This window comes from Wolffia australiana, chromosome 4, assembly GCF_029677425.1.
Source record: "Wolffia australiana isolate 7733 chromosome 4, ASM2967742v1".
NCBI lineage: Eukaryota > Viridiplantae > Streptophyta > Magnoliopsida > Alismatales > Araceae > Wolffia > Wolffia australiana.
The window spans coordinates 9859663-9931751 of NC_135838.1; the positions used below are offsets into that span (position 1 = coordinate 9859663).

The following is a 72089-nucleotide window of genomic DNA, read 5'->3' on the forward strand; positions in this document are numbered from 1 at the left end:
ATAATTGTTCTAATCTTCACCATTTTCATTGAGCTGTATACCCTTTTGCTTGATGAGAGAGCATATAACAGTTAATGGTATATGTGGCAGAAATGGTGAAGAATAAAATGACGATACCTATGTTATGGATGTCATTTAGATACATCAAGAGGTTACATAGCTATGTAGCATGATACAGTTTTGTGAGAAACTAAAGGGTAGGGCATTCGACACTGGGCAAGGGATATAAACTCTAACATTTGAAATTGTCAGTTTCATGATGCTTGACAAAGACATAAATACAGGCTCAACCAGCCACGCCACCTTAATAATTTCTAAAGTTTATAAAAAATTATATGTTTGAAAATATTTGAATGTTTGTAAGATATGGCATGGCGTAAAAGATACCTATGTAAGTGAATTTAATTTCCCCATCATTATTATATCAGTATCAAACCATGCCGTTTGGCAACATTTCCCTTCAACAAACTTATAGAAATTTCAATATTAGTTTTGGACGCATAGAAAAGGGTGGTTCCAAACATCTAACATGTCCCATGTTCCACAAGATCACCCTGCATCTTGCATTCTGATTAGGTCTTGCATTCCATTGATTATGTCCTGCATCTTGTCTCCCAAATGTATTAACCTGTTCAACCATAGGACAAGACGCATCAGGATGTTCTTCACTATAACAAAAGCAACAAAGGGTGTTAGTGGAAATGTTACCCTCATATGTATTCGCCTTTCCTTTAGTTTCCTGCAAAAAATATTTAAAATTGTTACTCATATCTTCTATTGTTTTACTAATCTTGCTCATGTCTCTTTCCAATTTATCCATTCTGATCTCCAGTTCAACTGCTTTGACATCAATGATTCCTCCACGCTTCGGACCTGCATTTCGGGTTTGTGTATGAAAAACTTTGATGATATGTCCAATCTTCCACTAACTTTTCCATAAGTTTCATGGATTCATCTGCATGAGTGTCAATGAACATTCCTCCACTAGATATATCCACTAGATGTCGTTCCTGATCATTCAATCCACCATTAAAAAACTGAACTAATTCATGAGATGGAATTCCATGATGTGGGCACTTCCTAGTAAGTGACATAAATCTCTCCCATGCTTCTCCAAGAGTGTCAGTTCCTTGATAAAAATCTCTTATAGCTTTCCTAATTGAAGTGGTCTTTCCATAAGAATAGAATTTCTTTAAAAGCTAGATTGCATCTCACTCCAAGATTGAAATTCTTGACCTACCCCTTTGAACAACTCTTTTTCCCTATCTTTCAAAACGAATTGAAATAGCCTGAGTTTGAGAATTTCCTGAGGAACATCTGCATAACTATAAGCAGAACATACCTGGTTATACTCTTCTAAAAACTCATAAGGCTCCTCATTAAATCGTCCATAAAACGTAGGTAATTGATTGATCATATTCGGGTCAATTCTAAAGTTAACATTTTCAGGTAAGGGAGCAGAAATTTTAGGGTATGTTTCACTCTCTGCAGGATCAGAAAGCTCTCTCAATCTCGTTCTTCTAATTCCTTTTTCAGCTCTACAATTTTGGTTATCCTCCATTCTCTCACAAATGTGTTGATTTTCCCCTTCGGAGCTCTCCAAAATATAATCAAGGCTAGGACTTCTACTGATTGTCTCAAGGTTTACTAGATAGGGTTTTAAGGACCTCCTATTGTTCATGCAATGTCATAACACACAAATAGCAAGACAATCAACTTAGACGAACAAGAAATTCAAATATAAGATAGAGAGAAATGGTAATTTTTGAAATTTCCAATATGCGTTTGAAATTCACTAAACAATTGCAAAATTCAATTAAATTCAAGAATTTATAAAAATTGGTGATCACTCAAGAACAGAAATTTTTAAATTCAAATCGTGCCTCCCCGACAATGGCGCCAATTGATAAGCCTAAAAATGCACGTAAATATGTCGTTGATTTGGCGTTAGACTTATACAATAAAATTTATAATTTCCCTTAATCACTAAATATAGAATAAAGAGCAAGCAAGGGGTGAAACCACAGGGAGGCAACAAATAAAAATTTTATCCAGTTTCAATGAATTAAATCAACGATGAAAAAATTTTGCAATTAATAAATTTTAATTATGCAAAATAATATTTTTAATTAATAAAAATCAAGTAAGACTTAATTTTGATTTTAGGTATTTCCGTGAGAAAGCTCAAGATAGGAATATTCAAATTTTAAGATCATATTATTTCAGATTATTAAGTTCCCAATTATTATAAAATTTTAAGACAGTTTTTATGAATTAAAATTGGGAATTAAATAATCAAGAAAGGGATTTTTAAATTGGACTTCAAGATAGATGAATTTTCAAATCTAGTTTTATTTTTAGGTTTTTTATATATTAAATTAAATTCCTAAACAATAAAAATCGAAATCTAGAGAGAGAAACTAGACAAGTTAACCTAGAGAGAGAAAGTGAAGAATTTGGGGAAATGATGAAATCCGACCCTAAAATTAAAAATCTAATGAAGCATAAATGTTCTAAATTGATGTAGAATTAAGAATAAAAAATAAGATCTTGAATCAGAATGAAAATGCAGTGCTAATTTCATTCAAAATCAACTTCGAGGGCATGTACATTTCGCCCATGCCATGGCGTTTTAGAATATTTTAAGAAGAAGATTGAAATACAAATCAGAAACTTTCAACTCTGAGTGCAGAATCAAGAACTGTCAACTTCCAAAGCATCCCTTGTGTCCTTCCCGGCCAAATCCTTGGAGAGAGCTTCAAAAATTAATTTTCTCCCAGTTCCAGACCTCCATTTAAAGATCCAACCGTCTTGATTGTAGAGGGGGAAAAGACGAACCTACCCTCAAAATTTCAGCCCAATCGGACATCTAGATCTCAAGATATCAAGGTTTTAGTGAGGGTAAATCTAGGCCGTTGGATCGTTTTCTTATCTAAATAAACCCAATTTTTCTGATTGGCTGAGCCTCTTCTTCCTTGTTTTTGCTGCCCTTAGATTGCATGTCAACATGTGTTTGCGCACTTCAAACGGCTGTAATCATTGGAAGGTGATTGGCCTCTTTGTGTGGCTATAAAGAAGCCACGTCGCTCCTTTTCTTTTATTTTTCCACAAAAACACAAAACGACAACTCAAGCCGCAATGTTTGACTGCGTCATTCTAAAAATAATAATAAAGAATGGAGGTAAGCTTACCGTTATCTAAAGCTCTCTTTTAAAAAAGTTTCCGCGTGCATTTTAATGCATGTAGCGAATCGATGCCGCATACATGAATAATAAATAAATAAGACTGTTTGCACGTGCTTGTCGGTTGCCGCGTGCATTAAATGCACGCGGCAACTCGACGCCGCATGCACAGTGCTTAACGCACGTGCATGTCGGTGGCTTTATATATATATATATATTCAATTGTTTTTTTTTTCTCTCTCTCTCCTTATTATTTGATAATAATCATCCAATCATTTGCCCGGATTTCGGGTGAATCACGTGGATGCCCTTTAGTATATAAATAAATACATTATAAAATGCCAAATAAATTAAATATGTATTATTTAAATATATAAAAATCATTTCTTGGCTATATAGAGGTCGAAAAATTATATAAAAATATGGAAAAATTCCAGAAAATTTTGAATAGCCTTACCAACCTTTAGCCAAATATTTATTTACTAAAATGAGGTCAAATTCTATGTAATAAATGATAAAAATGAGAAATTATAATAAAAATGAAAGTGTAAGTGATTTATCTTTATTTTAATATGATAACATGCAGATATAGTCATTAAACCACATAAATATAATGTAAAATTCATTAATTAATCATGTTAATTTTCAAGTTATCAAAGAGATGGGAAGAATAGAAGAAGTAAGGAGCTCTAGATTGACTTGGTTGATCCAATAAAACTGATCAAATGAGTCAATCAGAGGGGATAAAAAGAAAACCTTATTTGGGTTTTGTTTCATTTTGGGGATTTGGGTGTAGAAATTCACTAACAGTTAGATCAATGACAATCTAACATCTACTACAAAGTAAAAATTTTATAAATTTGGTTTATGTGTGAATGCAATAGCTAGGTAAATTTCACTATCTCTCCTCTCAATCTCAGTAAGGGCTTGTACATACTGCTCAAGCCTAGTGATTTAGTAATTCAGACCCACATTGAGAAGAACAATGAAAAACTTTACCAAATAAATCATTCACATTACACTAAAATTTTGAATACAAGCAAATAGAAAGCACCTATTAGGGTTGATCCATGATGAAGCTCCTCCCTGTCCTGCAGCTATGAAAGAACGACTTCCAAAATGACCTCCTCCTCTCAAATTTTTTTTATACATAGGTTACATGGTAACAATTACCATTTTTGCTCCTAGTTAGTAACTAATTCTTAACCATCAATGTAGGTTTTATCTGAATGATCCAACATAAGATAGAAAGAGGAAGTAAAGACCAGCAAGTCCATCAAAAAATAATCTTAATCGACATTAGGATCAAAAGTTATTAATAAATGAAAATCGACCAATCTAAGCCATTTGATCAAAGCCAATTAAAACATTCTAAGCCATTCTAAGCCATTCTTAACCATTCTCCTTTATTTAACTTAACTTTTTTTCTACGCCTGATGTAGTGTCATTCTCTGATTGGCCGACGCACTTATATTTAATATCTTTCCCCCTCTTTTATTTCCCATCTTGGATTTCTGTTCCCAACTTGTTATTGGAGGCCTATTTGCATTGGATTGCTATAATCCATTCTTATTCTTCAAGATTTTAAGAGAAAGAGTTCACGGATGATCAGGATTCATGGAAAAAGAGCACCAATTAGCCCTTTGGGGAAGTAACAACATGGTTCATGTAATCTCTTGAATGTTAGATTTTAATTTTTCTCACCTAGATTTCCAGCTTTCCAATGCATCCAATAGCAATAAATATATCCACGTACATGAAATGTAAGAGTGTTTTCAATCTATTGCACTGATGGAGTGCGCCACCTTACTCCATTGGAGACGTTATCAGAGCCACCATCATCGTCATCGACAGACCGCCAGTTCGCGTCCAGCCCGACCGGCACGCCAAGGCAACAGTGGACACCCGGCTTTAATACCCAGAATGAATGCACGATTACGCCATCAAATGTTTGGATCTTTCAGTGGCTCGTGCTCGTTTTATTCGTAGTTTTACCGTGTTTGTGTGTTTATTTTCGTCGAGTCCATATCCATCGTGTCATGTTAGTGTTTTTATGTTTCAAGTCGTCAAATCAAATCGTGCGAAAGATATTTTTTATTTTGTGTTAAAGGGGGAGGGTCCTATGTATAAGACCCTACCCCCCTTAGGAAGGGCTCTTGTGCCCTTACTAAGGGCACCCCTGCCCATAGTAAGGGCCACCGTGCCCCTATATAAGGGGGCACGGTGGTGCCCTTGATTCCAGACTTGGTTTATCGATTCTAAATTTTTTAGGACCAGGTCTCACCAAGGAAAAGAGAGTGAAGAGGAAGGACGCGAAGGGGGAGCCCTAATGGTTGACAGGTCTTCACCGCTGCCAGGTCGTGGAGCGCTGCTTGCCTACCTCACTCGTACGACTGGTGGACGCAGGCGTTGTGTGTCACCATTAATAGGTGCCCCGTTCTTGCCTGTCGTTGCGGGCAACGCGACGGAGTCCTGCCAATCGGACGAGTGATCAGCCGTTGCACTCCCGCGCGACGCAGTCACAATCCGACCAGGGAGGACGAGCACCTCGACCAGCATCCGCCACGTCCATTAGGCCCGACGAGACTCCGCTGAACTTCAGGACAGTGTGTCTCTACGTTATTGACCCGACTAATGATCTTGCGTCGCAGATCGGTCACCCTCGGTCAATGGATTGCTGGCCAACCGACTGCCCATTCCTCCCCAGGCGGTACCAACTGGTCTTCCACGACCTACGACATGCGGAAAACCGTCATACGGTGTTTCATGCAACGATGCTGCGGGCCCATCCCTTTGTAAGTCACCGTTCTACGCCCACGTCAATGGAACTGACTCACAGTCTCCACCGAGTGGTTACGGCACCATGCACTGAAAGCCCACCACCGAGCTGCATTTTCACCTTGTGCGATCTATGTGGACAGCATCCCTTCAGTCACATCCGCCCTAGTATCCAGACGGCATCCCTGCTACTGTCCCTAGACGCCATGGGAGTTTGACCGACCGTTCGCATTGCCGACAGTTGTCACTCAACTGGCCGGGCCGTCCACCATGTCGGTTGAACTCTCCAATGCCGCTCGCAACAGCCGCCGGCCTACGTTCGCGTCGCTCTACCACAAGAGCCGCGCTTGCTATGCCCAGTTGTTTGCTTGAGCCGCTTCCGCTGTTGCTCTCGTCTCATTGCCTCCATTCGCCTGACAAACATTCCTACGCTGCGTCCTCGCCGCAAGTTGACCAAAGTAGTGCCCGTCGCCAGCACACCTCCTCCTACCTGCCGCACCAAACCGTGCACCGACGAAGACCCGACGACGAACACCACCACAGATGAGGTATGTCATTCCCCTTGCTCGTCAAGTTATTTTACGTCTTTAGTATATGTTAGGCTGTACTCCACTATGCCCACATTAGAAGTAGGTGAGATTTTATATCCTGAAAACTACGTCACGAGTGAATTCTTAGGTACGACTGAACCCCTCCGTTACGTGCAAACACCAAGAAAAATATTCCATTTGACGCTGTAGTCCTTGTCGTCATTTTCACGAGGGTCAGAAGGTCACCGTCTTTCTCACCAATTGCCCACCCTAGAGTTCGAAGCTCAAACAATCCCCACAAGTCACGGCCTGCACGTAGGTTTGCCTAAGATTCATTGTATCACGTAGTTTCATCCCCTTAGGGAAATTATCCGATCGGATGACCTCTTCGATGACGTCCGACATCATCTCGGTATTAGAGCATCGTCTCCATACCCGACTGGACAATGTCCCTACGATGTCGGGCATCACCCATTCTCCCAAAGTCATCTCTTAATCTTAAGATGGCATCAACCCAATGTATAATATGCAGAATTGACATAGCCTTAGTACACGAACAACGTAGGAATAGGACTTGAATCCACAAGCCTTCCTCTACTTGAAGGAGCTAAGTTGTGAATCCACAAAACTAGCCTATCCAACCCTTGAATCCACAAGGGATTGTACTTGAATCCACAAGCACAAAAGCACTCCCTAATAAAGAGAACACTCAGATGGGAGAAACAACAGTTTCAACTATACAATACGTTTCAATAATGCTCATCCAGAGGTACATGGGGGCCTTTTATAGGCCACAACAAATACAAGGTCGTCTATAATGATTGTACCCATGACAAGACAAGTCAAAACATTGAGAAAAAATAATTCTGACAAGCTAAAACAAAGTATAGGCTGCCTGGTAGGCCTGAGCAGAGATACCCTGCAGATTCTGGGGCCTCTAGAAGCTGTGAGGAGATATTTGTGTGGCTCAAGAAGATCCTGATGCGACAAAACAGAAGATATGCAGAAACTGTCAGTTCTAGAAGAATCTACTTCTTGGGCCACAAGTTGCATCAAGTTGCCAATGGGCCTCAGAAAATGGGCTTTTGGGCTACATCAAGAATGAGACTCGACACCCAAAATGTTGACTCTTATTGAAGTAAATCATATGGTGACATATGCAGCTAAAGAACCTTATATTGACATCTTTGTCTACCACTGTCTTGTGGGAAAGCTCATATACCTAGCTCAAACATGCTTAATATTTTTTTAACTGTTACTGTTGGTTGTTAATTTATGACGTCATTGACCATCAGGTAACTACTCCCGAATTCATGCATTTTTTCTTAAACTAAAAACTCTAGGTCCCTCTGCCCGAAGGCCTTGATTGTTGCTTCGCTCTCTTGTTATTGTTGGACAGCTGTTTTCTTGTTGGAACTAAACCTCTTGTTAGAGAGCTTTCTTATTGGACAGCTTTCTTGTTGGAACCGCAAACTCCAGAACTCTGGAACTCCGGAACTCCAGCAACTCCAAAAATCCTGAACTCTGAGACTCCAGAACTATAGGTGCCATCGGTCTCAAGTAGCCCTTTGTAGTTCGTCCTATCTTGTTCTGACCTACACTAGAGGTAATTCATAACTCTTCAAAGTGTATACTGATTCAGACTTTTCTGGCTCATAGCCCAATCCTAAGTCAGCAAGAAAAATAAGTATGTTGAAGCAAAAATATGTCTCTCTCAAGCACTGAAATAGAGTACCATATTCTAGTAAACAGCCCTTTGTGACACCCCTTGGATTCAGAATCACCTCCAATTATTGGTGCTGCACTATGCTCAATCTGACATGCTCTAGGTGACAGTAAGTCTACCATCAGTCTAGCCTACAATCTGGTTCAATGTGAACAGACCAAAAATATGGGCCTCCACCACAACTTCATCAACAAGAAAAATTGGAGCAGCAGATCCTTTCAGCAAGATATGTGCCTCCCAAGCACCAACATGTCAATTTTCTCATGAAGGGCTGTGACTGTCTTGTGTCAAAGCACATCATGGATAGTTACATCTCCAGCTTAAGGCATAGCACGAGGAAATCACATTCTATAACCTTTTACTAAAAATATCAACAGTTACCCATTCTTTTGACTCATGTGTATATATGAATTCCTCTTGAAAGCAACTGGTTGATTCCTACCTCTCTTTCTTACAAATCTCATGTCGGGTACCACACCTGATCAGTGCCCTAACAGCACCTTGCCAACCACTTCTTTGTGAGTTACCTAATGGCATCTAAGAAATGTCATATTGGCCCGTCATATTAAACTCTTTACAGATTCTACAATATACACTGATGTCTTTTGTTGCCAAAAACCTCTCAAATATGAATACATGAGCCTACAATAATTTCAATGCATTTTTTAAATATATATATTTGTATTGCATCCTTTGGCCACAGAGAAATGGTAAAATGTAAGAATCTTATAATTTTCTAACATGTTCTCATAGTTTAAGCTTAACTCCCTTGTTTTACTGTCACTTTGCGTCATACTAAATTGGTGACCTCATATTGAACCATCGAATATTGTTCAACTTATGGTTGGTGGGTGTTTTTTTTAAGATCTTTTTAAAAAATCTATTTCACGGATGAAAGCTATGTGCAAAATGTGAGATCAAGATCCTGAAAGAAGGTATTTTAACTCATACCATTGGAGAAAATATCTCCAATGTTTTTTATGACGTTTATGATAGAGCGGCATTTAATTACAAAATAGATTATTGATTGATTTATTCGGAGCTCCAACTTGACGTGAACAACAAATCTAAAAAGGTTGTGCGAAGGTGTGGACATTTATATACTAAAACCTATGTACTTGACAGTAAATAGACCTTTACCTCTACCTATTAATCTGTTCTACATATAGATGTCTCTCTCAAATAAATACACCCATCGACCTATATATCTATCTAGTGGTACAATAACTTTTCATTCAGGATGTCTGGTAAAACATGAGTAATCTTTTCCTTTAATTTTATACCATGATCTTGTGACATTCGCTCTAAAGATCTATTCGTATCTCTCTTGCGATAAAAAAACGCATCATTCCGGATACATGGTTCAAATTCAAAATATTTGTTCAACTTTATAACATGACCTTGTGATAGACTTGCTGTAAGGATCTATTGATTTGATAAAAAAAATGGAAGAGCACTCGCAGTTGATAATGGGCAAAACCAGTTGTTCATCGTTCACTTGAGGGCAGTCCAATGAGTTTTCTGGTATTTTCATAAACAACAAACGTAATAGAAGCGGCGGGTGCATTTTTCAGTAGACTTGATGTGATACCTTTGTAGAATCCCCGAAGCCCCTCAAATCTGGGTCATTCATATAAGTTAAAGATGTATCTACACAGTGTACCATGTCATGACTTCAATAAAAACAGTTGGTTTAATAGTTAACCAAAAAAAACAATCACACCTGTATGTTTCCTTCACCACATGCCAGCTACCCGAATACGTAGCTGAGCCATCGATTCTGGGTCTTTGCTGCAGGTTTTTGAGGAAATAACTATCATTTTCCGATAAAAAATAGAATCAAGCAAGAAGAATGTGACGATTCTATCAAGGCACCTGCAAGCGTGAACGAATGACCTGAAATACCAAACCGTTCGAGGTCAGATGAACCAGAGGGAAAGGATTCGGATTGTCGCTTCAAGGTACCTGATATGGGTAGGAGAACATGATGGCGAACATTTTTGACGAGGCTCCAAGAACAGCATGATCGAAAGTGTTCTGAGTAGTAGAAGGAACACAACAAATCAGTAGCCATGGAGACAAGCATGCCTGATCTCACAATAAAAAAAGGATAAATCATACAAATAATACCAAATGACACTGAATATGGTGTAACTACAACAATAAGCTCTAGGTCTACAAAAATCACTCAGTCATTTTTCGGATCGGGTAAAGGGAAGGGGTCTCTACTGCCCACCATTAATTAAAGGGAGACCTAACGTCAGACTAGTTAGCTTTTCTTCCTCATTTTAGCAAATATAGAGATGGTTAGCCCTCAATTTCTTCAGTACATGTTGCTAGCATTATAGAATAAAATGAAACCAGAAGTATCACGCGTGCAATGTACGCTTCAAAAGAGCCAAGAGAAACAGTTTCAAAGGAGCAGATACCAGCCCCTTGTCTCCACATTGACTCGTGATGCCTCGATGACTCTTAATATGAATAGATAGCTTGCGAAGCTCTTCATACACAGTAAACTGAATGGCACCGTGAGAAACCTGATAAAACCAAGCAGAGGTTAGGATCATATACTACATGAATAACTTAAGATTTTAAAGCATGCTTGCAATTTCAGCAGGATGTTGTTGGCAGCTCTGATTTTTCTTCAACTAACTGATTGTCTAGGTTGGCACACCGCCATCATTCTAAATATTTATATCCTTCATCTACGAAAATTAAATATTTTCTCGATCCCACGGAAACAATGCAGAAAGAAAACCTGGAAGTTAAAATGGGCATCTAACGGTGACACATTACAGGCAGTCCTTACCAGCATTAGGCTGGGACCAAGTCCCTTGTAAAAAGCCCTGAATCCTTCATCTTTTAGAATGGTTCTCAACGCATCTGAAATATAATTAATTGCACTACGAATTAAAGAAGACGCCAAGATAAAATATTTGTGGGAGGAAAAAGAGTACAATAGAAACTATTTCTATGGAAAACCGACAGATCTTTCACAAATATTTAACAAGAGAATAGCAAAAACAGTTTTTGCTGTTGCATCAGAAAGATTATAGAGCAAAAGTTGCCACCACGCTGAGCAAGTGGTATCAACCTTTGCTCTGTATCAAAGGATATTGCAGGTTATTCCATTTTTTAATATAAAGGTGAAGGCAACAAACCATAGAATCCAGTATAAGGCCGGGTTTGAAGCAGGGGTGTCTGGATTTGTAGTCTTGTTTTCACCAGCCAGATGGGATTCGTAAAAAGGCATACCTGGCATAGACTTCGATCAATATAACGCATTAAGAACTAATAACAGGTTGAATCAAAGGACAATGTATTCTGTGTATTTCTCAAATATATTTCTGTTCATATATTTCTAAATTACACTTCTGCATATTTCTCAACTGAGAGCTAACACTGATGAGTGTATCAGTGTGGGCTTGCAGTACAAGGAAGAATAAAATTGAAAATGCAAACGTGAAACAGAGTTGATCTCTGAATAGTTTGACACATTCACCACGAGATAGGAAGAAAGATGGACAAGAGGAAGACTCGATAGGTGAGTCTTGATCAAGCTCATCCTGCTCCCCTAGATCCTTGCAGCGTTGTAACAGTCGTTTCTTGGATCTTCTGAAAACGGTTGCCTTCTTCAATTGTTATTTTTTGTTTTTTGAAAGAAAAGAGGGTGCCTCCGATGATTCTTCCATTCATTCATAGAGGCTTCCCTCCCTCCGTAGTCAACACGCAGGCCAGCTGGTCGTCGGCCCCTCGTCCGATTGTTCTGACTCCGGCAAAGTCTCGAGACTCATCAAAATTATATTTCTGTACATATATTAGTAATTATGCACTAGTACCAGCACACTAGTGTACTGGATCCCATTGGAACTCCGAAGTTAAGCGTGCTTGGGCGAGAGCAGTACCAGGATGGGTGACCGCCTGGGAAGTCCTCGTTGGTGACCACAGCATGGGCATGTGATCACAGATCAAAATTTCAAAAAAAATATATATCTAATTATATATCTGCATTCTATACCATCACTGAAGGGAAATTATCAAGTCTCAGAGGATTCAGGCAAAACGGGAGTGGAAGCAAATAGGAGAACTAATTAAGAATCACCAGCTCCAGTCATTGGAAACTCTCTGCAGGAGAATGCAGCTCTCGGCCAGAGGAAATCCTTCAATTCTGTGTGCCAAGATGAGTCTACATTACGTTCAGGGGTATTTTAACCTTATCCAAAAAACCAGAATATCACCCTGTAATTACTACCCTATCAACAAGGGGGAAGGTCGAGAGTATTACCGAAAGAAAGGAGGGCTGTTAGGAGTAAGTTCACCTCCCTTGTACATACTGGACGCTGAGATGCCTTCATGGTGAGGATTTGAACCAAGGGTAAGCTCAAGGAAAATGTAAGCAGTTGACATGTCTACAAACTTGCTGTCATGCTCCTCATTTGCCAACCAAGCAGACTGGTCTAACTGGGCACGCTTAGCAGTGTCAGGCCCAGTCAGCAGCCGCCTGAGCTCGCCTTCCCTCTGGTAGGTTTGGGCGTCCTAACACAAAAAAGCAGTGTTGTAGTGGCCACAACACCAGACCGTGCTGCGCAGAGGTGGCGGCAGCTGCGTTCAGATATCGCTGCCAATTGCCTGGTGAATTTCTGCATTAACAGTACCAACAGCTACTCCTGTTTATTCCTTGACATCTCAATTCCTCCCAAATACTTTCTGATTCATCCCTCAAGTTGGAAAAAGCAGCATAGATAGCCACATTCTTAATTTTCTGATATTATTGATACGATCATTAGAAGAGATTTATCAAAATTGCAGAGTATAGGTGAAGACCAAGAGTAGAAGGTAGTAAGATAGAGAATTGTTCCAGTTATCCCAAGACTAAGCACACAAATCCAGCTCTCAGCCGGTAAAAAAAATGTTCGCAGAATTTATTTGCACGGTAAGGGGTATTTATACCTTAATTCATCCAAGATAGGGATAATGGAACTCTATCAGATTTGGTATGTTAGTTGAATAATTTGTAAGTTATGGAATTATTATTCTACAAAATCATCATAAATTTACGTGGAAGAAGATTGCATAGTGTTCATAGAAGTTTCAAATATCCTAAGAATGGCTTCCGTAAGCGTAAATAGGAGAGGCTGTCAACCTGGAGGGTAGACATTGGATCCCCAGAGTAGACTTCTTCTCCTCTGGGAAGCCCTAAGTTACAACTCAATACCAAGGAACCAAAAGCAGAGCCATCTATTCAGTAATTAACCCTGGTTTAAATACCAGGTCAAGGTATACCTTATTGGACTAATGTTAGGCCCATCAGTCCATACACAGAAATAAAGGAACAAAATAGGCAAGTCCAAATATAGCAGTAACATAAAAAGTTTGTATCCCTGCTGACAGCGGCATTTGCATTATCCTTCTGCTAAACGATTTCCAGAGTCGGGATTTCCAAAGGAACTTAATTAGTCGTGCTGAAAAAGTTGAGACGATGCTTTGCAGTAAACTCAATACCTGTATTGAATAAATTTCATGCCAAATGCTTATAAAAGCAACCCAGAAAAGGGAAGAAGTTTTTTGAGGAGGAGTCGGGGCTGAAGGGTTCAGTTCTCTGCATTTTCTGGTTAGCTCTTATAGCGTAAGACAATTCTACCGTTGAGCAGTCTTTTCTAAGAAATACTCAGTTTAAATCTGTTGAACACAGGAGTCCACCCTCTGCAGCTTTTGCACCTGTATTATGTTTCTATCTTTTCTTATGTAACCAGTAATGGGTAAACACAAATTGATGGGGGACCATCTCGTCAACGATGCGACAAAATGTCATCAACCCCTTCGAACCGCCCGAGCCGATGACCACGACAAAAATTTCAAGTACCAGGCCTAACTACGGGTCGCGCGCACTTATTTCTTATTTCATATGTGTTGTTTTTCTGAACTGTTCGATGGGCCACCATGCTTTGGCCTCGTCCATCGTCGTTGTTATTTCCATTAAATGTACATGTGTAGAACCGTCTTGTGCCGAGCCGGTTTCTTTTTGACCACTCGACCCACTTGGGCATTCCCCCCTACATTATCTCTGGAGGTCATTCTCTCGTCACGGACAACGGGTTTAACCCAACCAGGTTCTGTCATCCCCTTACTCCTATTTTGCACTCGAAATTACTTTCTAGAGTGCTGTCGATTTGTGTTCCTCTGCCACCCAAATGGAATCGATAACAGAGGATTATCCACCATTATCGAGAGATAGGATTTTCTTGACGGAGAACGATTAGATCCTCCGGTAGAGGACTAGGACGCCCTTGGTATTAAATATACCCCTTACTCCTTATCGTTTGAAATTGGTTCGAAGGGACGTTGGGAAAATTTGAACTGACCAGGTCAACTCCGTGTCTTTAATCGATCATCAGACTAATCAGTGCCTGTTGCATATTATTCATTACTTTTGCGTGCATTAATCACTTGAACAAAAATTCTTAAATACTTTTCAAAATGTCATTTGTGTTGTAAGACGAAACGACGATCTCGGTATACCATGTTACATCATATTGGTATAAGAGCCGGTCGTGTTAATTTTAACAAGGTCGGTAGCATATCACAATTTTTTCATCCGATTTGCTTACGTGATTACATGACATATTTTCGAAATTCATTTCTCCATTACTTCACGTCATAACACTGCATATAGAACCCGTAGTTTTCCTAGACGTGGTAGTTGATCAACATGGTGCAAACACATGCTCAAGTACGGTCCACCGTAGAAGGTGTATACATAGAAGAGGATCCAATATTTGATACCGACATAGCGGATCCTCCACCCGAGGAGGCCCCAACAGAACAGTATAATGAACTGGACGAGGCAGCGGCTGAATTGCCACTGCCATCTACTAGGGATACCGCTCCACAGATCCCAATTTCCGCTAGGGGTGTCCCCACACCCACCCCACCGGCCTGGTCCGAAGACCAGCATTCAACTGTATTGGCGCCAGCGTCCAGGCCATTGCCGTAAAGACAACCTGCCACAAGTTTAGCGGACGAAGTTCCCCGTCGACCGGGCAAGGCTCCGATGAGGAACACCTCAATGCCACCTCTACCATTTGAAGAACATCCGTCAACCTGACCGCGTCAAGGCGGACCTCCAGCACGTCAGCAGCGAAGTCAATGCCAACCACACTGGGAGAATCACCGACTTAGGTCACCACCACCTGAACGGTATCACCATCAGCGATACCAAGAAGAACGTGCTTATCAGCCGGAGAGGAATTTCCGTCAAAAGGAAGGTAGACAAGCTCATCGAATGGATGGATCCGTTCGCTACGGGCATCATGTGACGGAACCCCGTTATGACTTGCAAGGATATCCAGTTGGGGTGTTTCCTACTCCTTACGCGGTTCCCGCTCCACCCACCGCACCAAATGCGCAATCTTATCTTATGGGATTAGGCGGACCATCATATACGTGGGTCCCACCTTGTTGAACTGGAACCGAAATCTCTCTCCACTGTAGGTGGGCCACGGGTTATAAGTGGCCCACCAAGGAGCCTCTCTATTTCTCTCTGCCCTCTCTCTCCCTTTCTTTTCTCGGGGGAGACTATCAGACACTTCCCACGTGTGATTTGGTAATAAGTGATCACACGTGGGAGGATCCACTTACTAAACCTCCCACGTGGGAGGTTCTTTAAGTAACTCCCACGTGGGAGACAGCTGTATCGCCTTTAAAAGGGGCCCAGCCCTAACCGCCTGAAGCCATATTCTTTTTGGCTTTTTTTTCTTGAAGTGGTTATTCCAGATCTGGGCCGCTCCTGGCAGGAACTCCTTCCCTCCTCTCATCCAACCATCTCCATGCCATTTTAACACACCTCCACCGGTTCCATACGGTCCACCTCATGGGCAAGCAATGAATTATGGACAACCACACGGTCTGTTATCTGCTCCTTGCGGAGCACCATCCATCTCGCCTATGATGCCACCATCATATTCAACAGAATACCTCCCGGTACCACCACCGGAATACCGAGTTGAACCACCATCCAGGCCAGCTCAACAACCTACCTATGTTCTGCCTCCAAACTACGGACAAACTGTTCCCCTGGCGCCACATCTAAACCCACCACCATATGTGCATCCCACACCTCACGGGCACGGGTTTTACGCTCAGCAACCAGTTCAACCAATTACTGCCGAACACATGGAGTATTACGGGACGCAAGATGTCAGACGACAACCGCCTGCCCGTTGTCACTTACTGGATGACGAGAGAGAACGCCGAAGAGAAGCACATCATGCTATAATACAGAAAAGTGTTCGCATAGAGGTTCCTATCTATGAAGGATCACGGAACCCCAAAGATTATTCAGACTGGGAATACGACTTGGAAAGTTATTTCTAGTGTTATGACATGGACGATGATTTATGTGTGTCATACGCTGAGGCACAGCTGGGAGGGCAAGCCAAAATCTTTTGGAAAAATGAAAAGGAAGCAGCCCGCCGCCATCGAGAACCTACCCCGACTTGGGACGACATGTCTAGGAAGCTTGAGGAAAAATACATTCCTAAGCTATACATGACCCGACTTTTGCTTAATTGGATGAATCTTAAGCAAGGAAAGCGTCGAGTTAGTGACTATATCGAGTTAGTGACTATATTCAGATGCCATGCAGGTTTGTGGATAGTCCACAAGTCCAAATCGCATTTTTTATCCACAGACTACGAACGGACCTAGGAGTCCGAGTCACAGAACAAAATCCTTCCACAGTGGATCAGGCTTACAGCCTCGTGGAGGGCAATGAATATACAGTGGAAGATGTAGCTCCACTAACTACGGTTGCCCCTAGAGCTGCGGCCACAACATCTGCAACCACGACAGTCACTAGAGCCAACACCACTTCGGGGTGGACGAAAGGAGCTAACCTGACGCCGCGGACAACATCTGTCCCAATCCCCACTGTGACCCCAACTCAACCTGCATCATCAGTCGTGTCTAGTGCACGAACACTGCTTACCACTCGTGAACCGATGCAATGTTTGAAATGTAAAGGATTTGGATATCGTCGTACCAAATGTCCCTCACTATAGATGGGGGTCCCAATAGAGATACAACCCAAAGATGACCTAGAGGTTGACGAGTACCCAGGGGAAAGCCCCAAGGCTGAGTACGCAGAGCCACAAGGTTATATCCAGATCACTCTGGTCTGCCCAACTCTGGCACGACCGGTGATGAATCTCCGAATTCAGCAAAATACCAATGAAATTGGGAGCTCACGTATGATGCGGCCCATTTCCACCACGCCAACTACAGTAGCAATCACGGCTTTGGGAGTCGGCACGACTACCGTAGGACGCCAAGGGACAGCGCCCAGACCCAGTTCGGAGTCTTCAATCCCTACACCGGCGGTCATTTTACCACCACCAACCACTGCTACGATACCCTTGACCACTGATCAAACTCAGCATACCTCTATTTTCTACTTATAGGTCAAAATTGAAGGACGTATATAAAAGCTGATAGTCGATAGCAGAAGTTGCATCAAAGCAATCTCCGAGGATACGGCGGCTAGATTTGGCCTCACCTTGACACCGCATCCTACCCCGTATAACATATCATGGATTGACGCTTCGACCTTACCAGTGAAATCCCAATGCCATGTACCTCCCAAGATGAGCACATACAATGAAAATGTGCTATGTGATGTAGTACCAATGAAAATTGCTAGTATTATTTTAGGGCGACCATGGCTATTCAACCATGACGTCCAAATAGCAGGACGAGCGAATACTTGCGCGTTGATCTACAGTGGTTGATGCTTAATCTGGTATATGGCGACTAGGCAACCAGTTCCATCGTCATTACCCGCACCAGCACGACCAAGACCGCCATGAAACCCTCTCATCTCCAACATTTGCATTTTTAAGAGGGACTTGGATGAGATTCAGGGCGCCACATCTGTTTGCTTTGCACTCACCTTGGTCGTCCCTACGGAAGAGCTAGAACCAAATGAGGAGGCACCCGAAGTGGCCCAACTTATGAACAAGTTTGTTGAAGTTTTTCCCGCCGAACTACTCGACGAACTCCCACCAATGCGTGATATCCAACACGCCATTGATTTAGTTCTGGGAGCATCACTCCCAAATCTCCCACACTATCGGATGGATCCCACTAAGTACGAAGAATTATATCGACAAGTGAAAGAACTCTAGTCCAAGGGATTGATTCGAGAAAGCCTCAGCCCATGTGCAGTGCCCGCCCTACTCGCGCCCAAGAAAGATGGAACTTGGCGCATGCTCTGAGATTCACGGGCGATCAATAAAATTACAGTAAAATACCGTTTTCCGATTCTGCATGTACAGGACTTATTCGACGAGGTAGCTGGAGACACTATCTTCTCGAAGATAGACTTGCGAACCGGCTACCATCAGGTTCGAATTCGACTCGGGGACAAATGGAAAACAGCATTGAAGATCAAAGATGGTCTATTCGAAAGGAATGTCATGCCATTTGGGCTATCTAATGCTCCTAGCACTTCTTAACGACTGATGAAAGAAGTGCTCTGCTCCTTTATCAGGAAGTTTATCGTCGTGTATTTGGACAACATTCTAATATACAGTCATACCCGAAATGAATATCTCAAACACTTACGACATGTATGTTTCGCCTTACGACGGGAGAAGCTCTATGCCCACCCAAAAAATGTAGCTTCTTTACAACTGCGGTTTCTTTCTTGGGATTCATTCTTTCTGCCCAAGGAATAGCAGCTGACCCGGCTAAATTGAAGCCATTACTTCATGGTCAAAGCCCAAGGACATCCATGACATCCGGAGCTTCATGGGATTAGCAACCCTCTATCAAAGGTTTGTACCCAGGTTTAGTGGTGTCACAGCACCCATCACTGACCTTATCGGGAAGGTTAAGTTTGAATGGGTACCGGCAGCTGCCAAGGCTTTTGAACTTGTTAAGAAACTCATGACCGAAGCCCCGGTACTCAAATTACCAGATTTTTCCAGATTTTCGAAGTAGCTTGTGATGCCTCAAGCATCGGCATTGGAGGAGTCCTTACTCAAGAAGGACATCCTCTAGAATATTTTAGCGAAAAGCTAAATGACACTCTGAAACGTTATGATGACTATGACTAAACGTTATAAACTACTTGCTGCCAAAGGAATTCATACTCTATTTGGATCATAGCGCCCTAAGGCATCTGCACCATCAATACAGAGTCAGCTGTAGACACGCTAGGTTGATCACTTATATGCAGGATTATAGCTTCAACATTCGACACAAAAAAAGAAAGGATAATGCTCGGGCCGACGCATTTAGTTGACGGCCCCTGATTATAAACATCATGCACTCTCAAGTCCTCTGTTTTGACAAACTAAAAGACGATTGTGCAGCATGCCCAGACTTTGGAAAAATAATCCAAGCACTACAAAGTCGAAGAACCTCTGAAGTGCGAGACTATTACATCGCGGATGGCTATCTCTTCCATGGCAAGAGATTGTGCATACCCTGAACATCACTACGCGACTACTTGAAACACATGCCGGAGGCCTTGGCAGTCACTTCTGGGTCAACAAAACTATACAAGCAGCAGAAAACCAATTCTATTGGCCTTTGCTCAAAAGAGACGTGGGTAAGATTGTATCACAATGTTTAACGTTCCCGAGCCAAGCTGACCAAGCAAAACTCCGTAGACTGTACACACCACTTCCAGCGCCTAGTAGGCCATGGGATGACGTTAGCATAGATTTTGTTTTAGGTCTCCCCAAGACCTCACGCCGACACGATTCAGTCATGGTTGTCGTTGACAGATCCTTTAAGATGGCGCATTTTGTGCCATGTGCTAAAACCTCCAACGCATCACGCGTCGCCCGATTATTTTTCGACAATACAGTTAAATTGCACGGACTACCGAAGACCATCGTTCGAGATCGCGACGTGCGATTTACAAGCTATTTTTGGAAAACACTTTGGATTCCTCGTGGGACTCAATTGAGGCTTTCTACAGCTTATCATCCACAAACAGATGGACAAACAGAAGTTGTCAACAGGGGCCTTGGCAACCTACTGAGATCCATCATCGGAGAAAATATTAGTTCATGGGATCCAGAATTACCTCATGCGGAGTTTGCATACAACTCATCGGTAACCTGCACTACTGGCAAGCCACCGTTTGACATCATGTACGGTCAACCACCGCACAAGCTATTAAATCTCATTCCATTAGACATGAATACTAGATTTTCTGAAGAAGGATTAGAATTTGCAGAACATATTAGAAACATGCATCATAGCATCATCTACGCATTGCATCACAAAATTAAAAACATAAAGCAGCTGCTGATGTAGGACGACGGTCCGCTAAATTTACGGTGGATGATTTAGTCATGGTCAGGTTACGGCTTGAGAGGAATTCTCCAAGTGACGCTACGAAACTACACCCTCATAGCGCCAGGCCTTTCTCAATAGCCCGGGTGATCAATGTTAACGCTTACATTGTGAGTATTCCTCCTGAGTGGGGAATCTGTCCTACCTTTAACGTGAGTGATTTAGTCCTTTTTCCCTCTTGAGCGGGGAACCAATGCCATCCATTCATGAACCTCATAGCCCTTTAAGCCCGAATAACATTGAAAGTGAGAGACACTCATCGCCCTCTCCTATTCCACACCCTACCAGGCACGAACACATTGACACTACTGCAGGAGGTAATCCAAACTACAGGGGAGCGGCTGGACTGCAAATTTTTAGTCCGTTGGCAGGGTCAACCTTCAACCGAAGATGCGTTAATATCGAAAGCTGAGCTACTTCGCCTACGGACGGAGCTCGTGCAGCCACTGGATGACATCGTCCGCAATTACTTGCCGGAGTCGAGTTTCTCCGGCGAGTCGCCACACAATGTCATCAACCCCTTCGAGCAGCCTGAGCCGATGACCACGACAAAAATTTCAAGTACCAGGCCTACCTACGGGTCGTGCGCACTTATTTCTTATTTCATATGTGTTGTTTTTCTGAACTGTTCGATGAGCCACCATGCTTTGGCCTCGTCCATCATCGTTGTTATTTCCATTAGATGTACATGTGTAGAACCGTCTTGTGCCGAGACAATTTCTTTTTGACCACTCGACCCACTTGGGCATTCCCCCCTACATTATCTCTGGAGGTCATTCTCTCGTCACGGACAACAGGTTTAACCCGACCAGGTTCTGTCCTCCCTGTCAGCCGAGATAGCCTGTCTTTACCTCTTTCTATTTCTTGTTATTTCCTTTTTTGTATTATTTCCTATTTCCAGACTAATGGGCCTTGCTGTTAGCCCAAATTCGTGTACCCATGACCTGGTATTTAAACCAGGAATGTCAATGTAATGAGTGTGGTTGTTCAATTCTGCTAACCCTAGGGTTTCTAGCCAGAGCGACCTGGGAATAGCTGTTCTATTGGTGTTCAACATGGTATCAGAGCATTTGTTGTAAGGTCAAGGAGTTCAAGAAGACTACAGTCTGGTTCTTCGAGCGGAAAGCTTGAAGAGAATTGGTCTTTCATTTCTTGTTCAGTGAAGATCTTGGTCGTTCTGGCGGTTGACCTCGGTCTGTCTTGACCTTGGTCGTTCTGATCGTCCGTGTTCTGCTGATATTCCTGATCTCAGAAGCGGTTTCCAGTGAAGAACATTCGGAGCATCTGCATTCTTGATCTGCGATCTAGGTCAACATCCAGAAGCTGCTCCGGGATTGTCATACTCGTATTCTTCCACTGTGCTCGTATAGGTGTTTGTTTCTCAAGAGCTGCATTCTTGATCTGCGACCTAGGTCGACATCCAGAAGCTGCTCCGGGATTGTCATACTCGTATTCCTCCACTTTGCTCGTGTTGCTGTTTGTTTCTCAGGAGCTGTATCACACTGCGTGAATCGTGGTGTTCGTTCTTGTCCGTGTTTTTCGTCAGCACAGTTGCTGACCATATTCTACGCTAGTCTTGCTGCCTCTCCAGGAGTCGACTAGTGATTACGTCAAGAAGTTGAAGGGAATGGCAAAGGAGAAGTCTGGGTCTTATGATACACGATCCGCTCAGCAGGGACATGAGATATCTGCTGGTGTATACCCTGGTGCTCTCATTAATCATGGGATACCAGAATCCATGAAATATACTGGGTTAAATCTTCTACACTGGAGTAAGTTCGTTGAAATGGTGCTTGAAGGAAGACGACTGAATCATCATTTGATTGAGGAGTTACCGTCAACCAGTCCCTGCTATGCAGCGTGGAAAGCAGAAGATGCCATCGTCAAAACATGGCTTCTTAACAGCATGCAAGGAAATCTCATTCCTAAGTATCTTCTACTTTCCACTGCAAAACAAATTTGGGATAAAATCCACAGAAGCTGTCTACAAACCAATAATGATTGGCGCATTTATGAACTAGTAACAAAGGCGGTGCTTTTTCAACAAGGAGATAAAACTGTCCAGGAGTATGTATGTGAGCTTCAAGCACTATGGGATGAAATGGATCTTTACAGGCCTACTGCGGAGACTGATTGCCCTTGTCGGCATTATACCATGAAAGACCGTCTGTATAAGTTTCTTATGGGGTTGAATTCAGATTATGAATCATGGCGGCGCCAAAGTCTCAACAGAGAGAAAGTTCCAACGTTGGAGCAAGCTATACAACTTGGGCTTGAAGAAGAATGTCGTATCAAGCCATCTCATATCTCAACTGGTGAAGTTGGCACTGGCTTTATGGCCAATACCAAAAAACAGTCTTCCAAGTCCTATTCCCGTGAAGCAAATGACCAGACTTCCAAGTCTTATTTAGGAAAACCCACTTGGCAAGCCCGTGAACCGTGGGTATGTTCGTACTGTAAAAGGAAGGGTCACAAGAAGGAAAGCTGTTGGGATCTACATGGTCGACCACCCAAACAAACCCAAGCTTATGTTACAAAAACACAGGAGAATTCTCTTGCACCCAACGAGACAGCTTCCGGAGAGCACATCCTTGCGAGAGGAGATGATGGCTCTCATATTACTCTTAATGACTTCCACACACTCAAGGAGGAGCTGGAAAGGTTGAAGAATATGGTTTGTCCGACAAGTACTTCAATGACATGCACTGGTGAGTGTTCTTTTCTTGTTGCCCATAATTCACATCAATCTACAGAGTGGATAATTGATTCTGGAACGACCGACCATATGACACCTCTCAAAATTTGTGGATTATTCTACATGTTCCGGATGTCGTCGTGTATTGACAGCAGGAGGAGAAACACTCCCAGTTACTGGCATTGGAACGGTTAAGATCAAGGGTCTAGGACTTCTAAAGAATGTCTTGCATGTTCCTATGCTTAAAGCCCAATTAATTTCTCCTCAAAAGTTGGTTAAAGATTCTTCACTCAGTCTAACACTTGACTCCTCTGGCTGTTTTGTATATGACAAGAAGTTGAACCGAAGAACTGGACAAATTGAAGAGAAGAATGGCTTGCTGAACGTGAACGATGGTGCAGCTGTGGTGCTGATGGTGGAGGGAGGAAGTACTCCTGAAGAAGATAGTCTTCCAATAGTAGAGAAAATCAAACTCTTTCATTCTCGTTTGGGACATCCGTCATTTGAACTGTTGGGAAAAATGTTTCCTGTGTTTGCTCGTATTGTGGATCTATCCAGTCTTATATGTGATTCCTGTCAGTATGCTCAACATAGAAGAACATCCTTTAAAGGGAAGAGTGAAAGATGTACTAATCCTTTTAATCTTGTGCATAGCGATGTATGGGGACCGTGTGTCGTACCATCATTAAATGGAGCTCGATGGTTCCTAATATTTGTGGATGACTGTACTCGCCTGACATGGGTTTATCTTCTAAAATACAAGTCTGAGGTTGCTGATATAGTTAAATGTTTTGTTGCTCTGGTGAAGACACAGTATGGTGTACTAGTCAAGAAATTCAGGTCAGATGATGCCAGGGATTACTTCAATACAACACTGTGAATATTTTCAGAATAATGGTATTATGCACGAGTCGTCATGTGTTAATACACCACAGCAGAACGGTATTGCAGAGAGAAAGATTGGACATATTGTAGAAACAACTAGAGCTTTGCTCCTTCATCAGGGAGTACCCAAGTTTCTCTGGGGAGAAGCCTTGTTGACTGCTACACATTTAATTAATCGGCTGCCATCTAAAGTATTGGATTATGAGAGTCCATTAGACCTTATGAATCATTTCTTCCCTCATGTAAAACTGAGAACAGGCTTGAAGCCACGCATCTTTGGATGCACAGTCTTCGTTCACATCCGTAATCCTACTGACAAACCCAGCCCAAAGGCTCTCAAATGTGTATTTGTTGGATACACACCAACTCAAAAGGGTTATAAGTGCTATCCTCCGCCATCCAAGAAAATATTTATTTCCTTAGGTGTTACTTTCAATGAATCTGAAAAATATTATGGGGCATCGGGGAACACATCTGGTGAAAACCATCCTGAACCCAGAATTCAAGACGGTGGGAGAATGGAATTACCAGTTATGAAGTTAACCCCAATTACAGGGGAAGTTGATATGGAACAATCTGACAGCCAAATGCAGACGACAGAAGCTGGAGATCCAGTGTCCATGCAGCCAAATATGAGTGATAACTCTGCTGAGAGAGCAGAGGATAACATTGAAATGGGGGGCATTCCGAGAATACATATTGAGACTGAAGAAACACAAAATATTCTGACAGATGGAGTACTGCCAGAAATTGACCAAGGTTGGCCAATTGCCTTAAGAAAGGGGAAGAGAAAGTGTACTCAGTTTCCTCTATACCCAATGTCACAGTTCGTTCAATATTCACATCTCTCTCCCGGATATCAAGCATTTCTTGCTGGAATTGATGAAGTCTCTACACCTAAGACAGTGAATGAAGCCATGAGGAGTCCACAATGGAAAGAAGCTATGGATATGGAGATGAATGCACTGATCAAGAATAATACATGGGAAATTGCTATCTTAGCACCTGGAAAAAAAGCAGTAGGATGCAGATGGGTATATACAATTAAATACAGAGCTGATGGTACATTGGAAAGATACAAAGCGCGATTAGTTGCAAAGGGGTATACTCAGTCATATGGGATTGACTATACTGAAACATTTGCTCCAGTCGCAAAGCTGAACACAATACGTATTCTGATTGCCGTGGCTGCTAACTTGAATTGGAAACTGTATCAGTATGATGTTAAGAATGCATTTCTTCACGGAGACTTAGATGAGGAGATCTATATGGATCTACCGCCTGGATATTATCAGTCTGACTGCAAGGGCCAAGTATGCAAACTAAAAAGGGCATTATATGGCTTGAAACAGTCGCCGAGAGCATGGTTTGGAAAGTTCTCCCAAGCTATGAAAGGTATGGGATATCAACCCAGCAATGGAGATCATACCTTGTTCGTAAAAACAAATATGAATGGAAAGGTAGCTGTCTTGCTTGTATATGTGGACGACATTGTTGTTTCTGGCAGCGATGAAGAAGAAATTTTTATTTTAAGTCAGAAACTTTCTCAGATCTTTGACATAAAATCCCTGGGCCTGCTACGTTATTTTCTGGGAATTGAAGTTGCCTATTCCCCAAGTGGCATATTCATTTCTCAGAGAAAATACATACTTGATATATTTTGAAGGAAATGGGCATGAGTAACTGTAAACCATCACCAGTACCCATTGGCGCAAATTCGAAATTGGGGCTCTGTGAAGAAGCACCATTAGTTGATCGAAGTCAGTATCAGAGGTTGATTGGCAAACTTATATATCTTCAACATTCTAGACCAGATATTGCACTTACAGTGGGACTGCTAAGCCAGTTTATGCATCATCCCACAGAACCTCATATGCAGGCTGCAGTTAAGGTACTTGCATATTTGAAGGGTACAGCTGGACATGGTCTAGTGTTTCAAAGAGGAGCACCACTGGTACTGGAGGCATACACTGATGCAGACTATGGTGGATCTGTCCTGGATCGACGGTCAATGACCGGATATTGTACCTTTTAGGGAGGGAGCCTAATCACTTGGCGCAGCAAGAAGCAAGAGGTGGTATCACGGTCCAGTGCTGAAGCGGAATTTAGAGCAGTGGCTGAGGGAATTTGTGAAATTCTGTGGATCAGAGGCATTTTACAGGATCTCAAAATATCCCAAGATAGTTCAACGGTACTATATTGTGACAGTAAATCGGCTATTGATATTGCTCACAATCCAATTCAGCATGACAGAACTAAGCATGTCGAGATAGACAGACACTTTATCCTTGAGAAGATCGATGCCAGAGTGATCCAAATGAAATACATTCAGTCAGCTCATCAGGTGGCTGATCTACTTACCAAAGGAGTTCCCGGAGGAGTATTTCATCGGCTGTATTCCAAGCTGGGGATGCAAAATATCTACCTACCAGCTTGAGGGGGGGTGTCAGCCGAGATAGCCTGTCTTTACCTCTTTCTATTTCTTGTTATTTCCTTTTTTGTATTATTTCCTATTTCCAGACTAATGGGCCTTGCTGTTAGCCCAAATTCGTGTACCCATGACCTGGTATTTAAACCAGGAATGTCAATGTAATGAGTGTGGTTGTTCAATTCTGCTAACCCTAGGGTTTCTAGCCAGAGCGACCTGGGAATAGCTGTTCTATTGGTGTTCGACACTTCCCGTACTCCTATTTCGCACTCGAAATTACTATCTAGAGTGCTGTCGATTTGTGTTCCTCTGCCGCCCAAATTGAATCAATAACAGAGGATTATCCACCATTATCGAGAGGTAGGATTTTCTTGACTAGGACGCCCTTGGGTATTAAATATACCCCTCACTCCTTATCGTTTGAAATTGGTCTGAAGGGACGTTGGGAAGATCTGAACTGACCAGGTCAACTCCGCATCTTTAATCGATCATCGGACTAATCAGCGCTGTTGCATATTATTCATTACTTTTGCGTGCACTAATCACTTGAACTAAAATTCTTAAATACTTTTCAAACTGTCATTTGTGTCGTAAGACGAACCGACGATCCCGGTATACCGTGTTACATCACAAATAGCCAATTCAGAACTTTATGCGTTTCTGGCTTATTTCGTATAAGGTGCTACTTATGAGTTACTCCTAATCAACCATGTTGTGGCTGTTATTTTAATCATGATCCTACAGTTGTGAGGTTCTCTTCCTAAACCTTAGAAGTTAAGGGGAAATGCTGAGAAGAACACACCTGACTGTGTCTAACATGCCCATTAGCGTACGCCCTGAAGAAGTCAATTTTCACACGAATATAAGGCGAAACATAGTTACGTCCCATCTTGCGTAACTTCAATATAATTGGGAAGCGTTTCAGCAAACAAGACAACAGAAGAATCAAGAAAATGCATACACTGTGACCTTTCCATATGCAATGAGATATGGGATATCAGCTAGATAACAGAGTGACAAATAGAGGGACCAGTTGTTAGGGAAACTACTCATAAGATCTTGAAGGTAAGCCATGCTCATAAGGCTAAATTTTTTCTTACCCAAGCACCTGCTTCGGCTGCAGACAAAAGATGATGCCCAGGGTTGAGGTCTTTGCCACTCCCTCTAGAATATCGCTGTTTTATTTTGTTATAGCTGAATGCAAACTTTGATAATCATCATCAAAAAAGAACGATATGTTATTTACACTTCTTACAGGTCAAGCAAAAAAGGAAAACCAAGAACGTTTTCCAGCAAAAACAAGCAAGTATAAGCATCAGGGTTGAAATAACATAAAAATACACATGACATAATGTGCTTGGTTTCTAAGAGAAGCTGCAATCCAGTATTCATTTCCAGCAACCCTAGGTAAAAAATTTCCCGTCACACCAAAACTCAATGGCAGCATTTTACAAGAGAAAGAGTAGAAAACTTGTCAAGACGACAAATTTGGTACTGGTCCCTACTCGAATATAAATATCAACCATTGGGATAATTAAGATACTTCCTCGGAATGGCAATAAAAAATAAAAAGTTATTTGGGTAATCACCAATAAAATCATTTTCTTTCACTAACCGATCAGCGAAAGATGACATGACTTAGACAGCTGGGTTTTGAAGATTTCTAGCGTAGATGTCTTCCAAGGTGAATATCAGAATGATAAATTTGTTCTCGGTCAACATGAATAAGCATCTAAACATCAAATTGTGCAAAGGTAAAGAACAGAAAAAGTAGCAGAGTGAGAGCATATCACTCACAGTAAGAAATACAAGCCCCACGAGACAGTTGATCCAATGACAGCAGGACAGAAGCCGGAGTAAAGTCCACGTAGGCCCTATGAGATAATGATTAGTGAATTTGACAACTAAGGCAACAGAGAATGAAAAAAATTAAATTACTTGTTTGAAATAATATGCTGCCATACATCTGACTTAGGGGTCTTTGAGAATAAAGATCATGGGTAAACGTGCAGATCATGGTAGAATAAAGATGAAGAATAAATCAATAATAAGCCTGCGAGTAATCAAAACAAATATCATGGGGAGATTAAGGCGAGAACGGTTAAACTTCATCTTACGGCTTCCTTTACCATACCATGCTCGCAAAGAGGAATGGTTTTTCAGTTTCCACATCTAAATCATTCCTCTGTAATATATGTCCGATCAACAAATTTCCCTCAAAGCAGAGCCAAATTATTTTATGAGAATAGAACTCAGTGGAAACGGCATGGATATAATCGCATCAAAATGAAATATTAAAGGATTTCCGATCCCCCTATCCATTCATCCGGACAAAAAGTAGCTGATGAACAGATCAAAACAGAAAAGAAAGTCATCGAGAAACTGAGAAGAACCTTATTCGGATGAAAAAAACCCAATCTGCCACAAGCGTAATCCAGTGCCGTGCCGCTGGAAAGTTGCGTATAGTAGTAAATATTGATACGTTCTCAAAACAGTAAAATCATCGACCCGGGATGCGAACTCAGGTTTCCCAATTTTTGAAAATGCAATAAAAATCGACCCAAAAAAAAGACAGATGAGGGACCGGCGGAAAGGAGAAACCTCTGATCGACCGATGGAGTAGAGAGCATGGCCGGTGTTCTTATAACAGGGGACGTTGGCGAGCCGTCCGTCGTTAACTGCACCCGTAAAAGCAAGCAAAATTCTCACAACCGGATCAACAAATAGTGAGGAAAACGATGGGTAGCTTCATCGAACAAGAGACGATGAGATTTGTACCTTGAAATCTTGTACGAACAACATCGAGAGGATGAAGAGTGGCGACGGTGGTGAAGCCGGCGACTGCGCCTGCCAAAGCGTTCTGCCATTCCCATCGGGTGGAAGGGCCAGGATCAGAAGCCCCCATCTCCCTCGAAATCCAACTTGGTCGCAGACAATCCCCTTTCCCCTTGGCGAATGATTACGAATGTTGACGAACAGATGATTCGAAACCCTACTAAAAACCCGAATTTGATTCATATTTAATTTAAACAAACTCAGTAATGTTGTTTTTGCTTGTTTCATTTTACCCGTCATCCGTTCCGTCCTTATCGTCATCTATGACAGCTCTTGACCTCTGAGCGAGAAACAAGATAAAGTCTCTGTGCCTTATCCTGCCGTCGTCAATTGCCGGTGATTACTCTAGGTTTACAACTGTCTTCTGTCATCTGTTCTGTCTAGTCCCTTGGACAGAAAAAAATGAAATTGGAAGAAGTAATGTATGACTGACAGGAATGTCGTTCTGTCTTAATCTCGAAATAGGAAAGTAGGCAAAGCTTTTACACCTTTACGTTCCGTGATGTCATCAGTTGCCGGTGATTTTCTTTAGGTTTATCATTGTCGTGCAATCTAGTAGTCCCTTGGACAGAAATGAAATAAACTGATGTCAGACATCGTCGCTGACGTTTGTCCAACGGGTAAATTCCCCACGGTTGTGACACTATGTGATGTAGTGATCCTAGGTGAATGTACGTGCAGACCCCGACTTGTGGGGTACGTATAAAGGCTGCACACTTGAGCAGCTCGACTTGTCTCGCTCCGGGATTGAAGAAATCATGGATACAATCTGTTTAAAGATACTTAGTTTAATGGTTTGAATGATGTCGTTCGATTTCATTCAAGTCGTCCGCTGTAGAATATTTTAGTTTATTCATCCATGCCATGGCCTCTAGAACCCAACACAACGTAGGTCAATGGGCAACCAGGCGACGTCATGTGGCGGCGCGACGGTGGCGCAACGGTGGCTCAGCTCGGCGCGGCAAACCGCTGACCGTGCGGAGGCGGCTAGATGGTGCAACATTGGCGCCTTTCTCTCATTCCTCTTCCTTCCCTCCTTTTCTTTCTTCTTCTCCAAGAGGCCAGCAATCGACTTCCAATTCAACAAAATGAAATCAACTAATCTGTCAGTTAGGGCGTCTATCATACCCTTATATAGGGGGCATGATGTGCCCTTACCAAGGATACGATATCCCTTACAAAAACATACATACACGTAAAACTAATACAAAAAGGCAAAACAAGACGTCACGATACATGACAACACGACACACAATGGGTACCTGAACACGAACACGATAAAAATGACGAACATAACAAGCACGTGCCAACGAAAAACAAAATAGATAAACACGCGGACATGCTTTACTAGGGGTATTTGAACCTAGGTGTCTTCACCTCTGCCTTGGCATGCCGGTCTTGTTGGACACAAAGCGGCAGGGCAATCGATGATGATGATCATGACTCCAAAAATGTCTCTCATGAAGTACACTTCCTTGCTCCATGATAAACCTAGAGTTACTGATGCATTACTGACCTAAATGTCATTATGTCATGTCACCAATGTCCTCCATCCCATCTTGCTGGTCATCTTTCTGTCTTGTCTATTGGCTGTCATTCTAAGTCCCTCTTATTACAATAACACATATCCAAACAATGACATGGCTTTAATAGAGTACAAGCTTCTTGGATATCAAGGGGGTTTCCTTATTCTTGGTTGTAGGCTGATATTTTTAATGAATGTTTTTTACCATTATATTAAATTAAATATGACTTAAAATGGTTCAATCATGTGGTTAAAGAGTCAGGTACTTTCCATGGAATATAATATTGTTGTTAGGCCAATGCAGCTAGCTCCACCTAGGGTATTTAACACCTCAAAAGGCCAATAATTTTTTCTCCCTATGCAGTTGAAGTATTAAAATAATATCGGATGGTTATGTTCTTATTATTTGGCTTATTATTTTCATTTATTAGAAGGTTGATATCAATGAAAAAAAATACTACTGCCCAGACATTTGAAACATGCATGTGCTCAAAGACAGTGAAAGCAGTGTCCTCTTGGTTGGAAGTTCTTATGAAAAATTAAACCAGATAAAGAATTATAATGATAAAGAGGGTGTAGATATTCACATATACTTGGTACATATTAGGTATAACAGAGCGAAATATATTCTAATTAATATATGTAACATTAGATTGAAGATGCTTGATATTTGCAAAGATAAACATTATTTTTAAATTATCAACGGCAACACTGTTAGGAATGATGATGAAATAATGAGTAAAAGTGAGAAGTAACTAACAACACGCAATGCAAAATAGATTTTCTATCATAATAACAAAATAGTCTAAAGTACACATTATGAGGCAGAAATTTTAACCAGATAATATATTGATACTTATCACACCACACTATGACAATATGCATAATAAGGTGGAAGAAATTCAAGGGGAAGTAACTAACAACATGAACAATGGTACAATGTAATATGTGGATAAAATTGAAAGGATACATAGCTTGCAGCCAGTCTCACAATTTCTGTCTTGTTCAAAATTCATTCATACAAATGAAATACGTTATTATGCACCTATAGTACTGATAAGCCAAAAATAGGGGTAAATTTTATGCAATTTTAAACTCTTGTCGTTGTCAATTTTAGGTTATACAATGAAATTTATAAAAACTCTACTTAAGACGTGTAGTGATAAGTACGAGTGTCGTCCAAGGGAAGCTAGTAAGGAATCCAATTGATGTTATTCTTGAATAATTTGAACCCCTAATTAGAGTTAGTTTGATCTCCAATGAAGATCAAATCACCCTAATTAGATGAGGAATTTAGAAAGGGAGGTAGAAGAGATGGGATGAATAGAAGAAATAGGGAGCTCTAAATTGGCTTCTTTGATCCAAAGAAAAGGGTCCAAGGGGTCAATTAGAGAGGTTGAGAGGGAAATTTTGATTTAAGTTGGTTGGTTTTGTAGGTCTTATAATTTAGAAATAACTACACAATTAGATAATAAAAAAGGAAAGTTAATCTCCTAGAAATTGAAGTTTTTTTTATAGTTTTTAATGTGCCCTTGGAATAGCTAGGTAAATCTCTCATTCTTTCCTCTCAATCTTAGTAAGGGCTTGTACATTCCGCTGAAGCCTAGCGATTTAAAATTTTAGACCAAGCTCAAGAAGAATGAAGAAGAAATTTCACTAAAACTTCATCCAAAATACACTAAAAGTTCAAATACAAACAAGAAAAAGGTACCAGGTAGGTTGATCCAAGCTAGAGCTCCTCTCTGTCTTGCAGCTGTGATAGAGCACCATCAAGAATCACCCCCTCCTCTCGAATTTTGGCTTTTATACCTAGGTAAAATGGTAAAAATTACCATTTTACCTCTAATTAGTAATAAATTTTTATCCATCAATGTAGGCCTGATCGCAATGATCCAACTGTACAGATAGAAAGAGGGGATAAATACGAGCAAATCCATAAAAATCATCTCCATCGGACTTCTGGACCAAAAGATATGAATAAATGAATTTAAACCAATATTAGCCATTGGATTTAAATCCATTTATTAATATTGTTTTTTTAACCTGCGCGCTGAGGTGTCTTCCACTGATTGGCCGACGACTCTTCAATTTCTCCAGACAGGCGTGTCCTCATTGCGCCACGTACCCCCGGCAAAAATAAGAACAAAAGGAAATTTCAAACGTCGCGTTTTGAATACTTTTTGATATGCACGTACATGTGCGTTTCTTCATCACTCTCTCCACTCATGATTCACCACGTCACCGCCCATACACGTGCATTGTACGCGCTGTGCGGGCGGTGACTTTACCTCCCACTGCTAGTCCTCATTAAGCGCCGTCAGATTATCATCCGACCGCCACGCTGAGGCCACGTCGGTCGGTCGAAGACTTCCTTGCGTTTTTGTAAGAAGGTCCCTCCTAAAAACTGACATTGCTGTATGATGCCGCCCACAGGTAATTGCGTATATACCCTTTGCGCACTCTCTCTACTCTGGTTTTTCCCTAAAACATTAAAACAAATATTCAATCATTTGCAATAAAACCCTAGAAAAATTTAAATGACATCTTTACGTCTGCAACCACGGCCGAGAGCTGTTTTTGATGGCCTCATTGTAATTAAAATTTAAGAAAACCCTTCAAAGATAAAAAATAATGTAAACTCATTTTTCTCTTATAAATATATTTTTTTTTCTTAGAAAAAATGCATTTCTTCTTCAAATAAATCTCAGAAAAATCCTAGAAAATCCTAAATTCTAGAAAATTCTAGAAAAATCATGCATTCATCCCCGTATTGATAAATCTCAAAATTAAATATTAAAGATGCCATTTTCATTCAAAAATAATTATTTCAAGCTCAAATAAATCCCTTAAAATTAATAGAATTAACAGCAAATTAGGGAAAAATCAGAAATCACTTGAAAACTGTATTTTCCTGTAAATAGATGATAACAACCCCATTTTAAGCTCTTCAAATGCATAAAATTGTGCTAATAGCATGAGATAAAGACCGAATTGAGGGTTATCAAGTACTTCTCATGAACTCAAAGGACATGTCCAAGATTATAAGTGAGAGATGGTAAGATCAGTCTATGGTGATCACTCGTAAGCTGATTTTTTGTAATTAACTAAGTTCACTACTATTGTTGTTTGTAATACAATTTTACAATAATATTTACAATGAACCCTCTATATTTAGATGTAAATGATGAATAGTCAGGTTTCCACATGGAGACAGGATTCAGGGATTTAGTTCAACATATTTCAAATGGAGTTTAGTAAATTTAATCTTGATAAGATGTTATTTTCAGTGAAGATCATACTTCCAAGATTATGACCTCTATAAATTTCACTTATCAATTAAGGTTAGACCCCTAGAGATCATAGATTTTCACTTCATTGACCCTGATCCTCAAAAGAAGATATGGAATAAAAAATGTGGCAATAAAATGAGAGTACTTTATTATAATTTTTAAACAATAATGGTTGGTGAAAAATGTAGTGGTTTAGAGTAAATTAAAGAACATATAATCCATCTAATGTTTAGGCTATTCCTCCCTCTCATCATACAATTTGATCATTGGCTAACTTCCTCCTTGACTCAGGACATGGGATAGTACATTTTGCCCTAGCCAAGGTGATTTAGAAGCACAGAAATCAAGAACAATGAATAAATCAATTAAAAATAAAATAAATTTGAGGATGAAAGTTGATCCATGGAGAGCTCTCCTCTCAGTCCAGAGAGTAGCCAAGCATCCAAGAATGAAAAAGAGAGAAACAAATTAGGAACTTATACACAGGGTTTAGAATTCCCTTTTTACCCATAGGGTTCCTTAATTTTCTTTTGTTTGGGGCTCTCCTTGGCGATCCATCCATATGGATATATAGAGGACGAAATGAAGAACTAGCTCTCAACATTCGAGCTGAAACTGGTGGTTGGATCTTTCGATATCCAAGTTTTAATCTAGAGGAATCTAAGGTGTTTGATCCTATTGGCATTCTCTCTCTACATAAAATTTGCAGAAAAACCCCACCACTTTTTTTAAACTTTATTTTTGCATCGGTCTAAGGAATATTTGGATATATGCCCCTTCGCTTCTCAATCACATTCATTATATCACCTATCTCACCTGAAAATTGTAAAAATGCCTTTATTCTTCCAAAACAAGTTAAAATACCATAAACCTCAACGGCATTGGAGATTTAAGCTTCCAATAACTCCTGAGAGCAGTTTAGGACCCTTTTCTTCAAGTTGTCCACTCACTAATTTCAAGAACAATTCCAGAAAATCAGTGAAGATCGGGAAAGATTAAAGAATATACTAAAGACAACTTTATTTCAGTTCAAATATGATAACATGCAATTAGAATCATTTTAATGCGAAAATGCAATATGCCTCAAAGTAATACTATTAATTACACATTCACAATCACTTATCACTAAATATATATCATAAACATTGACATTCTGTATAAAATATTTGAAAAGTACACAATACGTCTACTCATGCGCTTATGATGAGGATATTTGATCTAGAAACCTTTATTGGGAGACACGAAGAAATAATGGGCGACCTCTGGGGAAAGATATGATATTTTTTGTCATAGAAAACATAGTTGTTTAAAGATGATAATTCATATTTTTACTGTATCTTGAATCATAACACTAATTTTTAATGAATACATTAAACAATGGAATATATGCAAGAGTGATAAGTAAATTAAAATCGTAGATAAAACAAAAAATATACCAAATAGCGACAAATAATTTAAAATAACAAATAATCTTATAAAACATGTAAGAGTGATAAATTATTTTTACAGCATTTGATCCGGAACTGCCATCTCCAAACTTATAACCTGAGAAAATAACCAAATAAATAAATTATAAAATATCTAATCATATCCTGTCCTTGCATTAATGAATAATTTTTTTTACAAAATAGTAAATATTAGATAGTATAGGATTTAGCTAATGATAAGTAAAAGTTTTCACTCAAGGAAGATTTATTTGGCTAATGATGATTATTTAAGTGGTAATTGGCTGATATACTTGATAAAATTAAGAAACCTGGTGAGATAAAAAGAATGCAAAATACAAGTAAGTGTAATAATTTATGTGTATAATTTTTTAAAAATAAAATAAAGTGGCATGCTCGGGGTTAATCATGTTAATATAAATTAGATAGGATGGATAGGTACTGATGTATATGCATACATGAATGGATGCTGAGAATATGACAGAGATGTAAGAATGAGATGACTTGCTATAGACCTTTCTATCCTTCCAGGACCAAGGTAATTTGCAACTATAGGGGAGTGCCACCACTTCCCTTGCGTTTCTAATTTTAATCAGCAGTAGAAAGGAATAAAACTGGATATATCTTAGAACTAGTTTTCTTTACTCGTTCTTCAAATGTAAGTGTAACTTAAATATAGTTACATGGACAGAGGGTATTTTAGATATTTCATGTTGTGGACGTACAGAGGAGATAGATACAGACAATGATGCCATGAAAATTTCAGCTGGAGACTTTGTTGGATCATCACATATCTTGTTTGAACTTTCTATTGTGCCAGCTGAAACTTTAGATTTATTGAAGATTCTACAATATATTTTTTGCATTTGACAAATGCTCTAATGCTTTGCAAGATTCTCTAAAGATTCCTCAATCTAGTTATTAGAGCCTAATAACTGTAGCTGCACATTGATGACACCCTAAATTTGGTATTTAATATAAGTAGTCGCCCTAAATTAGTTTTATGCATTTAAAGAGTTTAAAGTATGGTAGTTGTCATATATTTACATGTGATTAATGTTTCAAAGTAATTATGATTTTTCCCTAATTTTATGTTGATTTGTGAATTCTCTGGAATTCATTTAAGCTTGGAATAATTCTGTTCAAATGAAAATGGCAGGTTTAAAAACTAATTTTCTGTTAATTAATGTGGGGATGAATTAATGAAATTTCTAGATTTTTCTTGGAGTTTCATTGGATTATTTGATAATTTATTAGAGGAAGAAATGAATTTTTAAGTAGAAAAAGGATATATTTATAAGGAAAATGTGAGTCTTCAAGCAATTTCTAAAGTCCGATGGGCTTTTCTTAAATTTTTATTGCAGATGTACCCTTAAAACAACTCTTGATCATGGTTTCAAACAATTAAAATAGTTGCAGAGTTTAACTGGAATTGATCATAATTTTATTTAATAGTGTTCTAGGAAAAATGGATGAGAGAGAAAGCAAAAGGTACATAAACACAAATAGTTTTTGGGGACTTATCTGAAAAATTGCAGGAAATTCTCTCTCTAGGCGGTAAGTTCACCACATGTCCGATGCATACATAGAACGCCTACAGAGGATGATATGCCACCCTATGACCGGCTGAGAACAGTGCTAACGCACAGTACGTGCACAACACCATGGGTAAAATTGATTTTTTTATTTCTTTTATTTATAGGAGGGGGTACGTGGCGCACCAAGAGAGGAGGCACCAAATGAAATGGAAATTCCTCTGCCAATCAGCCATTGACACGTCATTTCGTGTATGAAAAAAATGAATTAAATAAATGAATATTGATCAAATGGCTATGATTGGTCAATTTTCAGTTCTTTGTAACTTATGATATTGAAGTCCGATTGAAATGATTATTTATGGATTTGCTCATTTTGAACTCCTCTTTCTATCTATACGTTAGATCATTTAGATCAAGCCTACATTGATGAATTAAAATAACTGATAAGGGGTAAAATGGTAATTGTTACCATTTAACATAAGTACAAAAGCCAAATTTTGAGAGGAGGCCATTATGGAGGTGGTTCTTTCACAACTGCAATACGGACAGGAGCTTCATCTTGGATCGACCCTGTTTGTTACTTTTTTCTTCATTGGATTTGATATTTAAGTGTAATTTTGATGATTTATTAGTTAATTTCTTCATCGTTCTTGTCAATCTTGGTCTGAACTTCTAGAGTGCTAGGCTTGAGCAAAATGTAGAAGCCCATATTGGGATTGTGAGGAGAGTTTGTGAGATTTACCTAGCTATTCCAAGTGCACCATAAAAAAATTACAAAAAAGTTTAATTTCTTGGAGATATTAAATTGCCGTTTATGATATAATAGTTAATACATTTTGAATTGCCAAAACCCCAAAAATAAACTAAATCTGAATCATATTTTCTTTTTATCCCCTCAAATTGACCCCTTTGATCCCTTTTGTTGGATCAAAGAAGCCAATCTAGAGCTCCTCACTTCTTAAATTCTTCCCATCCCTTCTACCCCCCGCTCGAAATTCTTCATTTAATTGGGATGATTTGATCTTCATTACAGAGTGAATTAACTTTAATTAGGGCCCAGCTATTCATGTAGATCACTAATTGAATTCCTTACTAGCTTCCCTTGGGCGACACATATACTTACCACTTTACATCTTAAGTTACGCTTTTATACATTTTATTGTATAAGCTAAAATCAATGACAAGGGATTAAAAGTTATGTAAAATTGACTCCTATTTTTGGCTTATCCAGGACACAGATGGATTGGTCTACAGGCACAACCACAGGGTTGGACATACCCGGCACTATGGTTTTGCCATTGTAAAAAAACGGCCCCGTTATTAAACATGAACTTGCGTGTGTTTTAAAGAAAATTAGAGAGAAAAAGAAACACACAGAGAGATAAAGATAAAAACAAGAGCAAGAAATAAATTAGAGAGAGAAATAGAAAAATAGAGGGACATACAATAATAAATAGACAGAGATACATATAAATAAAGAAAGCGAGAAAGAGAGAGAGCGAACAAGCCAGAGAGAGGTACTTGGGCGGTGTTTCAGAAGAGAAAGTGTAACATAACGTAACTATATCATTTTTCAAGAAACATCAGTCCATTTATTTTCATCACTCCCACGGATCAAGAAACGAATTCTTGACCGTCGTGCTTTGTGAAAACCACTGTACTTACTAAGAAAAACAGCAACTCCTACCTAACCCGGTTCTGAGAGAGTCGTCCAAGCGCTTGGACTAGATCAACCGAAGCTCATTTCAGACGACAGGTCGAAGCCAGGTTGAGCGCGGTGGAGCAATCGCCATTGTATCCGACTGCTTCCGTGAACGGTCGAAGATTGTCGGCAGCGATGTTGAGAGGAGAGGAGGAGTTACCTGCGCCGATAGCAGCGTTAATCTCGGCCTTAACAGTGGCAATCTTCTGTTGAATCTCTTCAAGGCGGTGTTGGAGCGTTGTCATCATGCCATTACAGCCGTTGACAGGATCCTGGAGTTGCAGTTGAGCTTCGTAGCAGAGGGACTCGACGGCAAAGCTACGTTTGCAAGGGGTGATGTTCTTCAGGATCTTGGCTACGTTCTTGGCGCCGTATACGCGGTGTACGCAGATGAACCTCTCCTTCTCTTGCGGCGGGAAGAACGGCGCAAACACGCACTCCGGTACGCACTTTTGACGCAAGTGCTGGCATGCAGCGCACGGCGAAGTCGACATTTTACAACCCTCTTTCTATCTTCACTTCTTGTATCCCTCGAAGGCCATCGCGGCTATATATAAAGTGTTACATCTTCTTTGTTTTCTCTCTTAATCCGTATCGCGGCGACGATACAGTCTGTTTTCAACTGTACAAAAACCCGACATTCTGCAAGACAACAACCTTCTTTCTATCTCCACTTCTTGTATCCTTCTAAGGCCATCGTGGATATTATATATACATAGTGTTTCATCTTCTTTGTTTTCATTCTTAATCCGTATCGCGGATATATTACATTCCATTTTCAATTGTACAAAAGCCCAAAATTCTACAAGACTAGAACGCTCTTTCTACCTTCACTTCTTGTATCCCTATTAGGCTATTGCGGCTATATATAGTGTTTCATCTTCTTTATTTTCTCTCTTAATCCGTATTGCGCCTAAGATACATTCTATCTTGGATTGTGCAAAAGCCCGACATTCTACACGACTAAAAGCCTCTTTCTACGTTCACTTCTTGTATCCCTCTAAGGCTATCGCCTATATATATATAGAGTTTCATCTTCTTTGTTTCTCTCTTAATCAGTATGGCGGCTATGATACATTCTATTTTTAAATTGTGCAAAAGCCCGACATTCTACAAGACTACAACCCTCCTTCTATCTCCACTTCTTGTATCCCTCTTAGGCCATCGCCACTATATATAGTGTTTCATCTTCTTTGTTTTCTCTCTTAACCCATATCGCGGTTACGATGCGTTCTATTTTCGATTGTACAAATGAATAACATTCTACAAAACTACAGCCCTCTTTCTACCTCCACTTGTATCCCACCAAGGCCGTCGCGGCTATATATATAGTGTTTCATCTTCTTTATTTTTTCTCTTAATAAGAATCCATCGCGGCTACGATACATTCTATTTTCAATCGTAGAAATTACCGACATTATTAGGCTTTGATATTTTGGACCGCGGACCCGTCGGACCAGACCAAACCGGGACCGAAGAAGACCGGACGGGGACTGGACTGAACTTCACGTAATGTTTAGGTCCATGACAAAAAACCCGAATGGACCGAACCCTGTCCCACGCACTACCTATCCACCTCCCCGTCGCCCTTCCCATCTCTCGCCCCAAGCGCTCATCGTCGCTGCTCTACGCACACAACGTCTCTGCCACCCCGGTGCTCCTCCGCCACCCCGCGTACTGGATCAGACCGGGACCGAACAAGACGGGACCGAGACGGGACCGAAACTGGACCGAACTTCAAGTTAAGTTTAGGTTCATGCCAGAAAACCGGACCGGACCGGGACCGTCAAACCCTAAACATTATACAAGACTACAACCGTCTTTCTATGTTAACTTCTTGTATCCCTCTAAGGCTATCGCGGTTAGGATTTGACATTTTGGACCGAGGACCAGTCGGACCAGACCAAACCGGGACCCCCGATCCACCATTATAGGGTCGACCGGCCGTTCGGACCAGATACGGTGCGATCGTCAAACCGGATCGGGACTGGATTAAAATAAATAAATAAAAAAATCCTGGTCCCCCCTCCACTGATCGTGTTCCCCTGCACGGTCGCATCCCTAGTACTCCCCCCCCTCTCTCTCCCTCGCTCTATCGTTCTCTCTCGCACACACACTCTCTCTCTCTCTCTCTCTCGCATTCTCTCTCTCGCGCTCTCTCTCTCTCACAACTCGTGGGGTTTGCCAGGCTTCGTGATCCAGTGCAGGCGACCGATGACGGTGATGGTGACCTCTTGACCCTCGTGAGAGCGGCGGAGTCTATGGCGTCGAATGGATTAAATCTGTCGGTGCTCTCACATAATGTGCGGGCTTGGCCCGTACATAAGGAAAACGCTCGATGGACGCTCTTGTGTCCATTTACTCTCTCACCTGCTCTAACTCAGCGCGATGGAGTGCAATCAGAGGGCATACGACAAATATGATTAACAGGCGATTTAGAGGAGGGAGGTACCTCTTGGCGACATCGTTCTAGCGTCGCACGCCTGTCAATGCAATGTTACTGATGAGCGAGGTCAGTGGAGCGGGGTCCATGATGGCACGACATCGCTCGAGTGGCGGCGTGGCACACCTCACGAGGAGTGACACAGAACGGCGGTGGCGCAGGTCGGTCAAGGGTGGCCGAGGGCAACCGAGGGCCGCCAAGGGGGGTCAAGGGCGGCGGAGGGTGGCCGATGGCACCCGAGGGCGGCTGATAGCGGCCGCTAGCAGCCGACGGCAGCTGATAGGGGCCGACGATGGCCAAGGGAGGTGGAAGGCGGCTGTGGCGGCTGAGGGTGGCAGCAAGGGTGCCGTGGCGACGACCGAGGTCAACCGAGGACAATCGAGAGTGGCTGAGGTCAGCCGAGGGCAGCCGAGGTGGTTGAGGGCGGCCAAGGGAGATCGATGATGTACGAGGGCGACCAATGACGATAGAGGCACGTGAGGCACCGAAGGCGGCCGAGGGCGATGGCGGCCAAAGCGGCTGAGGCTATAGAGTGGCCGAGGCAATCGGGCCGGCCAGAGGTCGAGGCGACCTAAGTGACCGGCTTGAGGCGGCCGGGGAAGCCAGCAACCAAGGCGGATGAGGTGCTAGGGTGGCTCGAGGCGGTCGCAGTGGTTAGCGACCAAGGTTGGGTGCCCCGGCCGAGGGCAACTAAGGCGCCCTAGGGTGACCAAGGGCGACCGATGCGCCCTAGAGCTGGTGAGGCCAGCCGAGGCTGGCCGAGACACCAAGTGTAGCTGGGGGGGTTGAAGCGGCCGGGGCAGCCATGGCGGTTGGGGCGCCCGGGGTGGTGGGGGGCAGTGGAGGTGGTGGCGGCCTCCGATTTGGCGGAGGGCGGCGGAGACCCAATGGCGTCGGAGTGGTGGCCAGATCTCGATTGGTTGGGCAGCACTAGCAGAGGGCAAAGGCGTAGGCATGGCTAGGGTTCCGGAGGTGGAAGCGCGGCAGAATGGGATTCTAGGTGGAAGGGGGTTGGTGGAATGGGGAACGGTAGACGACTATCGGCCCCATTCCCGTTCTGTCCTCTTTCACTCTCTATTTTTTTTTTGTCCTTTTTTCCTCTATTTTTCCGTCTTCCTCTCACAAGAGGGAGAAACAAGGATACCTTTCTTTCCAAAAATCCAAATTTTCTTCTTTTTAGGACGCCCTCTCCTTCCCTTATGTAGGGAGGGTGATGGGCCCTAAGGAGGGACAAAAAGAGAGTGACCCATTAGGAAAGGGCCCCCCTCTTAAGACCACTAAGACAGATGTCTTAAAACAAAACAAAAGGGAAGAGGGTTCGAAGGGGAAATGGCAAAATGAAAAGGGCCTTTGGGACGATAATGGCCTGAGAAAATTAAAACTATCTAGATACATTCGCCCTTGGCTTAGCGGGCCAATTTGGCGGGGCTCGAGCCGGCGGGTGTCACTGACGATGGTGGGAGCTTTGGCATCATCCTTAATGGAGGGGGTCTCTCGTGCTCCATCAATATTCTCGGGGTGAGAAGAACTCGGCTCCGAAAAGTTGAGGTCGTAGGTGGCACCTGCTGATGGCGAGTCGTGCCAGTGCTGTGAGTTGTATTGGGGTTGTCATGTAGGGTTTGCACACGTGCGCTTCCAATCCCTGCATCGAAAGCCTTCACGAGGCCTCATCCCCTGCATGATTAACTATCCTTTGTTCTACACCCTTGATTGACTTGTGCCAATCAGGTGATAGTACTGGGGGGCAGTCGCGACAAACGCCATCACATTGAGTGGGTCTAGAGAGGTCGGGTCAGAGGAGAGAAAGGGGTATCAGTACGGAACCAGGTCTGCGATAGTACATGTGGAGGGAATCCTCCACAAGGGAGGAATATTGGCGATGTAGGCAAGATCACCCACTTGGTGGAGGATAGAGGACGGGCCGGCGCTATGAACACGTAGCTTTGTTGCCGTCCCGGGAGAATAGCTCTCAGGTCTAAGTCTCACCACCAAAAGGTATCCTACATCAAACACTCAGAACCGGCGATGTGAGTCAGCAGCCTGCATGTACGATGCAATGAGACTCGTGATCCTAGCATGAAGATGCTCATGTAATGATAAGACATGCAAGGCAGACACATAACCATGACGTTCTACATGTGCTACTATGGTAGGTTGACGAGGAACATGGCCAATGGTGATCTTAGAAGGACTCAACCTAGTGGGGTGATCCACCGAGGAGTATGGTGCTCGAGTATTGTTCGGGGGATGGCACATGGATCGTGACACAAACACGTCGTACCATCCATCTCTGGGGTGATGAGTGTAGGGGTCATCTTGGGACTCCAACTCTCATGAATGAGTCTGAGTAGGACGACACGTCCTTGCTCTAGGCGAGTTGCATAGGCTACTCGGTGAGTGGAGCATTCGGCCAAGCATGGTGGGGCGTCGTCGATATCACGTCCCGGCTCTCGGGGGGTGCAGGATGGCAGACAACCATTTGCCCGACCGTTTCGGTCAGGGCACTCATCGCTGTAGAGTTCATGGTGTAAGGGTACCACAAGATCCGTTGTTTCCAGGGCACGAACGAACACACATTTGTTTGCCCGGTGACGGAAACGCCGTGGTGATGTAACCACGATTGATTCCATCAGAAGTAGGAGTTGCTACTTGGCTCACGGTCGGTGAACTCCTTTGGCTTCCTCGACCATTCGAAGATGGAGACATCAGCTTGGACGCTCTTCTGGATCCGAGCTCGATGCTCTTCGCATCGACGCTTGTATTCATCCAAGTGCAGACCGCGCATTGAGTAATCTTCAATACGGTGACCGATGGGTCATAGAGGCGGGGTCGGGTAGTGCTAGTAGTCAACCCATCTTCGGGATTGACCGTAGGGTGGGGCGCAGATGTCGGGTATCTTTCTTGCCAGGTGTTGAGGAACCTTGGCGGGTTCATCGTACCGGTGGTCTCGAGGTAGGACGTAATCGTCTTGGCGAGCCAAAGGATCATCCTCGAATCTGCGATCATGGTCGGCTCGTTGATCCCGAAGATCTCGGGTATGTATGTCTTGGGGAACGTGTGCGGGATATCGGTCAGGATGGAGGCATCTTTGGGCCTCGTCTTACCACCTCTCCGCATCCACTACGCTATCATCGTGGGGGTTCTGAAGGTGCTTACATGGTCACACGACCCGTGGGGGGTCACGAGCTTGGTCCGGTGCCATGGCCACAGGGGCAGCAATGGGTGCTAGCGGTACACTAAGTTGGGCTACCAGTCGCTCCAATCTATCACGACTTTGGTCAGGTCTTCTCGGGGTCGAAAAGGCTACTATGTGCTTCTTTGACTGTGTCCTACTCCACGACTTTGGGTAGTAGGAACCCAACGTGCGGGTTCATTCATGGGATCATTTCCCTGGGAGTGATAACTCATCGTCACCCTTTCCTAGTCATCATTGGGAGATGCGGTCCCCAGTGACTGTGAGGAATTGCGCCGGAATCGTGCTCGTCCCTAGAGAATGCGGGTGTGGCCACCGGATGATCCGTTGACACCCCTAGCAATGGGTGCAGTCCGTGCGGGCGCCAAAGGAGGAAGTGGCGTACCACCTTCGGGCATTGGAGGACGGTATGCGAGGTGGCGCATCGGGCTGCCTCTCTCGGCTGGCAACGAGTCATATCGTTGCGTGGAGGACAACCCCTTGGTTGCATCTGTCTTCTAGATCTTGTCTCAACGGCCATGGCTAATCCTCGGGGAATCGTAGATGCGTTATGGAAACGATCAAATGCAGATGCGTTATGGAGCGGGGTGTCATGCCCCATCAGGGGCCTCGCTATCACACACGCCACCCCAACCTCTAGGTGATCATACATGCCACAGCACCTGTGTTGACACTTTTTGCTTGGTCTGCTCGGATGCTGTTGTGGTTGGCTCCCCAAGTCGGGTGCAGGACGCCCAGCGCTACGCACGGGGATGCCATATGCCCCTTGTTGGGTTCTGAAGGACTTGATATGTATTATTATTCTTCAGCGAAAGACTTGAACGGAATAAAAATGTCATTGATAAAACTATGAAACGAAATACCTTTGTGCGGATTGATAACACCCTAATTTCGGTCTCTATTTCATGTTATTAGCATGATTTATGCATTTAAAAGGCTTAAAATTGGGTTGTTATCATATATTTACACGAAAATAATGCTTCCAAGTAATTTCTGATTTTTCCCTAATTTTCTGTTAAGTATATGAACTTGTAAGGATTTATTGAAGCTCGAAATAATTATTTTTGGATGAAAATGGCGCATTAAAAAGTTTATTTCGACATTTATCAACATGGGAATTAATCAGGGAATTTTCTAGAATTTTCTAGAATTTTTTACGAATTTTTAGGAATTTTCTGGGATTTATTTCAAGAAGAAATGCATTTATTCTATTAAAAAAGGGCATATTTATAAGAGAAAAAAATGTATTTATGCAATTTCTAGACTTTTCGGGGCCTTTTTGCAACGTTTCGTTGCAAAAAGACCCTGGAAACAGCTCTCGGTCGCCAAGGCAGGCGTAAAGATCCAATTTAAAATCATTCAGGGTTTATTTGCAATTGCATTATTAATTTTAGAGAAAATCGGAGGAGAGAGAGTGCCGAAAGGGCATATACACGAATATTTTTGGGCGGCGTTCGTTTACAATTGCTTGTTTTATTAAGGGCTTTCTTGAGAAAAAACGCAAAGAGCCTCCCGCCTTGTCGACGTGGCGCAACTTTAGCCGTTGGATAAAAATCCAACGGCGATCGCACATGTGTATGTGGCAGGAGGTAAGTTCACCGCCCGTGCAGCGCGTACAATGCGCGTGCACGGGCGGTGACGTGGCGACACACAAGTAGGCAAAGGAACGAAAAAACACACGTGTGCGTGCGTATCAAAACGTACGCAAAATGCGCACTAACAAAAATTTAATTGTTTTTTTACTCTCTCGTCAGGGGTATGGGGCGCGATGAGAGAGTGCCCGCCAAAGGAGTTGAAACGCCGCAGCCAATGGGAAGTCGACACGTCATTGCGTGTATTAATAAATAAATCAATTTTAAATCCAATGGACTAAATTGGTTTAAAATTGATTTATTAATAACTTTTGATCCTGATGTCCGATTGAGATGATTTTTTATGAAATTGCTCGTCTTGATCCCCTCTTTCTATCTGTATGGTTGGATAATTCAGATCTAGCCTACATTGATAGATAAAAATTATTTACTAAACGGGGGTAAAATGGTGATTTTCACCTTGTGACCTAGGTATAAAAGCTGAATTTCGAGAGGAGGGGCTCATTCTGGAGGGCACTTCATCACAGCTGCAAGACAAAGAGGAGTCCCAGCCTGGATCAACAGTTTTGGAATTTTTTTCTTTCATTGTATTCAAACTTTTGTGCATTTTGAATGAAGTAGGTTAAGTTGTTTGTTTCTTCATCTCCATTCTAGTCTGAACTTCTAAATCGCTTGGCTTGAGCGGCATGTACAAGCCCTGATTAGGATTGAGAGGAGAAATTGAGAAATTTTACCTGGGCATTCAATTGCAGTACAAAAAAAATTATAAAAAATTTTAGTTTTAATTCTTAGAATTCTCAATTTCCCCATTTTAGTTCTGAATTATCAATCTGCAAAAATCAACCCAACTCATTTTAAGAACCCTCTTTCAACCTCTCTAAATGACTTCTTGGATCCTTTAATTAGGATCAAAGAAGGAAATTTAGAGCCCTTAATTCTTCTAGTCTTCTCATCTCTTCTATCCCCCTCTCTAAATTCTCACTTAATTAGGGTGACTTGATCCTCATTGAAGATCAAATTCACTCTAATTAGGATCTAAAACACAAAAAAATAAAATCAAATTGAAATTCCTACTTGCCTCCCTTGGACGACACTCATACTTATCACTATACATATTAAGTAGAGTTTTATAAATTTTATTGCATAAGCCAAAAATTCACAACGACAAGGGCTAAAAAACTCGCGTAATTTTCACCCCTATTTTCGGCTTATCACGGATCACATGTGTGATTTCTTGAATCTCGGAGTGAGACAAGTGAAACTGCTCAAGCGTGCAGCAGTAGGACAGATCCACGCGATTCTTGGCACGTCAAATATTATCCTTCTCGATGATGAGCCCCGTTCTACTTCCATCATTGTAATTTGCCACTCCGATCGCATCGGGCATGGCGAGGGGTGTTGGAAGAGGGGAGAAGGGGAAAGCTCTAAACAATTTGGGCATAAGTGAATTTTTTTCTAGGCCTTCCCTTATTAATACTAAGTGGGTATCTTTCATGAAAACCCCCAAAACGTAAGTATATATTGCGACGTCCAAAAGACCATTTACGTGTGACCCTCTAAGCCCATGTATCAATCTAGTTAACGACTCCAATGGCCCTATAACCTTTATTGGCCTTCCAAGTCAATGAACTATATCATCATATGGATTAAATAATGTTGGATCGATTTAACCAAATCGATAGGTTGAGACTCTAACACGTGGGGTGCCAAGCTACACCTCGTGTCCTAGAAGATACAAAGGAGTGTATATTGACTCACTCATGGAACCTGTTTGTCATCGGTTACCGTGTATGCATAATCCCTCATTCACTTGACGCTCCTTGGACGACTTAGGATGTGGTAAACTTTCAAACCTTAATCGGTCATCTGAGTTAGTAGTGATGCATTCAGAAATCATCAGATAAATTTTCTCTGATATTTTACTACCTTGGCCAAGGACTTCATCGCATCGTCTTCCTGGAGTTGTCAGCTCTTATAACGAGGGTGGACAATCCCATCTTGGCCACTCAATTGTATTCGTAAACTTCTTAATATACGGAACTATGAGCGTTTGGAATCCCATGACTAGAGATGCGTTGGCCATAGTCAAAGTACAACCGTCCGTCCACAAGACGCCTTTGGTGTCTCAGGTCTAACAACCACTTACACAACACAAACGTGAATCAACTTGATTGACAGTGTGGTACAATACCATTCAAGGATTCGTATGGATCAATTCAGTGAACCCTTTCCCCTAAAGAACACCCACTATCTATCCTTAGTGTCTCCACACTAATGGCTACGGGGCTTGCCATACTCGTCATATGAGTGAGGCTAGATAGTTCTATTGTATCCGGATACTTCGTTGTCCTTCTCGCATATCCTTTTAATAGGAATGTTTAGAACACATGCTTAAAGAATAGTGATCTCCATATTACAATCTCATCATAATTCTCTATGTCTAATCATGTGTTCATGTACTTCATTATAAGCATCACAATTGCACTATAATGGATATGTTGTATCGGTGAACATAGAACAAGATGTGGAATGTCTGATTGGCTTGCCTGCACATATATTTCCATCAACCCCAAGCCATCTCAGTGCTTACTGCGCATCACTAGTCTTAGTCTCCTGGCAAGATGTATCATGTCCCGCGACCTGTACACACGATGCGCATGATGCCGTCACTGCCACTGCGCGGCTTCATGCACAACCTCGCGCGGTACCCTATGACACTACTGCTTGACGTGCGCGTCCTGGGCCCTGCGTGGTGCTTGGCCCTCTCGCACAGCTTTTGGTGCCTGCGCAAGGCGTTGGCGCAAGCGCACGACACTTGGCACTGGCGTGTGGTGCTTCATGCCCGTGCACACTCTCTTGTCAGCCCACATGCCCAGCATGTATGAACCTCACCTGATCCGTCCTGCCCAACGCACCATCGATAGTGTATCACCACAATGGGGACGATGGCCTTAAAGATCAGGTTGGGCGTCACTACTCTTAGTGCGTTGTAGCACTAAATAGAACTCATTCATTACTGATCGTGAGTCCAATGCGAACACACCTTCCCAATAAGCATGAAGGCCTCTAGGCAGGGAATGCGCCTTTGTTAGGGGCCTAAAAACCAGGCTTAGCAGATTTTCTTCTTCTCCTTTTTTGAACATTCAGATTCAAAATGCCTGAATTTCATGTCATCATAACTTGGGTTCGATGGTCCGGTTTTGGTCCGTTCTTGTAAGGTCTCAATATGGTATGGACCACTCTATCCGGTGGGGTTAAGTTGACTAGTCAATATCAAAGTAAAAGTAGAAAATTTACTTTGATGCTTATCTTCAATATCCAATTGTTAATGCTTTGAGGTTATTTTTTTTAGGACTATGCCTTGAACTTAACCACCCAATGTCATTCGCCACTATGGTGTATGTGCTTTATAAAGCTGCCTAACGAGGCTTAAGGGGGCTAGGCAATCGTGCTTCACCATGGCAATTATTAATTTTTTTATCAAATAAATATATGTTACACAATTTAATCATTTTTTGGGGAAAAGACGACATTATAGGATGACAATGAAAGCAAAAATAGTGTTAATAACATTAAGAATTCACTTGGAAACGTTTATCATATGCTTCTAGGCATTTTCTATTTCAGATGCAACTCCACCATAACTATTTCATTACGATTGGCACTTATGGTGTCAGTTGGGCATGGAAAATACAAATCATATTGTCAAGGACACTTCTCCAGATAAAGCCTTACCCAATTGTGATATTATGAAAGTTGTTTTAGAGTCATATGTAAACACGGGATCTACTATTTGATAGTTGTATCGACCATTAGCCAACCAATTGCATTATCCAATTCATGCATTGGAGAACCTCTGTGAAGCCATCACGGGATTAGCCTTTAGCACTGAACATACAATGTGCCTACCGGGTACATGTATTGCGACGATGGAAAATTGGTAGTTAATACGTACTAGAGATGAAATACAAACTGGTAATCCAGAACAAGGCTTGCGTTGATCAATGAATATGACAAGTATTTCATCGTCAATAGTGTTCGTCAGCATATTGACTTATTTTCCAACTCATCAACATGAAATAAAGAAATAAATATGTAAGCTGCACCTAATATGATTGTAAAATGATCTAACATATCGAATGAACTGATGACATCACGCAAATGACGTAAAATGCAATATTAAAATCTAGTGGAGCAGGTGTGAATGATAACATCAATGAACGTTTCATTTGTTATTATGATTTTGGTCTATGCCATTTACCATGGATTTGATATTCCTCAACGGAGGAAGAGTCATTAATGCCCTTTGGTTGATCGTTTCTTAATGCTCTGTCGAGGTCCATTGCACTCAGATAAAGCGTCACAAATTCCTTTCACTTCATAAAATTAGAGCCATTAAGCATCGGAATGAAATTTAGATTCTTGCAAATATTCTAACTGAATTTGAGCCTAACTAATGAATTAAAATACTCACATTATAAGAAAAATGACTAGGCATAATACAAAAAACAATGATATTTCCCATCTGAAAAAGTCTAGTACAACATCACAACTCGTCCTTGGATGATATAATGTATTGTATGGGTTCCTCTGGGCACAATATTCAATTTTAACAGTAAAAGTGACGCTCAAAGAGCCGTCCATTGGGCTGACTCAATGGGATCATTTGAAAATAATAATCATCAAATTCACTACTACTGATAAGAGTGTTATTTGACAAGATAATCACCCAAGATAATCAAATTCGCTACTACTGAGAAGAATGAAAATAGAGGCCATATATTGGGACTTTAGATGACTGGTGTATTTGACCTGAGTAAGTAGTTCATAAAAGTAAACTAAAGTAAACTCCCCCCTCTTTCTTTTTTATTTTTAATTTCACGCGTGTTGCTTTGAGCGACTGCTCACTTCTACAGCTTGTCAAATTGACTGGGCCAAAAGGTCGGTTAATGCTAGCATTCTAGGCTTTGCCCGTCCCGATGCCGGTGTCGGATGCCGGTATCGGGACAGATGCTGTATTGGATATCGGAAATGAAATTTATGATATCCTTTTTCTATGATATCCGGATACCGGATATCGGTTTCTACAGTGCCGGTATCCGATACCGGTATCCGTCCCGATATCGGCATCTGTCTCCATCTCAAGGGGACGGATGAGGGTACCGGATATTTCGATATCCACATCGAATTATATTAAATATGATATTATTTATCAGATATCTCGCATTTCACATAGATAATGTGGGCACGGGAGTACAGAAGAGCTTTCTATTTAATCACTCATCTCATTTGTTATATACAGGCGAGTATTTTTAATTTCTTCCATATGGGATAGAAGGATTCGGGTTTTGTGTTAATCTCGGAATCCCTTTACGCCATATGGAAGGAAATAGAAATATTTGTCTCTAGTTATTGTACGGCGTACTCATTAAATAAAAAATTAATTTATATGTATAATGCCCTTAAAATATAGCGATAATTGATACAGATATTATTTTAACATTAAAAATTTATCGGCCTCATTTTCTAATATCTTCCATGTGGGATAACGGGATTCTGAGTTTGCTTTCAACTTCGAATCCTCTTATCCCATATCGAAGAAAATAAAAAGTTTAAACTCTATATAGTAAGTGAGATTCAAATAAAATAAAACCATTTGATCCGGATACCGGTTCCGATATCTGGATATCGAAAACCGATATCCGGCATCCGGTATCAGTCTCCGACATCGGGATACCAGAAAACCGATATCCGGTATCCGATACCCTATTTTTCTTCACCCCCCTCCCCCCCGCCCCCGATATCTGATACCGATATCCGTCTACCCCATCCAAGACGGATATCGACCGATATCCGATATCGGATATCTTGCACCGTCCCATTTTTGCTCGGATATCGGATATCGGTTGTCCGATACTGGATATCAGACGGATATTGGTTGGGCAATCCCTATACCATTCACCACCATTTCTGCTTCTTCGGGTGACCGGTGACGATTGCGAAAACCGTAGCCTTGTCATGCAACTTCGCAGTGAAGCTTCACCTCCGTCCTGTTGTCATCGGCCTTCGGCCGGTCGCGTCGCCGTGGGCGTTCCAGACAGAATGCCACCTTCATGGCATGCTTCAAACTCGTGATTCATCTTTAATACCCAAGTATTTAGAAAGCATGGAAGCCGGTAATCGTTCACCCTTCTGAATATTTAAAAGCCTGCAGTTGTCATCTGACCGCCACAAATCCGAAAGACAATTTCAATCTAAATAATTGGAAAATAATATAAGAGACTGGGATTTCAATCTAAATATTTGAAAAATCACATAAGAAAACCACCTATTACGGTTATGTAACTGGCCCAGTTTATACACGTATATGGAATCACATAAAAAAAGATTGCTGACTTTATCCCCTCCTAATAAAACCACGTCACATGGAATAAATAATTCAATAATAATGATTTATATACTAGAGATTGTGTGTAAGCCCACATTGAAATCCAACAAGGGCTGTTCAAGTGGACCAGAAACAAGAACACCGACAAAAAAACAAGAATAGTTCTCCGCCCCTGCATCTTATCCCTCTCCTTGGTTAGTGATACTGCGGACGGTCTTCACTCGCACTGGTCTCTTTAGATGTCTCTTTCTGACTCCATTATTCCTTGCGAATCATGTATTTATATAGTTAGTCATGGAATAAATGAGCGAAAATGGGTGGAGAGACGTAAATCGAACCGGCATCGTAAAAAATGGGAGAAGTCTATTAAGGATGCAGCAATAAGCATATCGCGATAAAATATTTGTACACACGGGATAGAGTACGAGAGCCTGAAATGGGAAGATAGAGTAAATAAGGGGGGAGATGCCCGCACGAGGTAGAGGGCAAGAGAGGTTGATGTATAGATTTTTAGAAGGGACTATGGGTCCAATCAATCGGACCTATTTCAGTTGGTCGAATGACACTTTCGAACCGATAGGAATTGGATCTAGATATTTTATATACTGATATTCAGTAATAGAAATCCATCGACACTCTACTAGAAGTTCTCCAATGAATTTAAACAGTTATGAGGACTCACTCTCTCAGTTTCGCTCGCTTTTTCTATCTCATGCTCGCTCGCACCATCGTTCTAACTATCTCGCTCTCTCTCTTGTTTTCTTGCTTCCTCTCTCTGGGTCTCTCTGTCTGGCTCCCTCTCTCTCTCGCTCGCTCTGTCTATTCTACCATCCATCTCTCTTGCGCTTCTCTCTTTGATTTGACCTAGTATGCAGAGTTATTTTTGAATTCCTCGACCAGTTCAATGAAATCCGATCCAAGCCGGGCTGTTGGAATCGAGTCGGATCAGCTTATCCAGTCGGAACTTTGGGTCGTATTAGTTTTCTCGATGGGAACCGAACAGACCCGAATGAAGCGTCAGTCGATTTCATGCCCGAACGTTCGAGGTTCGGATTCGGTCGAGGAGATCGAAAACCGTTAGCCTGCAACAGCAAATGAGTGGACAAGTAGCGAAAATCAGGGTAAAGTCAAGTGACAGGATGAGCGAGGAGCGCGGAGATATGTCGTTGCAGCGCATATCGGAACTCCATTGTTGACAGTTCAGAGAAGAGGACATCTAAATAGATTTCGGAAAGGAACTTAATCGAGGATTCTCCTCGGAACAGAGCAAAGAAGAGAGAGAGAAAGAAAGAAAGAGAAACGGAGAGAGAGAGTAAGAGGAGTACAATGGCGTCGACGAGCTCACCCTGCGCGGCGTGCAAGTTTCTGAGGAGAAAGTGCGTGACGGGGTGCGTGTTTGCGCCATACTTCCCTCAGGAAAAGATGGACAAATTCGTCATGGTGCACCGGGTGTTGGGCGCCAGCAACGTGTCCAAGATTTTGAGCGAAGTCGCACCGGAAAACGGGCCAGACGCCGTTGAATCCCTATGGAACGAGGCCAAGATCCATACAAAGGACTCCGTCCTCGGCTGCTCCGGCTACATTCGAGCTCTCCAGGGTGAACTTTTGTCGATCTATCAAAAAATTGGGGTCGTGCAAGCGGAGATCAACGCCATAGTCAACCCTGAAAGTGCGCCGGCCCCGCCTCCTCGCACCACGCATGTCCCGACGTCCCTCTACGCAGCATGGGGCGTCATGCAAGAGATGGGCTTCCCGCCCCTAAATCCGGGTTCAAGCGACAGTCTTCCTGCACTCACTGGTATCCTGAAAGACCAAGGCTCTCCCGCTGCCATGGACGCCAGCATTCTACAAGACGATCCAACGGACGAGGATATCTTGACTTATTTCAACGATTCTGCTTTCTCGGTGGCCGAAGTTCCGCACAACAGTCCGCCACCGACTGATGGCATCAGATGCAACCAGGATCCTGCGAACACGATCGCCATCGCTCGCGAGAACCATCCGACGGAGGCTATGAACGACGGATACGACAGCGATCTTCTTACCATGCTGGCCAGCTTCTCAGAAGACTATCAAACGGAGGATGATGTCGCGAAATACATCGTTGATCCGGCGGCCACGGACGCCGATGTAGACTCTTGTACGAGGAGCTCTCCCTTCACGATGACTTCGACTCGACCAGATTCAAGAAAAACAACTTGAATTGAAAGAAATGTTTTGATCAAGCATTACATCGAGCACGGAGCTCCTATTTATAGAGCAACTATTAAAGGAAAGAGAAAACAAGTAAGGAACATTCTCCCGAATTATTAGCTGGCGCCCCACGTGGACAAAGGTTGTTATAACCGTCTTGGAATGATGAGCTGGCATCCACGTGGAGTGCTTCTCCACCGTTATAACTCACAACGATTGACGGCCACAATTCATCCTGAAAAGTAGAAACATGTTGCGAGCGAAGTGAGTCAATCAGTTTAGTCTCATCTCCGTCTTGAGGTTCTGGAGTCTGGATCATTGTCAACAATCTTCCCCATGATCCAGACTCCTATCATAAACATTTATAACTCCGAGTTGCCTTCTCATGTCCACGAATCTCACACGTCCAAGACCTTTTGTCAGGATGTCGGCAAGTTGATCTTCCGTTCTTACATACTCCACGGAAATCATCTTTTCTTCTACGCATTCTCTGATGAAATGATATCGCGTATCAATATGTTTCGTTCTGCCATGCTGCACAGGATTTTTACTCAAAGTAATGGCCGACTTGTTGTCCAGATAGAGTTTTGGTGCTTCTATTTCTTCTCCACATAATTCCCCAAGAATTCTTCTTAACCACACACCCTGACATGCAGCAGAGGTAGCAGCCATGTATTCTGCTTCACATGAGGAGAGGGAAACTGTCTTCTGTTTGTGTGACGACCAGCTGATCAAGGAAGTGTTGTAGAAATAAACTTCACCAGAGGTGCTCTTGCGATCTTGCTCATCTCCTGCGAAGTCACTGTCACTATAGCCAATCAAGCCTTCCCTTTTGTCCCCTTTCGCAACACCAATCCATACTCAAGTGTCCCCTTTAAGTATCGTAGGACTCTCTTAAGTGCAGAGAAGTCTTCTGATGAAGGTTTGTCCATAAATCGACTGAGGTATCCAACTGCATAAGACAAATCAGGTCGTGTGTGTGTAACATACCTCAAACTTCCAATGATACTTCGGAATACTGATGGATCAACGCTAGATCGACTTGAGTTATTGAATTTCATTCTGGCTTTAGTTGGAGTGTGCACGGCATTGCAGTCCATCATCCCCGCGTGTTTGAGAATGTTCTGGGAGTAGGTCTTTTAAGACAGAGTTATGGAGTTTGCTTCCTGGTAGCAACTCAACTTACCAAGATCACTCATGTCGAAGTGGCTTTTCATCTGTCTTTTGAACTCTTGAATGTCTTTTTCTTCATTTCCGGTCAGCAGAAGGTCATCAACATAAACGCCAATTACCAGATGAGTTTATGCGGATATCTTGCAGTAAATGCCCTGTTCATGTTTGCTTCTCGTGAATCCCAAGGACAACAAGCAGTTGTGCAGCTTGAAGTACCACGCTCTGGGGGCCTGTTTAAGACCATACAGGGCTTTGTGAAGTTTGAGTACATGGCCTTCCTTTCCTTGAACCACAAAACCCTCTGGTTGTTTCACATACAGATCTTCTTCAACGTCTCCATTTAAGAATGCAGATTTAACATCAAGATGGTGCAATGTCCAATCCTTTTGGGCAGCTATGGCAATCAAGAATCGGACGAATTCAAACCTCACCACAGGAGCAAACACCTCCCCATAGTCTATTCCTTGCTTCTATGAGTAACCTTTGACCACCAACCTTGCTTTGTGTCTTAATACATTTCCAACATAATCTTTCTTGATTTTGTAAATCCACTTCAGGCCTATTGGTCTGCATCCTTCAGGTGGTTCTACCAAGCTCCACGTACAGTTTTTGATAATGGCCTTCATTTCTTCTTCCATGTCCGCTCTCCAGGATTCTTCTTGTGATGCCTCAGGGTATGAACGAGGTTCTTCAGAGCATACAAGACATTCATGTTCATCCTGAATTTGTGGAGTGGTATCTTCATATAGCTGAGAGACCGACTTGTACCTCTGATTTTGAGGTACCTCTGAGGATGATCTCTGATCTGAGCTAGTCCCAGCAGATCCCTGATCTTCTTCATGCTCCGCATAATCTTGAGGAGATTCCTCTTCTGCTGCATCAAAGTTGAAAGAAGTTGAATAAACACTGAGAGAAGGCAATTCCTTTTCTGTCTTCTTCCAATCCCACTGAGAGAAGGCAATTCCTTTTCTGTCTTCTTCCAATCCCACTGAGAGTCTTCTTCAAAAATGATGTCTCGACTAATGTGGACAGAGTTGTTAACAGGATCAAAGCACCGATAGGCTTTAGAGCCCAATTCATAACCCACAAGGATCATAGGGGTGCTGCGGTCCTCCAGCTTCCCTCGTGGGAGTTTAGTTCGTTTCACATGAACTAAGGAACCAAACACCCTAAGGTGTTCAATTGAGGGGATCCTTCCGGTCCATTTTTCATAGGGAGTTGCACCCTGTAGAGATGATGAGGATGATTGGTTGAGTAAATATACCGCAGTGCTTACAGCCTCCCCCCACAGCTCCTGGGGTAGATTCTTTTCTTTTAGCATACTTCTGACCAACCCCATGATAGTGCGATTTCTTCTTTCAACAATGCCATTTTGTTGAGGAAAATAAGGAGCTGTAATTTGTCGTTTAATTCCTTGAGAGTCACAGAAAGAGGTAAACTCTGCTGAAAGAAATTCCCCTCCTCTGTTGCTTCTTATACATTTGATCTTCACCCCCTTTTCTCCCTCCGCAAGATTCTTGAACTTCTTGAAGTGATGCAGAGCATCTGATTTCTGTTTCAGACAGGCAACCCACATTAGTCTCAAGTAATCATCCACAATCAACAGAAAAAACATGTTTCCTCCCAAGGTGTTTGGACTGATAGGTCCACAGAGATCCATATGCACAAGTTCTAGTGGATGCTTGCTTTTGAACTCGGATTTTTTTGGAAATGGAGTTCGGGTCTGTTTCCCTGCAAGACAACTTCGACATGCAGAGCCGGGAATCTTGATTCTCGGAAGTCCCTCAACTGAGCCATGATCACACATATGTTTCAAAGAGTGAAAATTTAGATGCCCGTACCTTAAATGCCACAGTCGACTCGTTTGATCTCCTTCTTTTGTGAGTAAGCAGCCTCCAGACACCTGCAGCTTCAGAAGATAGAGTCTTCCACAAGTCCGATTTACTTTGACAAGTAAAGTGCCTCCACGATCATGAATTGTGAGACATCCTTCTTGCATGAGCACCTTGTAACCTTCCTCATCCAATCTTCCCAAGCTAAGGATGTTGGCACAGAGTTGAGGAACAAATAGCACATTTTCTAGTATCATGGCTTCTCCATCCTTTTTTATGATGGAAATGCTTCCCCTTCCTTCTATTTTCACCCTTGAGTTGTCTCCAAATTTCACAAAGCCCTCAGACGACTCATCAAGTTGTGAGAAGAAATTTCGGTTTCCAGTCATATGATTAGTAGCTCCGGTGTCCAAGTACCATAAGTCGGATTTTGGATGTTCACCTTCAGCCCCTTGTAGTAAAAATTCACTGTCAATTTCTTCAAACGCCATTAGCAAGGCTGAAGTTTCCTCCTCTTCTTCTGCGGTCACCGGAGCAGCTTGCGAGGACTCAGTCAGGTAGGCACTATCTCCTCTTTCCCTCTTCTCATTTCGGCATTCATAAGAAAAATGGCCGTACCTTTGACAATTGTAACACTGTATCTTTGATTTGTCAAAAAACTTCCTGTCTCTTCCATCTGCAGTCGAAAACCTTCCTCTGCCTCTGCTTCGACCGCGTCCTCTTCCTCTTCCCCCTGTCAAGAAATCTTCCTCATTCCCAATTCTGGTTTTATTCATAGCTTTGGCCAGTAAGGCCTGCTCCTCCTCCCGGGACTCCCTATCCTTGAGACGCATCTCATGAACAGTGAGAGAACCTATCACCTCATCCAGACTGACCTTGTCCAGATCTCCATACTGCTCCAACGACAGTGTGAGAGCATCGAACTTGGCAGGCATTGCTCTCAGAAAGCGCCTGACCACCTCTTTCTCAATCATCGCTTCACCAAGATTCCTCAGATCCGAAACAATCCGAGTAAACTTCATAGAGAAATCTTCAACTGAATCAATCCTGGTCATGTTGAGTAACTCATACTCCCGCTTCAAAGCCTGGATGCGAGATTGAATAACTCTATCTACACCTAGATTTCTTTGTCTTAGAATCTCCCAATTTTCCCTCGCCGACTTCTTAGCATCTAACAGCAGTAGCTGCTCCTCAGAGACAGCACTCATGATCGCCGATAACGCCATGCGATCCTTCTTCTTCGTGACATTTTCTCCAACTACAGCTTGCCAAAGATCATGAGAATCTAGGTACACTTCCATGGACATGGACCAGATTCGATAGTTGATCGAGTCAGCTTGAGAGTGGGCAGTGACACAGAAAACTCACCGCCGGAGCTCGATTCTCCATTCTTCCTGGCCATCTGCACCTTTCTTGATCTTCCAGTGCTCTGATACCACTTGTAGACTCTTGTACGAGGAGCTCCCCCTTCACGATGACTTCGACTCAACCAGATTCAAGAAAAACAACTTGAATTGAAAGAAATGTTTTGATCAAGCATTACATCGAGCACGGAGCTCCTATTTATAGAGCAACTATTAAAGGAAAGAGAAAACAAGTAAGGAACATTCTCCCGAATTATTAGCTGGCGCCCCACGTGGACAAAGGTTGTTATAACCGTCTTGGAATGATGAGCTGGCATCCACGTGGAGTGCTTCTCCACCGTTATAACTCACAACGATTGACGGCCACGATTCATCCTGAAAAGTAGAAACATGTTGCGAGCGAAGTGAGTCAATCAGTTTAGTCTCATCTCCGTCTTGAGGTTCTGGAGTCTGGATCATTGTCAACAGCCGGTATGCCCGAAGACCATCCAATGGCGCCAGATGCATCGATATATACCGACTATCCTGATCTCCTAGTCCCCAGCGTTCCCCAGAGTCATCCGATGCCACAGTGATGTCCTGAGATATAACGGCGATCCAAATGCCACGTTTGTCAGCAATCAGCACAATCATCCGCACCCAGCTGATGGCGTAAGATACAATGGCGATGCCACCACGATGGTGAACAGCGTTCTGTATAATCCTCCTCATTAAGCTTCCGCTGCCGTAGTTGAACAGTAAATACTGGAATGCAAGTTATTTGATCTATGGGTTTTCGTTAATGGCTTGCTAATTTTCTGGGTAGATGCACTTATGTAAGGTTAGAACCCTGCGCGTAAATATAATCGCGGCTCCCTCTCTATTAGCATTAAGGAGTATAATGACTTCTCTTAATATATCCTGCGTTGTTCCCGACGCCGGAGAAAGTCATAATTGAAGACTCATAATTTAGAGAAGCTGTTTTTTTGTACGTACATAAAAAAATAATATTCCGTGGATCGGAAATTTTAGTTGAAAATTTGATTGTAAAGTTTATTTGAAAAGTCGCTTATAAATGTCCAATTTTGCATGATATGTGCATGAGGAATAGAAGTAGAGTTCTTCCGTTTCTACATTCTCTGTCATATTTTTCTTTTTTCTGTGCAAAAAGCCAGAAGAGAGCCGTGTTCTCCTAGAAGCGGTACTTTGGCAGGCAAGGGTCTGGAGCAACATGTATGTGAGGTTCGCATGTGAATCGTGGTGGGATGGCCAGATGAAGAGCGAAGGATGCCGTAGGAGGAAAGGTAAGGCCCTTTGTCAATGATATTTTTTCTTCGCGTTCTCCCACTTGGTCCTCTCTTTCTCCCCCTTTCTCCGTTTCGTTATAGCCCTGTCATTGCTTTAATCTTCCACACTCACTTGCTCTTTCTGTCCCACTCTAAATCTTTGACTCATTGAGTCTTCCACTCGCCCTTGTAATCACTTTCTATTCCCTTCCCTCACTCTCTCCTTTTAACGCTCTCACCACCTTCCTCTATAACACTCTCAATGTTTCTCGCACTCTCTCATTCTCTCCCTCGGTAACTCTCGCTCTCGCGCTCTTTCGCGTTCTCCCTCTCTTCCTCTGTCACTCGTTTCCTTTCTGCCTCGAAATCACCTAATATATATTGCTCTCGCTCTATCATTAACTTCTTATCTCTTCCGCTCACACTCTTCCACATTTTGACTCTATCATTATCTCCCTTTCTCTCCCTCGCACACTTCCATTCTTTGTTGCTCTTAATTTCTATTTCTCTCCGTTCTCACCCTTCATCACTCTCATTCACTCCCTGTCTTACTCTCGTTCTCCCACCCTCACTCTCTTACTATTTCTTCCCACCTTACGATGGCCCTCTGTCACTCTCACTCTTACTTCCGTGTTCTTCCTACCTCGCGATGGCCCTCCCCCTCTACCTCTCGCACTTTGTCGTCCTGTCACGCTATCTCGCTCTTTTGTTGTCCCCCACTAAATATTAAGCTCTTCCTCGGACATTTTCTGCCTCGCTCACTCTCTCATTGTCTCCCTCTTTAACCCTCTCATATATCCAGTATCTCAATATCTTACTTCCTCACTTTTACATTCTCATACTCTCTCATTTCCCGCATTTTTATTTCTTGGTACACTCAATTTACTCCCTCTCACTCCCTCGTTGGTTCACTATCTCCTTCTCTCATTCGATTAACACTTACTCTACCTCTTCCGCTTGCCCTCTCACATCCGGCTTCACTCTCTTACGCTTCCTTACATGTTTTTCCCGTCGGCCTCGGAAATAGGACCTGCTTCGACCGAATGTCGTTAAGTGAAGACCAGGTATTATCAAATTTTACTTAAGTTCATGCTATTTAATTTGAGATGTAAACTCTATTTGCTGACACAATTCAACGATTTATATTAAATGGTTGATTTAAATATGATGGGCACTGAGGTTTGTCAAAATAGACACCATCACCTGCGTTGCATTACTGCTCCGAAACCAGTAATTCTAACGATAACCACCAACGATTGCAAAAGAAGAGGCGTTGTGGTGAAACTCGACAAGAGCGGCAGTAGAATGAAGGTGTAAACGCAGAAACAAAAGTTTAATACTACACTTCGTATGGGGTAAAAATCTCTAGTGTTTTCAAAGTTGTATTTTTTTAATTTTTAAAAGGTACAAAAATTTACAGGTAAAACTACAAAGGGATGAAATGACAAATGTTGGCAATAAATATGGTACAACCATGCTCTGTATTTGTTTCAAACCTCACTGAACTAACAGTATTTATAAATAAATCCACTTATGTTCCCTAAAAGTAATAAATTCAATTTAATTTCGGAATTTTTCATAGGTGTTTGAATGAAAGGAGTGAGTTTAAGATGGATAAATAAATTTATGCAGTACTTGGGATTTTGGGATAACTTGATTAATTTTCTTTGATTTAAACCGAAACAGAAGTACAAACAAACACTAAAAAATTATGGACTAATTTGATGTACTTTTAATTTACACCAGAAATGTAAACAAAATATTCTTAGTTTTTTTTCCTCCAACTACATTCATACCCGACCGAATAAAAAGAAAATACATGGTAATTGGGGGCTTTAATATTTTTTAAAATGCTGAAATTTGGAAAAAATTGGAATATTATTTGTTTGCTTTTTTTCTGATTTGTCAAATATATAAATACTAATATAACTACGTACGATAGTTTAGATCATTCAAACCTGTTTGAATCGGTCAGGTTGCTTTAAGATTAGTTGAAAATTTGTGTAAATTCTTCAGGAAGTAACTCATTCTGTCTGAGGGTTGCAGTGCTGTGCACGCGTACTATCAGCGGGGAAGGAACGACCTGGGTGTTTGCAAGATGACGTGCAGCGCAGACCACCGCAGAATAGGATGGGCAGACTGTGTGGATTAAAGAAAGGTGATTTGCAGATTATAAAAGTCGAATTGTTTTGGATCTCAAAGTGTGACTATGTTGATGACAATGGAATATAGAGAGTGAGAAGGGATGATCTTGGATAAAGAGAAGGGTGGATATTAGAGAGAGAAAAATAATCAAATGAATAGATATAAAGGAAATCAAATAAATGGTGTAGGAGGAGTTTGGAGAAGAGTATTAACAGGAAACTACTTTACCTTTTTTACGATCATCTGGGAAACAAATGTGAGGTATGGATAATGTTTTCGAGAGAGATGTAGTTAGTTATATATATAGAGTAGGAAAAGCATCTATTTAGAGTAAGAAGTGATAGATATAAAGGAGAGCTTGATAGACGACAGCGAAATAAACGACAGCGATCTTCTTATCATGCTGGCCAGCTTCTCAGAAGACTATCAAATGGAGGATGATGTCGCGAAATACATCGTTGATCCGGCGGCCAGGGACGCCGATATGCCCGAAGACCATCCAACGGCGCCAGATGTATCCATATATACGGACGATCCCGATCTCATGGTCGCCAGCGTTCCCCAGAATCATCCAATGCAGAGTGATGTCTTGAGATGTAACGGCGATCAAAATGCCACGTTCGTCAGAGTTCAGCACAATTATCCGCAACCAGCTGAGGGTGTCAGATACACTGGCGATGCCACTACGATGGTCAACAGCATTCTGTATAATCCTCGTTAACCTTTCGCTGCCGTAGTCGAACAGTAAATACTAGAATGCAAGTTATTTGATCTCTGGCTTTTCGTTAGTGGCTTGCTAATTTTGTGTTGAAAGTAAGTCCTAGAAGGCCCGCGGTGCTCCGGACGTGGCAGTTTGCAACGAAAGAAGTGCGACAAAAGCGGAGCGTGGAAATTCCTCAACCGTTTGTTGATGCACGAGCTGCGCGACGTGCGACCATTTTTCCCAGTCTTCCTTAAACGTGCCAATCGAGTCAGGATCGTGGGATGATACGATTCTGAATTTACTATTTAAGTGATAGCCTGAACACAGCACGTAGTACAATAAGTTGTTGTTTTCTTGCCGTTGGTTTGCGACACTCCTGAGGCGAGAGAAATTTGAGAAGGAGAGAGATCCTGTGTTGAAGGCCAACATTTGGTACCAGAGCCCTCCGCCAATCTCAAGTACTCGCATGGAGAAGACGTCGTTGATCCCGTCGAGCAGTAGCAGCAGCGGTGGCGGTGGTGGAAGCATGAGTTCGTATCAGTACCCGCAACTCTCAACGGCACACTACACCAGCTGGGCGTCACGGGTCCAGGCGATCATGGAGAACCAGGCGTCTGGACAGCCGTCAATCGGCGCCCGATGCTGCTGTCGACATCAAGCTGGATAGGAAGGCGAAGGCGCACCTACTCCAAGCACTTCCGGAGGACATTCGGATGCAGGTGGCACAGAAGAAGACTTCGAAGGAAATCTGGGAGGCTCTGAGCACGAGGTTCGTAGGCGCTGATCGTGTCAAGAACGCACAACTACGAGCACTGAAGAGCGACTTCGATGCCATGCGGATGATCGATGGCGAATCTCGGCGATTATGCAGGAGGCTGTCGACGACGTTGGTCAGATACACCAACGTTGGAGGAACGTTGGATGACACGGCCCTGGTGAAAAAGCTATTCGACACCATGCCGGATCGATATCTGCCTGTCATCGCCGGCATCGAGCAATTCTGTGACATCGACATGATGCTGTAAGAGGAAGCGTTGTCCCGGCTGAAGGCGTTCGATGAACGCACACGCCTGCGCCAAGCCGGTGGCGGAGTTAATGTTGGTGAACAGCTTCTCTTCACTCAGGCCGAGTGGGAGGCGCGGCAGAAGAAAAGTGGAGGTGACTCATCATCAAGCCAGAAGGGCAAAGCATCCGAGGAGGCGGGAACCGTGGTCGAGACGGCAGTGGTTGTAGCCGGGGTCATGGTAGAGGTGCCCGTGGAGAGCCGCAGAACGCTCAAGGCTTGGGTGGCTCTGGAGGTGGTGCCGTGACAAGACTCACATACGCTGCTTTAATTACAGCAAAATGGGACACTACTCCACGTGGTGCAAAGCCCCAAGAAGGCGGAGGAAGTCCACCTCACGCAGACCGGCGACATCGAACTAGCACTGCTCCTCGCAGTGTCAGAGGAGTTACCTCAAGTGATTCCGTTGCGCAGGAAGAACTATCACTGCCTCGGCAGATGGAGCAGCGGTGGTGTTGCTGAACGAGGAGAACATGCGGCCTGAGCTGCACCCGGCTGACTGCAGCACATTGCCGACTTCCATGTGGTTCCCCGACAATGGCGCAAGTCACCACATGACGGGGGACAGGCACCAGTCCCGGGAACTGGACGAGGTCGTCACTGGGAAGGTGAGATTTAGGGATGGCCGATCGGTGGAGATCAAGGGGAAGGGATCCATATTCTTTGCTTGCAAGAATGGAGATCAATGGCTACTACGAGGTATACTACATTCCCAGCGTGTGTAGCAATATGGTCAGCCTTGGCCAACTCACCAAAACAGGCCACAAGGTGATCATGGACGAGGATCAAATTCAAGTCTTTGGGAAAAATCTGATGCGATTGATTATGAAGCTGAGGCGTACTCCAAACCGGCTCTATAGGATCGAGCTCACCTTGGCATACCCAGTGTCCTTGACGGCGAGCTTGGATGATCCGGCGTGGCTGTGGCATGCACGCCTAGGTCATGTAAATTTCGAAGCACTGAAGATGCTTGCCGACAAGTCGATGGCAGGAGGAGTGCCACCGATATCCCACCCACAACAGCTCTGCCAGGGCTGCCTGGTGTCCAAGCAGGCGAGGCATACGTTCTCGGCAGCAGCAAATTTTCGGCCGGAGAAGCCGCTCGAGCTGATCCATGGGGATCTCTGTGGACCGATCACGCCGGCGACAAATGGTGGTAACCAATATTTTTTGCTTCTTGTGGATGATTGCACTCGCTGGATTGGGTGTATGTGATTAGAACAAAGGACTAGGCACTTCCAGCATTCACAAAGTTCAAGGCGCTGGTTGAAAATGCACGGGGACGCAAGATCAAGATGCCATTACAGATCGTGGGGGAGAATTTATCTCGGTCGAGTTCACACGGATGTGCGAAGACTCCGGCATCGATCGGCAGTTCACCGCCCCGTACACACCACAGCAGAACGGAGTGGTGGAGAGGAGGAACCGCACGCTGATGGACATGGCGAGAGCCTTGTTGAAGAGCATGTCTGTACCAGGAAGGTTTTGGGGGGAGGCACTGAGGCACGCCGTCTATCTCCTCAATTGACTGCCGACAAAGGCCATGGGTAGCCGCACTCCATATGAAGCCTGGACGGAAGGAAGCCACATCTTGCCCATCTCCGCGTGTTCGGGTGCAAGGCGCACGTGAAGGTGACAAGCCCACACTTGAAAAAGCTAGACGATAGAAGTCAACCGATGGTGTACCTTGGCGTCGAGGACGGGAGCAAGGCACATCGGCTATTTGATCCACATCGTAACAAGGTACATGTTAGTTGAGATGTTTACTTCGAGGAGAATGTGGAATGGAGTTGGAGTGTAGGAACAGCAGCAGCCCAATCATCGGAGTTTGTTGTTAAAGAACCAATGGCTGGGGCAAGTCAGTCGGCATGGGCATTCATATCGGCTGGAGCAAGGGTGCCATCAGCTAAGGCAGGTGCGCCATCGGCCAAGGGAGTCTCATCGGCTGGGCCAGAGACATCTGATCACAGCATTGCGACGTCACCTCCGGTAGGGGCCTCTCCTCTTCTAGCAGGTGGAGATGAATCCCACGACGGTCCTGTCCGGTACAGGCTCATCGCCGACATCATGAAGGAGACGCGTTGTATTGATCTGGAAGAAGCATAAGAAGCCAATGAAGAAGCACTGTTGATGGAGACGGAGGAGCCGTCATGCTATCGTGAAGCGGCTGGCCAACTAGAGTGGGAAGATGCAATGAGCAAGGAGATCGAGTCAATCGAAAGGAATGAAACGTGGTCCTTGGCAAAGCTTCCAAATGGGCATATGGCAATCGGCCTCAAGTGGGTCTTCAAGCTCAAGAACTCAGATGGGGAGGTGATCAAGCACAAGGTGCGGCTGGTAGCAAAGGGGTATGTGCAACATCAGGGTATCGACTTTGAAGAAGTGTTTGTGCCAGTCGCCCGCCTTGATAAAGTATGTGTCATCCTTGCGGTTGCAGCAAACTGAGGGTGGCAGGTGCATTACTTGGACGTCAAGTCAGCATTCCTCAACGGTGAACTGCAGGAGGAAGTGTATGTTGCACAACCAGAAGGTTTAATGGTGAAAGGCAAGGAGCATATGGTGTATCGGCTGCACAAAGCTTTGTATGGTCTTCGGCAAGCACCGCGAGCTTGGAACGCACGCCTCGACCAGAGCTTGAAGGACCTCGGCTTCACAAGGTTTGTGCAGGAGCAAGCAGTGTACACCCGAGGAAAAGACAGCACTAGTATTATCATCAAATATATGTTGATGATATCGTTGTGACTGGTCAAGATCCATGGGCCATAGCACAATTCAAGTAGCAGATGATGGCCAAATTCGAGATGAGTAATCTCGGACTGTTGCACTACTACCTCGGCATTGAAGTGGCGCAAGGCGAAAGTGGAATCTCCATCAAGCAAGTTTCATATGCCAAGAAGGTGCTGGAGCAATTCGGTATGAGTGAATGTAATTCCACCAAGTATCCCATGGAGCCGAGGATGCAACTGCATAAGGATGGTGAGGGACACCCAGTGGACGCCACGGAGTATCGCTGCATCATCGGGTGTCTCAGGTATCTTCTCCACACACGGCCGGACCTGTCCTACGCAGTTGGTGTAGCAAGCAGATTTATGGAGCGGCCTACTGTCATGCATCACAAGGCAGTCAAACAGATCCTGAGATATCTGAAGGGAACAATTCACTTCGGCCTGGTGTACAACAGAGGAGGTGTAGAGGAAATCACTGGATTCATTGACAGTGATCTGGCCGGCGACATGGATGATCGCAAAAGCACGGGAGGTATGGCGTTCTATATCAATGAATGCCTTGTTGCTTGGAACCCCCAGAAGCAGAAGACAGTGGCGCTCTCGTCATGTGAAGCCGAGTTCATGGCGGCAACAGCGGCAGCGTGTCAAGCACTGTGGCTACGAAGTTTACTGTGCGAGCTGATCGGAGAACAACCAAAGCCCGTGAAGATGTTCGTCGACAACTAATCGGCGATTGCACTGATGAAGAATCTGGTGTTCCATGGACGCAGTAACCACATCAACACCAAGTTCCATTTCCTTAGTGAGTGCGTCGAGGGAGGTCAGATTATTGTTAAGTTCATTAGAACGGAAGAGCAAAGAGCTCACCCTTTGACGAAGGCATTGCCGGCGGCAAAGCTGGCGACGATGCGGCATCTACTCGGTGTCCGCGACCTTGGGCCACTCCAGGATTAGGGGGGAGAATGTTGAAACTAAGTCCTAGAAGGCCCCGCGATGCTCCAGACGTGGCAGTTTGCAACGAAACAAGTGCGACAAAGCGGGCGTGGAAATTCCTCAACCGTTTGTTGATGCACGAGCTGCGACGTGCGACCATTTTTCCCAGTCTTCCTTAAACGTGCCAAACGCAGGAAGTTAGGATCGAGTCAGGATCGTCGGATGACACGATTCTGAATTTACTATTTAAGTGATAGCCTGAACACAGAACGTAGTACAAGAAGTTGTTGTTTTCTTGCCGTTGGTTTGCGACACTCCTCAGGCGAGAGAGAATTTGAGAAGGAGAGAGATCCTGTGTTGAAGGCCAACATTTTGTGGGTAGATGCACTTATGTCAGGTTAGAATTTTGCACGTAAATATAATCGCGGCTCCCTTTATTAGCATTAAGGAGTATAATGACTTCCCTTGATATATCCTGCATTGTTCCCCACGCCGGAGAAGTCGCAATTGAAGACTCATAATTTGGAGAAGCTGTTTTCTTGTACGTACATATAAAAATAATATTCCGTGGATCGGAAATTTTAGTTGAAAATTTGATTGTAAAGTTTATTTGAAAAGTCGCTTATAAATGTCCAATTTTGCATGATATGTGCATGAGGAATAGAAGTGGAGTTCTTCCGTTTCTACATTCTCTGTCATATTTTTCTTTTTTCTGTGCAAAAAGCAAGAAGAGAGCCGTGTTCTCCTAGAAGCGGTACTTTGGCAGGCAAGGGTCTGGAGCAACATGTATGTGAGGTTCGCATGTGAATCGTGGTGGGATGGCCAGATGAAGAGCGGAGGATGCCGTAGGAGGAAAGATAAGGCCCTTTCTCAATGATATTTTTTCTTCGCGTTCTCCCACTTGGTCCTCTCTTTCTCCCCCTTTCTCCGTTTCGTTATAGCCCTGTCATTGCTTTAATCTTCCACACTCACTTGCTCTTTCTGTCCCACTCTAAATCTTTGACTCATTGAGTCTTCCACTCGCCCTTCTAATCAGTTTCTGTTCCCTTCCCTCACTCTCTCCCTTTAACGCTCTCACCACCTTCCTCTACAACACTCGCAATGTTTCTCTCACTCTCTCATTCTCTCCCTCGGTAACTCTCGCGCTCTCGCTCTTTTGCGTTCTCCCTCTCTTCTACTGTCAGTGGCTTCCTTTCTGCCTCTAAATCACCTAATATATATTGCTCTCACTCTATCATTCACTTGTTATCTCTTCCGCTCACACACTTCCACATTTTGACTCTATCATTATCTCCCTTTCTCTCCCTCGCACAATTTTATTCTTTATTGCCCTTAATTTCTATTTCTCTCCGTTCTCACCCTTCATCGCTCTCATTCACTCCCTGTCTTACTCTCGTTCACCCACCCTCACTCTCCTACTATTTCTTCCCACCTTACGATGGCCCTCTGTCACTCTCACTCTTACTCCCGTGTTCTTCCTGCCTCGCGATGGCCCTCCCCCTCTACCTCTCGCACTTTGTCGTCGTGTCACACTATCTCGCTCTTTTTGTTGTCGCCCACTAAATACTAAACTCTTCCTCGGACATTTTCTGCCTCGCTCACTCTCGCATTGTCTCCCTCTAATTGTCTCTCTCTTTAACCCTCTCATATGTCCAGTATCTCAATATCTCTTACAATCTTACTTCCTCACTTCCACAATCTCATACTCTCTCCCATTTCCCGCATTTTTATTTCTTGGTACACTCAATTTTCTCCCTCTCACTCCCTCGTTGGTTCACTATCTCCTTCTCTCATTCGATTAACACTTACTCTACCTCTTCCGCTTGCCCTCTCACATCCGGCTTCACTCTCTTACGCTTCCTTACATGTTTTTCCCGTCGGCCTCGGAAATAGGACCTGCTTCGACCGAATGTCGTTAAGTGAAGACCAGGTATTATCAAATTTTACTTAAGTTCATGCTATTTAATTTGAGATGTAAACTCTATTTGCTGACACAATTCAACGATTTATATTAAATGGTTGATTTAAATATGATGGGCACTGAGGTTTGTCAAAATAGACACCATCACCTGCGTTGCATTACTGCTCCGAAACCAGTAATTCTAACGATAACCACCAACGATTGCAAAAGAAGAGGCGTTGTGGTGAAACTCGACAAGCGGCAGTAGAATGAAGGTGTAAACGCAGAAACAAAAGTTTAATACTACACTTCGTATGGGGTAAAAATCTCTAGTGTTTTCAAAGTTGTATTTTTTTAATTTTTAAAAGGTACAAAAATTTACAGGTAAAACTACAAAGGGATGAAATGACAAATGTTGGCAATAAATATGGTACAACCATGCTCTGTATTTGTTTCAAACCTCACTGAACTAACAGTATTTATAAATAAATCCACTTATGTTCCCTAAAAGTAATAAATTCAATTTAATTTCGGAATTTTTCATAGGTGTTTGAATGAAAGGAGTGAGTTTAAGATGGATAAATAAATTTATGCAGTACTTGGGATTTTGGGATAACTTGATTAATTTTCTTTGATTTAAACCGAAACAGAAGTACAAACAAACACTAAAAAATTATGGACTAATTTGATGTACTTTTAATTTACACCAGAAATGTAAACAAAATATTCTTAGTTTTTTTTCCTCCAACTACATTCATACCCGACCGAATAAAAAGAAAATACATGGTAATTGGGGGCTTTAATATTTTTTAAAATGCTGAAATTTGGAAAAAATTGGAATATTATTTGTTTGCTTTTTTTCTGATTTGTCAAATATATAAATACTAATATAACTACGTACGATAGTTTAGATCATTCAAACCTGTTTGAATCGGTCAGGTTGCTTTAAGATTAGTTGAAAATTTGTGTAAATTCTTCAGGAAGTAACTCATTCTGTCTGAGGGTTGCAGTGCTGTGCACGCGTACTATCAGCGGGGAAGGAACGACCTGGGTGTTTGCAAGATGACGTGCAGCGCAGACCACCGCAGAATAGGATGGGCAGACTGTGTGGATTAAAGAAAGGTGATTTGCAGATTATAAAAGTCGAATTGTTTTGGATCTCAAAGTGTGACTATGTTGATGACAATGGAATATAGAGAGTGAGAAGGGATGATCTTGGATAAAGAGAAGGGTGGATATTAGAGAGAGAAAAATAATCAAATGAATAGATATAAAGGAAATCAAATAAATGGTGTAGGAGGAGTTTGGAGAAGAGTATTAACAGGAAACTACTTTACCTTTTTTACGATCATCTGGGAAACAAATGTGAGGTATGGATAATGTTTTCGAGAGAGATGTAGTTAGTTATATATATAGAGTAGGAAAAGCATCTATTTAGAGTAAGAAGTGATAGATATAAAGGAGAGCTTGATAGACGACAGCGAAATAAACGACAGCGATCTTCTTATCATGCTGGCCAGCTTCTCAGAAGACTATCAAATGGAGGATGATGTCGCGAAATACATCGTTGATCCGGCGGCCAGGGACGCCGATATGCCCGAAGACCATCCAACGGCGCCAGATGTATCCATATATACGGACGATCCCGATCTCATGGTCGCCAGCGTTCCCCAGAATCATCCAATGCAGAGTGATGTCTTGAGATGTAACGGCGATCAAAATGCCACGTTCGTCAGAGTTCAGCACAATTATCCGCAACCAGCTGAGGGTGTCAGATACACTGGCGATGCCACTACGATGGTCAACAGCATTCTGTATAATCCTCGTTAACCTTTCGCTGCCGTAGTCGAACAGTAAATACTAGAATGCAAGTTATTTGATCTCTGGCTTTTCGTTAGTGGCTTGCTAATTTTGTGTTGAAAGTAAGTCCTAGAAGGCCCCGCGGTGCTCCGGACGTGGCAGTTTGCAACGAAAGAAGTGCGACAAAAGCGGAGCGTGGAAATTCCTCAACCGTTTGTTGATGCACGAGCTGCGCGACGTGCGACCATTTTTCCCAGTCTTCCTTAAACGTGCCAATCGAGTCAGGATCGTGGGATGATACGATTCTGAATTTACTATTTAAGTGATAGCCTGAACACAGAACGTAGTACAAGAAGTTGTTGTTTTTTCTTGCCGTTGGTTTGCGACACTCCTGAGGCGAGAGAAATTTGAGAAGGAGAGAGATCCTGTGTTGAAGGCCAACATTTGGTAC

The 72089-nt window shown here is 42.7% G+C and overlaps 3 protein-coding genes and 3 pseudogenes across 4 annotated transcripts in view; 4 read left to right on the forward strand and 2 right to left on the reverse strand.

Annotated features, from left to right (window-relative positions):
* Positions 1 to 9584: 9584 nt before the first annotated feature.
* Positions 9585 to 29570, reverse strand: FOLT1 (folate transporter 1). Of its 2 annotated transcripts, XM_078573676.1 has the most exons (11): positions 29369 to 29570; positions 29192 to 29268; positions 28388 to 28464; positions 27691 to 27784; positions 11378 to 11471; positions 11026 to 11099; positions 10646 to 10753; positions 10182 to 10253; positions 10092 to 10112; positions 9940 to 10007; positions 9585 to 9836 (listed from the first exon to the last, which is right to left on the reverse strand). In XM_078573676.1, the coding sequence occupies exons 1-11, from the start codon at positions 29493 to 29495 to the stop codon at positions 9704 to 9706; spliced, it is 945 nt and encodes a 314-aa protein (XP_078429802.1). In that variant the 5' UTR covers positions 29496 to 29570; the 3' UTR covers positions 9585 to 9703. The 2 variants fall into 2 exon arrangements, with proteins under 2 accessions (XP_078429802.1, XP_078429803.1); XM_078573677.1 differs by lacking the exon at positions 10092 to 10112.
* Positions 12042 to 12165, forward strand: LOC144702792 (5S ribosomal RNA; annotated as a pseudogene).
* Positions 29571 to 38777: 9207 nt separating the features above from the next.
* On the reverse strand, positions 38778 to 39452 carry LOC144702638 (LOB domain-containing protein 23 pseudogene; annotated as a pseudogene).
* Positions 39453 to 53698: 14246 nt separating this feature from the next.
* On the forward strand, positions 53699 to 55307 carry LOC144702605 (uncharacterized). Its single transcript, XM_078574633.1, has one exon. The coding sequence runs from the start codon at positions 53868 to 53870 to the stop codon at positions 54741 to 54743; it is 876 nt and encodes a 291-aa protein (XP_078430759.1). The 5' UTR covers positions 53699 to 53867; the 3' UTR covers positions 54744 to 55307.
* An 11758-nt stretch (positions 55308 to 67065) lies between these two features.
* Positions 67066 to 67731, forward strand: LOC144702490 (secreted RxLR effector protein 161 pseudogene; annotated as a pseudogene).
* A 3405-nt stretch (positions 67732 to 71136) lies between these two features.
* LOC144702611 (uncharacterized) overlaps positions 71137 to 72089 on the forward strand; it is a 1562-nt gene continuing 609 nt past the window's right edge. The window contains exon 1 of the mRNA XM_078574636.1: positions 71137 to 72089. This exon is cut by the window's right edge and continues 609 nt beyond it. The gene's annotated coding sequence lies outside the window, so the exon portion shown is untranslated.

Bases quoted from the DNA above. Each gene is read 5' to 3' on its own strand.
- FOLT1 (XM_078573676.1), bottom strand. From the start codon at position 29,495: ATGGGGGCTTCTGATCCTGGCCCTTCCACCCGATGGGAATGGCAGAAC. The intron at 10,754-11,025 runs GTAAGGACTGCC...TGGTTTTATCAG, and splicing joins TTGGTCCCAGCCTAATGCTG to GTTTCTCACGGTGCCATTCA. The intron at 10,008-10,091 runs GTGCCTTGATAG...AAAAACCTGCAG, and splicing joins TCATTCGTTCACGCTTGCAG to CAAAGACCCAGAATCGATGG.
- LOC144702605 (XM_078574633.1), top strand. From the start codon at position 53,868: ATGGCGTCGACGAGCTCACCCTGCGCGGCGTGCAAGTTTCTGAGGAGA.